Source organism: Xenopus laevis, chromosome 1S (genome assembly GCF_017654675.1).
Source record: "Xenopus laevis strain J_2021 chromosome 1S, Xenopus_laevis_v10.1, whole genome shotgun sequence".
Lineage (NCBI taxonomy): Eukaryota > Metazoa > Chordata > Amphibia > Anura > Pipidae > Xenopus > Xenopus laevis.
Genome location: NC_054372.1, coordinates 133,888,042 through 133,938,903, shown reverse-complemented (window position 1 = coordinate 133,938,903; position 50,862 = coordinate 133,888,042). Strand labels below are relative to the sequence as shown.

The 50,862-nt window shown below is 42.2% G+C and overlaps 4 protein-coding genes and 1 pseudogene across 4 annotated transcripts in view; 3 read left to right on the top strand and 2 right to left on the bottom strand.

Moving 5' to 3' along the window:
- Positions 1-14,991: 14,991 nt before the first annotated feature.
- LOC108705711 lies at positions 14,992-16,505 on the bottom strand (annotated as a pseudogene).
- A 15,682-nt stretch (positions 16,506-32,187) lies between these two features.
- LOC121399036 (cAMP-dependent protein kinase catalytic subunit beta-like) lies at positions 32,188-33,988 on the top strand. Its single transcript, XM_041578821.1, has 7 exons — positions 32,188-32,217; positions 32,312-32,377; positions 32,564-32,655; positions 32,746-32,919; positions 33,211-33,273; positions 33,583-33,659; positions 33,915-33,988. Exons 1-7 carry the CDS (start codon positions 32,188-32,190, stop codon positions 33,986-33,988), a joined length of 576 nt encoding a protein of 191 aa, XP_041434755.1.
- Positions 33,989-34,207: 219 nt separating this feature from the next.
- LOC108705871 (serine/threonine-protein kinase N2-like) lies at positions 34,208-35,565 on the top strand. Its single transcript, XM_041578816.1, has 4 exons — positions 34,208-34,356; positions 34,656-34,733; positions 34,944-35,024; positions 35,386-35,565. Exons 1-4 carry the CDS (start codon positions 34,264-34,266, stop codon positions 35,563-35,565), a joined length of 432 nt encoding a protein of 143 aa, XP_041434750.1. The 5' UTR covers positions 34,208-34,263.
- Positions 35,566-36,740: 1,175 nt separating this feature from the next.
- Positions 36,741-39,437, bottom strand: LOC121399472 (phosphatidylinositol glycan anchor biosynthesis class U protein-like). The gene is made up of 4 exons (XM_041580241.1): positions 38,830-39,437; positions 38,242-38,364; positions 37,116-37,266; positions 36,741-36,934 (listed from the first exon to the last, which is right to left on the bottom strand). The coding sequence occupies exons 2-4, from the start codon at positions 38,285-38,287 to the stop codon at positions 36,778-36,780; spliced, it is 354 nt and encodes a 117-aa protein (XP_041436175.1). The 5' UTR covers positions 38,288-38,364; positions 38,830-39,437; the 3' UTR covers positions 36,741-36,777.
- Positions 39,438-50,714: 11,277 nt separating this feature from the next.
- LOC108707065 (V-type proton ATPase subunit G 1) overlaps positions 50,715-50,862 on the top strand; it is a 3,817-nt gene continuing 3,669 nt past the window's right edge. Inside the window, exon 1 of the mRNA XM_018243998.1 lies at positions 50,715-50,862. This exon is cut by the window's right edge and continues 321 nt beyond it. The gene's annotated coding sequence lies outside the window, so the exon portion shown is untranslated.

Here is a 50,862-nt window from a genome sequence, read left to right as displayed (position 1 = left end):
GAAACCTGTTGTGCTCTGCAGGGTTGACGTCTGCTGCTGACATACATATAACACACAGAATGACCCAAAAATCACTTTAGGGCCAACCCGAACTTTTGAGAATAAAACATTTTTCATAAAAATATATTGACACTACAACATTAGCCCTTGGGCCTCCCACTTTGTGTAGTTTGTGAACCATTCCCCACAGGATACCACTGCCCAGAAGAGGGAACCCTTCTCTCCTGGGCCTTCCTCCCAGGCACAGACTATTCTGTACTGGGCTTCTTGGCTAGCTACTGCACATGTCTTCCTAAACTTGCCCAATCTTTGAAAGGTTAATAACAAAAAATCCAAACCCTCAAAACACAGGGCTCCTTCCTCTTCTGAAGGGCATAGTGAAGGGGATTTCTTGAACCCCACACCTATGCTGAGCCTATGTTGAGTTTGTCAGACTGCAAATTATCCTCTGAACTCTGACCATGAAGATGATGACCTTCCCTAATTATAATTTAAAACCATAGATTTGCTTGTCTCATCAGTTCTGGAGACACTTCACTTTTAGAAACCTGAGGTTTCCTCAGACGCCTCCAAAGCCCTTTTCAAGCATAACAGAAAATTCTCACTATTCTTCCCTCCCACTCCCAGCTGGAACAACTCGACAACTCCTAAATGATGCAACTCTGCATCATTCAGAGTGGGATAAAACAGAACAGGTTTCAGGCTAATACCATTTTCTAAAGCCATACCCATTTGCTTAAGAGGACATAGAGAAATATTCATCTTCCCCTCTTGTGGAGAAATGCTGAGAACACAGCATTTCCTTTTCCAGGCGCTTCTTCCTTTGAAGGTTAAAGTTTTGTAACCCTCCCAATTTATGACATTTAGCACATCACTTCACCACATCTTTGCGATAGCCTGTGTCAGCAGGGCAATGCAATCTTGGCCAGACTCCCTACTTCGGGCAACACTTTCAGGGGCTACTCATCTCAAACTCTTCCAATGGGCTTCCTAGTTCAAGGAAGTTTAATGAACCAAAGAAATACACAAGAGTGAATGTAGTGAAACAAGCCATCATTTATTGCCACAAAAAGAAGGGGCTTGGTAAAGTTGGCATTACATGGACTACTTAAAGTTGCCAAGTCCGCCCCTCAAACTGACTGTACAATGTCTGGCTGGCTAGAAAATCCTGTTGTGCAAGGCCTGCATCACTGCATTGATTCAGTCCTCTACTAGAAGGGCCCCATGGCTCTTAATAGGATGCGATTTCTGACCCGGACCAAGCAATCAGATTATCTTGATTTGGGCCCAGTGCAGTGTCGGACTGGCCCAGAGGTGTACCAGGAAAACTCCCGGTGGGCCAAGGTGTCAGTGTGCCCTCATGCTGCTAAACTTTTGGCCTATTTCATGGCCTTTCCCTATTCTATGAGAACAAAGAGGCTAAATAGATGTAATAATAGAGGTTAATTGAGGAGATAAAGAATATTGGTACTGAGAGTGAGCCCCTGGTCTAAGGTTTTATGGTGGGCCCCTGGTCTAAGGATTTTGGGTGGGCCCCTGGTGTCCCAGTCTGGCACTGGCCCAGTACATTGTAAGGTAAAGATCGGCTTGTTTGCTAACCTGCTAAATGCACGGATCTTACATTTATGGGCAATTTAAGTCACTGGGCCTCGTTCTAGTTACCAGAAAGTTAATGCACAGCAACTGATTAATTGTTGGCAAGTAAATGCAGTGATCCCTGTTCTGCCACTTCTCTTCCCTGTCATGTGGATCCTGGTCACTGCACTTTGGGAAGCACGTGCACTGGCACAAATGAGCATGACCTCCCTGGTAAGCCTGTTTTAACTATATTGCAGCAACCGGGCCTCCCTGTATGATCGGATTAACCACTGATTGAGTGCCAAATTACTAAGGCCACTATGCATGATCAACAGTGGATTTAGTACCAAACTGCATGATGAGCAGCAGAGTGAGGACTTTATTACCAGAGTCTCAGGGGATTCAGTGTCATGAGTAGCTGTGAATCCAGTGCCATATTAAAGGAAAGCGCTAAGGCAGTTTATTGCCAATAGATAAGCCACAATAGTGCAAGCTATAACACTGTATTTATTCTTCAGAATGCTTTACCATACCTGAGTAAACAGCTCTAGAAGCTTTCTCTGTTTGTTTAAGATAGCAGTTACCATATTAGCATGCTGTGACATGACTTCCTGTCTGAGTCTCTCCCTGCTCACTCATAGCTCTGGGCTCTGATTATAGCAGGGAGGGGAGGAGGGATGGGGAAACGGGAGGGGGATAGAGGAGCAAACTGAGCATGCTCATGCCCTAGCCCTGGAGGTTTAAGCTAAAAACAGAAGTCTGATACAGAAGCCCATATATAAACAATAGGAAAGGAAAGAAATGCTGTGTTTCTTTTGACACAGGACTCAGAGCCTTTCTCATAAACCTTACTTCATTTTAACCTTTCATCTCATGGCTTCCCTGCATGGTTAGCAATTGATTTACTTCCATATTCGCTATATTAGTAGGACCACTGACATTGCATGATGTGCAGTGTTAACAGTCCATTACATGTTACAAATAAGTACTGATGCTCTTATAGGGTCTGTGCTGTGTGAATAAGCAAGGGGTGCTTTCTTGGCACATTTTCTATTGTATTAAGGTTGGGGGATTGGGCTGGCCACTCCATAACGTCAATCTTGTTACATAGTTAAATTGGGTTGAAAAAAGACAAAGTCCTTCAAGTTCAACCCCTCCAAAAGAAAACCCAGCATCCATACAAACACTCCTCTCTAGTTTAAATTAAATATTATATACCCATACCTATACTAACTATAGAGCTTAGTATCACAATAGCCTTTGATATTATGTCTGTCCAAGAAATCATCTAAGCCACTCTTAAAGGCATTAACTGAATCAGCCATCACAACAACATCCAGCAGTGCATTCCACAACCTCACTGTCCTGACTGTGAAGAACCCCCTACGTTGCTTTAAATAAAAGCTCTTTTCTTCTAGTCGGAAGGGGTGGCCTCTGGTACGGTGATCCACTTTATGGGTAAAAAGGTCCCCTGCTATTTGTCTATAACGTCCTCTAATGTACTTGTAAAGTGTAATCATGTCCCCTCCCAAGCGCCTTTTTTCCAGAGAAAACAACCCCAACCTTGACAGTCTACCCTCATAATTTAAGTCTTCCATCCCTCTAACCAGTTTAGTTGCACGTCTCTGCACTCTCTCCAGCTCATTTATATCCCTCTTAAGGACTGGAGTCCAAAACTGCACTGCATACTCCAGATGAGGCCTCACCAGGGACCTATAAAGAGGCATAATTATGTTTTCATCCCTTGAGTTAATGCCCTTTTTTTATGTAAGACAGAACATTATTTGCTTTAGTGGCCACAGAATGACACTGCCCAGAATTAGACAACTTGTTATCTACAAACCCCTTTATATGTTTTCCTCTCTCCAATCAACATTTTAATCAAAGTACACTGTTCTTCTAAACAATGTCTGAACAAGCCATTTTACTCAGATTTTCAGAGAGAAATACACTATAATCAGCATGCACTACATTTGCTCCTTCCTTCCTTAAATAAGGGCCGTAAACTGACACTTGTTTTTTCACATAAATGACCTCACTAATTGAATTCCACACTGCTATTATATGGAACAAGCTATTATTGTTTGGAACAAGCAATTAATTGAAACAAGCCTCAATTAATGATTCAATTACATGAATCAGCAGCATGTCATGACTGTTCTTTTCTATTACTCTATTACACCTACTAGTAAATTATTTGGCATGTAGAAATTTCTACCAAAAACAGTGATTGATCAGTTTAGTGATGTTGGACTGCTATTATTCTGAACAAAACTGTATGTGCTTTGCCATACTATGTACGGTATCAGGAAATGCTTTCTGTTCCTTCTTTAGTGCCAACTCACCCTTGTTATTGTGCAGGTAAAATAACCTCAGCCTGGGAGCAATCTTGAGGAAACCCCATGCCTAGCAAAAGGGGAAAAAATACTAAACCCCACCTATCCCCCAAATTTGGGTCTGCCTTACTGTAACGTGCATGGTTTCATATAAAAGAGCTTTCACACACTGTGACATTGTCCAGACGGGCAGTTGACATTTAGCGTTGCCTTCATTTTAGTTCTCACATTTTCCACTTCTCATCAGCAGAGATGAGAAAACAACAAATTCAATAATACTTGCACTGACCCTAAATATTGTGCTATGTGGCAATAATGTGTTAATCTGTTTTCTCTTAGTTTATGGCTTGTTTGCTACAGCTGCCTCCTATTCTTAGTACTACGGACATTCTCTGGTTATCCTGCTTTCACTACCCTCATTGTGTGACCACGTCATCATGGTTTTTTACATCTTTTGTTGCAGTGTGACTTTGCTCAGGAAGCCTCCAGATAATTCTATAATGAGTGTAGCCACTGGAAAAAAAAACGTTTGTTCAATCCCCAAAGATGGTAAAAGTTTTTCCAGAGATGATTAATGCGAACATTTTGCAGAATGGATTCTGGTATTGTTGCTCACTATCCCTTTGATGTTGCTCCCAATTTCACCCAAAGAACCTCTTGCTGGCTAGCAGTCCACATGAGGCTACCAAATAGCCAATCACAGTTCTTATTTGGCACCAACACTTTCTACATTTTTGAGAGAGGCACACGGATAAAAAAAAGTTGTGGACTCTGCCTTATACAATTCCATGGTGAAGCTGTAACTATTTCAATCTATCCATTTCCATACCCCATTACCCAATGGGATTTGAGAATCCATGATCATTTGTAACACATGGGCATTTTTTCTTTGGATATACGCAGCACTACCTTTTGCTCTGCTTCTTTTTGTTCCTTCCTTCCTGTTGCTGCTGTTTGGCATGCTTCTGGTTCTCAATGCAGAGATTTTGCAAGATCTCCTCCCACAGCAACTCTACCAGTTGCTCAGGAATTGCCACATACAGGTATGAGAGGGCAGGCATGTTCTCATTTAGAAATTGTATTGCCAATAGATTAGTCACAATAGTGCAAGCTAGAACCCTATATATATTCTGTAAAATGCTTAACCATACCCAATTAAATAGCTCTAGAACCTTTCTGTTTGTTTAGGATAGTAGCTGCCATATTAGCTTGGTGTGATAACTTCCTGCCTGCTCACTCATAGCTCTGGGCTCAGATTACAGTAAGGAAGGGAGGGAGTGAGGAGTAACTGAGCATGCTATAGCCTGTGCCCTGTAGGTTTAAGCTGAAAGATAGAAGCCCATGATACAGAAGCCCATGTGTACACAATCGAAGGAAAGAAATGCTGTGTTTCTTTTGACAGAGAACAGCATTACTTCAAGCATTTACTGGTGTATTTATATAGACCTTTCTGTTAAAGCTTACTTAGTTTTTAACATTTCCTTCTCCTTTAATTAAATGTTTGGCCTATCACTCTCTTTCTTTCTGCAGTTACTCTGTCGTTGCCCCAGACTGGTTCGGTTCCCTGTCCGGTGCTCTGCTGTTTGCACAGACGCTCTCTGCTTGTCTCATTGTTTTTCACATTGGTGAGCAATGATGCCTTCTGTTTACTGCTCAATATGTTAGGGCTTTATTCCATCAGATATTCACACACAGTATCTCATCCCAGTATTTACTTCTATTACTCATGTACATTGTTCCAAACTGCTATGGAAAGGTAGCCCCTTCAGCAATTGGTGGTGGACTGCAACTCTTCCTGTACTTCATGCAGGGCCACCATCAGAAATCGCAGGGCCCCATACGAAAAAATTTCCTGGCCCCCCTGGGCTGCGTCCACCACAAGCCCCACCTACAGGTCCGCCCACCCCACAGGTCCACCCCCCCACACACTAAAAAAAAACAAAAACCCTTGGTGGCTATGGTTCCCACAAAAAATACTGGTGGTCAGGGCCCCCCCATAGAAAAAAACATTTGTGGTCAGGGCCCCCCATTAAAAAATATTGGTGGCTAGGACCCCACTTGGGGGAAAAAATTGGTGGCCAGGCCCCCCCCCCACATTATAAGAAAATTGGTGGCCAGGGTCCACCTTAAACGTCCATGTAAAAAAACTTGCCCCCCCAGAAGTTTAAAAAAAATTTGGTGCACAGGGCCCCACCACACAAGAGGGACCACAAAGGGTTGGGGCCCTGCCATGTTGTACTTACTTCATTAGTGTGGCCCACCTGCTGTCAGTGAGCTGCCAACTTCAGAAGGGAGGAGGGGAGCACAGGTGGCTGCATCTTCTTCCAGTGAAAGCATTTTCTTCCCTTATTGGTCACAGAATTTCAAGTCCTGGTAAAGCTGCATGGTGATTGGATGAGCTGGAGGAGAAGTTCAAACCTCAGATATCCAATCCTTGAGCAGCTCAACCGGGACTTAAACTCCCACCCTGCCTTCCCGTAGTCAGCAGCTCTCAGAAAGCAGGGGGGCCCGACTAATCAAGAAAGTGTGGCGTGGCTGGGCCCCCCTTACCCTCGGGGCCCCCTACAACTCTCCCCCCTGATGGCTGCCCTGACTGTATGTAGCTTACAGAAAAGAGGAGTAGGTAGATAATCAGTTTCCCAAATCTGACCAGCTCTTGCCCTTCTATCAGGGTTTTGGCCCAGGGACTATTAGCTGCTCTGGACCTGCAGCTTTGGAAAAACAAGAACACCCCTGACCTTTCACCTTTGGAACATCCCTCTTTTGACCTGGCTACTTGGGACTTTTTCACTAATTGCTATCCTTGTCATCAATGAGTTGGTCAAATTGCATGTAATCGGATAGAAACCTCTTTAATATGCCTTTGTTTATATCTGCCAGCTGGACACTGCCTTTGTCCTTTTACAAGCTGAAACATTATTGTCGTTTTCTCTTCAGGGTTCGAGTGCGATACCAAAAGCGTCAGAAACTTCAGTTTGAAACCAAACTTGGCATGAATTCGCCATTCTGATTTTTTTTTTCAAACTTTCAGTCCATGGGGAATAATTTCTGACCTCCTTGATGGATGAGGAAGGATGCAGAGAGAGCTGGTACTGTTTCATTCCAGTAATCCTAAAAGATGCCAATTTTCTTTCACCAAAAAGCTAGCCCTCACCGCCTGTGCCTCCTCCCCACTCTCCCTGCCTGTTTACAGACAGTTGGCAGCTGGAGAGTTGTCTGTGCCTTTCTTTGGCCCAAGCGCAGTCCTCGACCCCTTTGCACTGATGACTTGAGGGGAATATAGCATTTAACTCTTTTAACCCTCCCAACAGCCCGCAGCTTGGATTTTAATTCAAATGCACAGCAACTCCTAACTGTGCCACAGGCCTCTGTGCATGGCTTAGCTAGTGTAATATGAACTTCAGTGTCTTTTAGAACCACTAGACCTCACTGTGGTCAGAATGAATTGACCAGGCTACATTTTTTTAATGATGAATATTTTATGTGAACTGTGGATAATGTCACACATTGATGTGGCAGTTTGAGCTACTTAATGCTTCTGCTACAGTCACAATGTGTCGGGAATATAAGTTGCTCTTTCATCTGCATCAGCAGATATGAATGTGATGGGGCTGCTTTCAGGTGTTTGCAGGGTTAACTTGGTCTTCCAGGAAGAAAGGATACTAAAAACAAACAAGTAACTGCAACCCATTTCTTTTAGTGTCTTTGTTGGAAGTTGAGACTGCAGCTTTCCTTTTTTTTGGTTTGTTTTATGTTTGGTAGAAGTTAGAAAGAAGATGTGCTTCGGTCATTATGGCACTGGAGAAACATTGACAGGAGCTGTAGCTCAGGCCTATTTTGTTGCTCTTGATAACGGACAGCACCTTTTCATAGATAAAAAGCCTTTATTGTTGCATGGCTACGACCAACGATACAGTAACGTTTCGAGCCACATCCTGGCTCTTTGTCAAACTAACTGATACATTTATCAGACTTCCTTTTAAAGCACTCCAGATAGCGCCCTCTGGTGTGATAAGATAAATACAAAACATGGTCATTTTAAAACAATACACACAAAGTTTCCAATATTATACAATGTAACGGTAAACGATATATTCTGTTGCCACTGGCACTTATCTGTCCATGTAATCTGAATTGTTCACCTTATTGTGTGTACATAAATCTGTAAAATATAAATATTAAAATTGCAATTAAAATTAGACTCTAATATATTGTCTGCAAATCGTATTCTTTATTCAGGCCTTTAGGGGTTAAGGTCTCTAGGCGGCGGATCCAATATGCTTCCCTTTTTAAGAGTTTTTTCACTCTATCGCCGCCTCGTCTGGGGCGGGGTATGGATTCCACTACCTGAAACCGCAGCTGTTGTACCCCATGGCCCATCTCCACAAAGTGCCCCGCCACAGCTTGCTCAATCTTTCTGGTTTTAATGGCCGATTTATGCTCCCTTATCCTCTCCTTCACTTGGCGGGTGGTTTGTCCTACATACATAAACCCACATGGGCATTTTTTTTTTAAAAGTTTTTTATTTTTCCAGTTTTACAACAAAAAAATACAATGATAGAAAAGGGAAGAAAGAAAAAATAGAAAGAAGGGAAAGAAAGAAAAAAGAGAGTAGTCTCAAGGGCCAACCTGTACCCTACAGGATGCGTTCAACACTTGTTTAACACCTGTAACATCCCACTGGACTATTTACTGTTCCTGGGCCATCACCCAAGTCCCCCATACCGCATCAAACTTTCGGGGACACCCTCTAGCAATATATGTAAGTTTTTGCTTAGGAAGGGAGTCATTTATCAGCTGTTTCCAGAAACTAAGAGTAGGTGCAGTTATTGACTTCCATTGCAGTAAAATCGCTTTTTTAGCATAGTACAGAAGCTGTAAGTAACAGAGTTTCATGTGGGAGCCTAATGTATGATCCGTGACAATGCCAAGGAGGCAAGTAAGAGGAGAACGGATATTGGGCAGATCAAGTTCTATAGCCATATACTGTAGTACCTCAGTCCAAAACCTTTGCACTTCAGTGCATTCCCAAAACACATGCATATAAGTACCAACAGAGGTTTCACATTTTGGGCAAACATCAGAGACTGTAGGATACAGTTTGGCTAATCTATATGGGGTGTAATACACTCTATTGAGAAATTTAAGTTGTATAAATCTATCTCCCACATGGGCATTTGATCACATATACTGCATATGTAGTCAAGCAAGTGTGATACCCTTTAATTTTTATGGGGGTTCCCTTCCGAGGATGATAGACAGTCGGACCCCTCAAACAATTAGTGCAACAATTGCAATTCAGACATGGAAACGTTCCATTTTTCCTTGGTTGTAAGGTCGACTGTCCATCATCCCCACCTCCCAGGTCCGATTTTACCAACATTGAGCCAATCGTTCGTCCCTTTTTGTAGGACATTACCGGGGGAGACTTAAACGCCGGTACATTTGAAAGGCCATCCTTCAAAAGACTCCAGTGTTTCCGTAAAATATTAGCTATTTGGGGACTTATTGTAGTAAAAGTGGAGACGAATGGAATACGTTCCAACTGTTTCTGGGGGCCACCCAATAGAACTCGATCTCTATCCAACTGTTCTACTTCTGAACGTTGTTGTGTAAGTAATTCCATAGGATATCCCCTTGTCCTGAATTTCTCCTGCATTTCATTCAACCTGTGCCCCAATACCCCAGGTTCACTGACTATTCGTTTAACACGTGTGAATTGTGATTTTGGTAAAGCTCTCTTCACTTGAACGGGATGTGCTGAATCGTAATGGAGAAGTGTGTTCCTATCTGTTGGTTTGGTATACAGGTCTGTTAATAATATATCACCAGACCTATATACCCGGGTATCCAAAAAAGAAATCTCAGATGTGTGCACATGTGAGGTAAACTTAATGTATTGTGAGACTGAATTAACATGTTGGACAAAATTGTCCAAGGTCCAACGTGGCCCCACCCATATTGCGAACACATCATCGATATAACGATACCACCGTAAGCAATGTTCACGGAATTTGGTGTAATGTAGATATACTTATGCTCAAAGCCATTCATATATATGTTCGCATATGAGGGGGCCACATTGGACCCCATGGCCGTCCCCCTTACTTGCACATAGAACTTGTTCTGAAAAAGAAAATAGTTGTTACGCAAAACCAACTCTAGGCAATTCAAAACAAATTCTTTTTGTGAACCATCTAAAGCATCATCATTCTCCAATTCCATACGGACAGCCTCAACACCCCCATCATGTGGGATGGAGGTGTAGAGGCTCTCTACGTCCAAGGTTACCAACAAAGCATCGTCAGGGATTGGGCCTGTCTCTTTTAATTTTACCACAAAATCTCCCGTATCTTTAATAAAAGACCTATGTTGGGGAACATAAGGGTTAATGATTTTGTCTACAAACACAGAAAATGGTGTTAATACGGAATCCATACATGACACTATTGGCCGGCCGGGCGGGCATTGTAATCTTTTATGAATCTTTGGCAAGATATAAAAAATCGGATGTACTGGATTTTCATTTTGTAAAAAAACAAATAGTGCATTATCAATAACTTCTGCTTTCAATGCCTCCCCAACCAATTCCAATATTTTCTTTTGGATAGGGGGTAGAGGACTGGTGGCAACACATCTATAAGTGTTATCATCCGATAATTGGCGTATTATTTCCTCTATATATGATGTTTTATCCATTACCACCAGTGCTCCCCCTTTATCCGCTGGTTTTATAACAAGTGTTTGATTAGACATTAAATCATTAAGAATGGCATACTGTTCCTTGTTTAAATTATGTGTAGAAAAATGTCGCTCACCCTTTCTAATTCTATCCTCTAAGATGGAAACATCCTTAGTGACATTCTGAATATATGCATTAATTAATTAATGATTTTTCTACTATTTTGTTGCTCCTCCAGTATGCATCACCATCCAGCTATGAGTTCTTCTCTGTTCTAGCTTTCTACACTTTTTTTCCCCCTCTCTGCAATTCTGAGCAGGTAAAGTTGCACCTTCCAAAGTGAGGGCCACATTGCATTTTTTGCTGGGACTGTACTAGTTCCAAAACATATATTCCTGTTTCCTGCAAGAGGACATTGTACTTTCTGACGGGGACTTTTACCTTTAACTTTATTACACTACTGACCAACCAATCTAGGGAAGTGCATGGGTTCTGCTTGCACAAGTGGCCTCTGTGATTTCTGCTCCAGTACCTCAGGTATCCTTTCCATACATTCTTCCTCATATGTCAAACAAAACAACACTCCTAATAGCTAAACTAATGGTGAATTCTCGTACAAGAATATTCAACTGGTGTCCAAAGGCCTTTGTAAGGGTAAGGGTTACAAATTTTAGGTAAGAATGTAAAGTACAGACAAAAGCTGCCATGTTTTGTATCCTTCCCTGCTGTGGGTGCTGGACTGCAAGGACCTGCACTTCCTGGATAAATTCAGCACTGCCTGCATTTAGCAGAGCTGTGGGATGGGGAGGCACATGGCATCTCTCTATCCTCTCCCTGAAGCTGGCCATAGATGTTAAGATTTTTAAAAGATCTTTTTGTTATCGTAAGACCAAGCTTATCTTGAAACGATCATTTAAATCCATGATTTGTCCATCAACTAAAAAGACCATTTCAAGCAATGTTGTCCAGTTGAAGCTAGGAAACTGAGGGTAGCTGCCTGCTTGGCCCTGCAAACAATTGGACAATAAATAGATGGACAATTTTTCTAACCTGGCCGAAAAATCGTTAGATGCACAATCGTTCAATTCCCACTAACCTCGCGATAATTTGTCGGATTGGTTGGATTGCACTGAAATCGGTTGTTCATCAAAGAAAAATCTTTGCGTCTATGGGGGCCTTAACTTGCATGGCATTCAGACATGGAAGCTAGGTAGGCACATAATACACAGGGCTGCCTTGCACTGCACTCTATGCTAGATTTTAAATGGAAGATAAAGAGAAATTCTTAAATCTTAAATCTTTAATTCTTAAAATAATTAAAAAAAAACAAAAAAAAACTTGTTACCTTATATATACAATGCTCTTACCTTTGTTTAAAATAAAGCAACAAATGAGACTAATTAATAATCATATTATATAGATATGTAAATATAAAAGCCCTTTTAACATAAAATATATTCTTAACAAAAACACACATCTTTTTACAGGTTTCCAAATATGCATTCAAGCATTAACATTGAACGAAATGCAAACATGGAAAGCAAAACAGCAGCAACGGATAAATGTAATGTGAAAAAGGCAGCTATTAACAAGCACAAAACAGAACTTGTTAGTAATCTAGTTATGGCATTCGAACAGCCCCTGACCCTGCAGTACAGCAGTGTAAAGAACTTCTCACGGTCAGTGTTTTCTGGCAGTTATATTTATCTCCGGCCCCAAGTAATCATATCCAGAGCCTGTATGTCTTTGAGCATAGTCACAAATTTAAATAGGCCTCAGTCCAACATGGCTTCCAGTTGCTCAGCTAGGTCGTCGAACATGGTGCTGATATTGTCAAGGATGTTCTTGGTTAGTTGCACAGTTTCCCTGCAAGAACAAACAGATCCTGTGAGTTTTTCTCAGTGTTTTTATTTCATAATGTTTATCCTTCATAAAATACTTAGAAACGAATGCCAATTGACCAGAATTAAAACCATTGTGCTCTCCATAGCTTAATTGCTAAGTGCAAATGTTCCCTACAGCTTTTAATACTTGGGCTACATGTACTGGCTGTGGACTGTGGTTAATTCTAACAGGAGGAATTCTTATCTGAGTGCTGTGCACTTTCCAAAAGTAGTGCATAAGTGGGCGCCACACTCCTGAGGAATCCAATGGCACAACTAGGGTAATTAGTTGGCAAGAAACCAAAGCTAACAGTACCCGAGATATCAATAGAAACCTTACACAACAGCAAAACAGTGCAGGACTTACATGGCTAGACTTGTTTGATGTTTGTAAGTGTAGACCCAAAACTATCCAAGATTATAGTAAGTGGCCTTGTTTCTGCTCCCCACACAACTGGGCTTAGTTTGCAGTTACTGGAGACTACAAATGGTAGTTCCTCCTAAAGAAGTGTAATGGCTTCCTCTGATCTCACCTGCAACTTTTTTCCCTAGTGTCTTGTAGTTCCTCTGTGTTCTGCAGTGAAATGGTAAATACTGGAGGTCCCTTGTCTGAATTGGAAATGCTTTGCTGAGGAATGCATGTCTGTTCCCTGCTTGAAGCCTCTGACTCTTCATCCCATAGAATAGATCCAGCAGGGAACAATGGACTGCTTTCTAAATTAAGGTCCGTTGGGCTTAATGAAGGCGTTTGCACGTGGATAGGAAACTGGCTACAGGATCGGGTACAGAGGGTGGTTGTTAATGGGACATTCTCTACTTGGAGTAAGGTTCTTAGTGGGGTCCCCCAGGGCTCAGTATTGGGTCCACTTCTATTTAACTTGTTCATTAATGACTTAGGGGAGGGTGTTGTAAGTAATGTATCACGTGTTTGCAGATAACACAAAATTATCCAGCCCAATAAATTCCATCCAGGATGTGGCATCCTTGCAACATGATCTTGACAAACTGGCAATCTGGGCAGCTAAGTGGCAAATGAGATTCAATGTTGATAAATGTAAAGTCATGCACCTGGGATGTAAAAATATCCAAGCCACTTATACCCTTAATGGGACTGCACTAGGCAAATCCATTATGGAAAAGGACCTTGGAGTCCTTGTAGATGATAAACTTGGCTGTAGCAAGCAATGCCAGTCAGCAGCATCAAGAGCAAATAAGGTCTTGAGCTGTATTAAAAGGGGCATAGAGTCAAGGGAGGAGGGGGTCATTCTTCCACTGTATAGAGCACTTGTAAGGCTCCATCTAGAATATGCCGTACAGTTTTGGTCTCCATCACTCAAACAGGACATTACTGTATTAGAGAGGGTACAGAGAAGGGCAACTAAGCTGGTAAAAGGTATTGAAAATCTTAGCTATGAGGAAAGACTGGCCAAATTGGGGATGTTCACGCTGGAGAAGAGGCGCTTAAGGGGTGATATGATAACTATGTATAAATATATAAGGGGATCATATAATAATCTCTCTAATGCTTTATTTACCAGTAGGTCTTTCCAGCTGACACGAGGTCACCCATTATGATTAGAAGAAAGGAGGTTCCGCCTAAATATTCGGGGTTTTTTTACAGTGAGAGCTGTGAAGATGTGGAATTCTCTCCCTGAATCAGTTGTACAGGCTGATACATTAGATAGCTTTAAGAAGGGGTTGGATAGCTTTTTAGCAAGTAAGGGAATACAGGGTTATGGGAAATAGCTCATAGTCCAGTTGATCCAGGGACTAGTCCGATTGCCATTTTGGAGTCAGGAAGGAATTTTTCCCCCTCTGAGGCAAATTTGAGAGGCTTCAGATTTTTTTGCCTTCCTCTGGATCAACTGGCAGATAGGTAGTTAATAAAAAAAAAAAAAAAAGTTGAACTCGATGGACATGTGTCTTTTTTCAACCTTACTTACTATGTTACTATGTTAGTTACTGCTCTGGAGGGTTTCTGCAAAACTTGCTGGGGGCCAGAAATGACAAGATGAGCCTGAGAGATGGAGACCTCTGCATGCAATGACAAGATACGGTTAAAGAGGTTGTAGGGTTTCAAAAGAATGTTCATTGAAAGAACAGTAACACCAAAAAAATGTAAGTGTTCTAAAGCAATGACAATATAATGTACTAGAGTCCTGCAGCGAGTTGCGGGTAGACGTTCCGGTATAGACGCGGGTCGGCGGTTCTGCAGGGTCGCGGGTCTTCTCAATAATGATTTTTACTCCTTTTTTCTGATCACGCCTACTTCCGATGATGTCATTTCCCAGTTTACAATGACAGCACTTCCTGATTCTTGATAGCCAAAAAATGGACCCACGCAGGACTCTATAATGTACTGCTGCCCTGCACTGGTAAAACTGGTGTGTTTGCTTTAGAAAAACAACTATAGTTCATATAAACAAGCTGCTGTATAGCCATGGGGGGGGGATAGCATTCAAGCACAGGATACACAGTAGATAACAGATAAGTTCTCAAGAATCCAATTGTATACTACAGAGCTTATCTGCTATCGGCTGTGTATTCTGAAGCCGTATCTCATTTTTCATCTTTGAATTGCTACACAGCAGCTTGTTTAGTAGTGTTTCTGAAGTGAATACAGCAGTTTTACAAGTGTAGGATAACAGTATATTATAATGTAATTCCTTCAAAACACTTTGTTTGGTGTTACTGTTCCTTTAATGTGTTCAACACTGTAGCTGCCATACCTGTGCACCTTGTATATATTCCAGTTTTCTTTACTGAATCCTCCACTACTTCCAAGCTCAAGAGTCTTTTGTCTATATCTGCTATTTTGGCAATCAAAGTGTCTTGTGTCAAGGGTTCTTGTAATGGAATGAGAGATGGAGAGTTGTTTGCTAGTGGGGACTTGGGACTCTCTTCCTCCTTTTCCTTCACTTTTGGTCTCCTCTTTACGGTGTCTGATTCTGTAAGATTAAAATGATGTTCCTCATTCTTTGGTATAGATGTGGCTGGTGGTGCCCTGGCCCCTGTGTCTGGCTTTGGCCCGATTTGGGGTTTGGCTGCTATCTGAGGTCGGGCCTGTGCTAAGACTACAGTAACAGGTTTAGCCAGAACAGCAGAGGACTCTTAATGACGTTGGGCCTCAGCAGATTGTAACTGTGACTCCTGAGTGGGACCGAGTTCTGATGTGGCATCTTGCTCTAGCTTGGTCCCAGGAGGTTTGGGGCGCTGCTTAATGGTGAGGTTACCATCTTCTGCAAAAGGAATGCTCTCACTAGAACTGTGCTGTGAGGAAATAGGCTCTTCCTCTCTTCTTCCTCATCTTTTTTTGTGGTCAAAGGGAGGGAAAGTCTCCTACCGAGGCCAGCAGCAGACTCACTCACAGTCCTTCTGCGTGTTCCAGAACCTTCCAGCACCTCTGTGTGAGTATCTTTGCTGGTGCTAGCAGAGAATCCTGTCCCTCTACCTATATCCTCTAGTTGTGCAGCAATGGTCTTTACTGAGCTCTGTCCTTCAGGAGATTGCCCCTCTGCACTGGACATGGAACTGAGTCTTTTTGGAGGTGGTGGAGGAGGCCCCTTTCTACGTGCTCTTAACAGCAAATGATTGGCTACGTTGAACTTTTTTCTCTGGCTTCCCATTAGTCAAGCAGCTGCGCCCAGGACGCAGAGTTAAGGTGGCATATGTACTAAGTGTCCCTGTGCCAGCTGTAGCTATTTTCTTCTCCTCCTCCTCTTCTTCTGGTTCACCATCTGACAATGCATAACGGCAAGCACTGAGTGAACGTTTTTTAAGTGCAGGCTTGGGTGGGGGTGCGGGTGGCTCTGGCTGAATCAGGCATCCATTGGGGACCCAGTGGTTTTGAAGAATCTGGTCTGTCCCTTCCGGGTGATTTCTTTCTGGAAGGTTCAAGTCTACTCCTTGAAGATGAAGAGGCAGAACCGGGTAAGAGGAAGCAGATTCCTGGGAATGGCCAGAACCCTGAGAACGAGAGCTAATGCTCTCCTGGCTGAAAGACCTCCTACACTGTTGCCAGCTGCTTTATAGGGAAACAAACAAAGCTGCTCGAGGTCAGGGAAGTAATGTAGGGGGCTCCCCCCTGCTATTTGAAAGTATGATCATTACCCTGCAGAGCAGTTAGGGACTGTCTGAAGTTTCCTATCTGCAGCTGTCAGAGCATGTAAAACGAAGGGGGGATTTCACTGCAGTCAGGTTTATTATAAAAACGGTACACATTTTGTAAAGTGTAATGGAGATAGATTTCTTAGGTTTGTCCCCATCTGAATATGACGAGGCTTTGAATTAGTGCAGTAAAGAATGTGGTGGAAATGTCTTCTCAAATAGCGGAACTTTATGAGAACAGAATTCTGAAGCTTTTACTTTGCACTTGATTTTTGTACTCACAGTTAAATTGATAAGGACAAAATCAGTCCTGAGAGTATCTATTCCCATCCTAATTAGTTTGTGCAAAGGTCTAGACCGGAAGAATGAAACTGACACAGACAGTTCAGTATACAAAATGGTTCTTCTGCTTTATTGTAAGGCACAAAGGGTTATATAGGTTAAGTGGGGTGTCGGCTGGCAGCTCCGGATATGAGTTTTAGCAGCATAGCCAATGATCATAACAGAAATCATAATATGTCCTTATTCGGAATATTCTGCAGTCATCTTCAGGAAATGGGCAGAGTGGCATGACCACAAACCGTTGTGACGCCTTCTTAGCACGAGTCTGTTTCTGTGAAGAGGTTCCTCTTGGTTGCATCCTAGCTTTTATCGATATATGATATGTATTGCATAATAGCTTGAGCAAGGAAATAGAGAAAATGCACAGTATAACAGTAAAATAGACTTTTTACCTAAGACAGGAAAAGGTAACAGTGGTACCTGTCCTCCACAAAATCTTTTTCTCTTGTCCTATATTGGGGGACACAGGCACCATGGGGATGAAGATCCTGCAACTTGGAGATAGGACACTAACTTGTTAACTGTGACTCCTCCTCCTGCTCTGGGCTTCATCCCCTGCCTCCTCCTACTATACTCAGTTTCAACCGAAGAGGAGTGTCAGAATAGCAACCCAAAACAGAGAAGGAGTTTCCCAAAACCCCCCAGAACCTCTCAATCAAAAATGAACTCCAAACCTGGAGTAACTATATACAACTTAGATTGACATAGCAGTCTACAACAGGGCGGGAAGGCCTGTGTCTCCCAATATAGGACAAGAGAAAAAGATTTAACGGTGAGTACAAAAATCTCTCTTTCTCTTCCCTAATTGGGGGACACAGGCACCATGGGGATGTCCCAAAGCAACCCCTGAGGGAGGGACACTGTAACCCCTTGATATGTTCAGTAAATGGCAGTCTGTAACACCTTCCTCCCGAAGCAAGCTTCGGCTGAGGCCTGTGTGTGAAGCCTGTAGATTCGCGTGAAGGTATGAGGAGAGACCCAGGTGGCTGCTCTGCATACCTGCTCCGCTGATGCTTGATGTCTAACTGCCCAAGATGTGCTTAAGGATCTTGTTGAATGCGCTCGAACGTTTAGTGGAGGCTTCTTTCCCTTCACTGCATAGGCCCTGATGATGGTGGATCTGATCCACTTAGCTATCGTTGTCTTGGATGCTTTAGTCCCCATCTTAGGACCGCTAGGAATCACAAAGAATGAGTCTGCCTTTCTCATTCCGTCTGTCGCCTCCAGATAGGCTTTTACTGTCCGAACCACATCCAGCTTGTTCAATCTACTTTCCTTAGGATTCTTAGGTTCCGGACAAAGTGATGGGACTACTATATCCTGGTTGAGATGAAATTCAGATACCACCTTTGGAAGAAAGTCTGGTGTGGGTCTGTAGATTACCTTATCCTTGTGGATGATAGTGTACGGGGATCTGCAAGACAGTGCTGCAAGTTCTGAAACTCTGCGGGCAGAGGTGATTGCCAACAGAAATACGACCTTCTCCGTAAGTGTGGAAAGTGGGATACAGCCTATAGGTTTATATGGATCATCTTGTAGGACAGATAAAACCAAATTGAGATCCCAAGGGGGTATAGGGCATCTGTAAGGCGGTACAATTCTTGTTGCCCCCTGTAGGAAGGTTTTGATGTGACTTTGCGACGCCAGCTTCTTCTGAAAGAGGATAGATAAGGCCGACACTTGTACCTTGAGAGAACTAATGCAAGTCCCTTGGTAAGCCCATCCTGGAGAAAGGATAGAATTTCCTTTACTGTTGCCTTCTGTGGGTCGTATGCTTTGTTCTCACACCAACCGATAAAGGTCTTCCACACTCTGTGATAGATCTTCGCCGATACTGGTTTTCGCGCCCTAAGCATGGTAGGTATGGCTTCTGATGGAACCCCTGATCTTTTGAGTACTATGGTCTCAAGAGCCACGCTGTTAAAGCCCAACGATGAGAATTCCGATGGTTGACGGGCCCTTGTGTTAACAGGTCGTTTCTTACCGGAAGGTGGAGCGGATCTTCTATCGCTAAGTCCACTACATCTGCGAACCACGATCTCATTGGCCAGTAGGGAGCCACCAAGATGGTCTGTGTTCCCTCTCGCTTTATCTTCTGACTCTGGGTAGGAGTGCCAGAGGCGGAAATGCCCTTGGTCCAATAAAGGCCGTTTTATTCATGAAACAGTGGGTGCTGGACTAACTTTCTTCGCTAATATTGCCAGTGGAAGGTGGCCACTGGAGGACGTGCACCCAGCCAAAGAAGTGAGTTGCAGTTGTGCTGACTACTAATCTGCTAGTGCCAGAGGCGGAAAGACATAGGCCAAGGCGAAATCCCATGGAATTACTAGGGCATCTACTGCGTGCGCTAGTGGGTCTAGGCTTCTGGCAACGAATCTTGGAACCTTCCGATTGCACCTGGATGCCATGAGGTCCACCTCTGGGAGACCCCACCTTGCTACTATCAGTTGAAAAACTTCCTGATGTAGACTCCATTCCCCCTGATCCAGAGTCTCTCTGCTCAAGTAATCCGCCATCCAGTTGTCTACGCCTGGGATGTTGTTTTCTGCCCAGGACAGAATCCTGCTTGCCTCCTGTAGAGCTGCCGGGCTGCGTGTGCCCCCTTGATGGTTTACGTAAGCTACTGCTGTCACATTGTCTGACTGTATCCTTACTGCCTTCCCCTTGAGGAATGGCGAGAACTGTTCCAGCGTATACAGTATAGCTCTTAGCTCTAGCAGATTGATTTGGAGAAGTCTCTCCTCCTGGTCCCAACAGCCCTGGACTGTTCTGATCCCGAGAACTCCGCCCCACCCTGTAAGGCTTGCATCCGTTGTGACTACTGTCCAGATGTGGTTGGGGAAGGGCCGTCACCTTCTCATGCGCTGCGGTTAGGTCCACCAGAGTAAGGACAGCTTCACCTGTTCCGGGATAAGTATCTTCCGGTCTAGGTTTCTGCGATCCCTCTTCTGATGCCGGAGAATCAGTTGTTGGAGGAGTCTGGTGTGAAATTGGGCATATGGTATTGCCGGAAAAGATGTGACCATAGTTCCCAGAGTCTGCATTGCTGTGCGGAGGGGGACAGTGCTGGTTGTTCGAAGAGTCTGGATCCGCTTCTGCAAAACATTGGCCTTCTCCTCTGGGAGGAATACTGTTCCTGTTGAGGAGTCTAGAATTAGTCCCAAATACTCTATGCACTGACGGCAGAGATAAGACTTCTTGTAGTTGATGATCCACCCGAGGTGTTCTAGGGTCTTGAGTGTCTGAGAGGTGTGCTTTTTGGCTGTGACTGCTGACGGACCTTTTACGAGAAGGTCGTCCAAATAGGGAATGACTGTAATGCCGCTCATTCTGAGATTCTCTAGCGCTGCCGATTTTGTGAAGGTTCGCGGAGCTGAAGAAAGTCCGAAGGGGAGTGCAACGAACTGCCAATGGTTTCCGTCCACATAAAACCAGAGAAATATGTGGTGACTCGGGTGGATCCGTATATGTAAGTATGCGTCCTTGACGTCTATGACTGTCATGAACTTGTTCTCCTCCATTGAAGCTAGGACCGACTGTATGGATTCCATTTTGAAGTGTGATTTTCTTACAAATGGGTTGAGGGTTTTTAAGTCTAGAACTGGTCTAAGGACCCTTCTTTTTTGGGGACCAGAAAGAGATTGGAATAATATCCTCTTCCCTTTTCTGCCGGGGGGACCGGCTGTATTGTCCCTGCTGACGAGAGATCTTGAATTACGGAAAGGAATTTTTCCCTTCTGAGGTTGTTCATAGGTAGTCTGGAGATGAAGAACCGGCGTGGAGGGCGCTGCACAAAGTCTATAAACAGTCCTTGGGACACCACTTGGATGACCCATTGTCTCTGATTTGGTCTTTCCACACCTCCCGAAAGGATTTCAGACGGCCGCCTAAGGGAATCCCTTCGAGGGTGGGTACATTCTCATGCTGTGGTGGATTTGTCCTGGGAGGATTTGGTCTGTCTCTTTGAGGCTGACCAGTTGGCTCCTTGTTTATTATGGTATCTAGGACGAAAATTAGAGTTGGACTTGTCTGGTTGTGGCTTCGATCTCTGTCCTTGACGAAAAGGCCGAAAGAATGGTCTTTTCTTGAAGGTGGACCTCTTGGCCCTGGTCTGTGGAAGCAGGGTACTTTTGCCTCCAGTAGCTTGGGCTATGATCTTGTCTAGCTCGGCCCCGAAGAGCTGTTTTCCTTGGAAGGGTAGGCTAACAAGGGATCTTTTGGATATCAGATCGGCTGACCATGTCTTTAGCCATAGGAAGCGACGAGCCGCTATGGATTGGGCCGAGGCTGTGGCTACGAGCTTTGCTGCATCTAGGGAGGCATCGCAGATATAAGAAGTAGCGTCAGCTATTTGCGACAGTAGGGTGTCTGTAGATTGGTCTTCGGAACCAATAAGCTGAGCCGTCTGTTCTACCCAGACTTCCATCGCTTTTGCCACCCATGCTATGGCAAAAATTGGTCTTAAGGCTGAACCGGCTGCAGTGAAGGTTGCCTTGCAGAAACCCTCTAGACGTTTGTCTATGGGGTTTTTGAATGCGGCTGCGTCTGCCACTGGGATAGCGGTGGTCTTGGATAGTCTGGAGACTGGCGGGTCGACCGTTGGGGGAGAAGACCAGAGATCAATGCATTCTTGTGGGAAGGGATAGGTTTGGAAAAAGTGCCTGGAGAGCTGTACTCTGTGGTCAGGAGTTTTCCATTGTGACTTGACAATTTCCTCTAACTGTTCGTATGCGGGGAAAATGCAAGAGCTTGTCTTTTGTCTCTTAAATATATTCTTGGCTGGTTCTATGGTCGAAGTTGTGTCTTCTATGTTACGGGTAGTGAGCACCGCCTGAATGAGGCCTTCGACCTCCCTTAGGGTTCGAGGGGAGTCCTGATCTGGATCAGGTTGTTCCTCGGATTCAGCACCTGAAGCTATTTGACCTTCCTCATCTGAGGGGTTAAATTGTTCCCCGGGTGAGTCTGGGGGAGATATTCTAGTGCGCTTAGAAGCCACATGTCTACTGTCCCTTGACCCTATAGAGTTCGACAGATGTTCCAAGACCTTGTCTAAAGTCTCCGGGATGCGGGCTAGGTTTTGCAGGCCGGCAAGGGAGATGGATAGAGCACGGGCTAAATCAGAGTCTGTTGGTCACAGGAGGGGAGGGAGTGTGTCTACATGCTGCACACACAGAATCAGCCGAAACGGACTGAAAGAAACTTCTACTTCCTTGCGAGAAGGTGCTGAGGACTTTGAGGTCCTGTTCTCCTCTGTTTTGTCTGTTATAGCAAAAGGTGTGGCAGTTATTTACTTCTTTTTTTTTTTTTTTTTTTTTTTAAAGTAGGAGAGGCAGGGGAGACCCCTAAATGTAGGTGTAGTGGCCTCTGTATTTACGGGTCTAAGAAAAGGAGAGAGGAAAAGGAGAGGGTACAGTTTAGTTCAGACCTCCTTGAATCAGTGCAGCAGCATGTGAGGAACTCCTCAGTGCTTGTGTGAGAAGACATAAAAAGCACTTGTCTGCGTATCGAGAAGGAACTGTGACCCAAGGGAAAGTCCTTACTGAGGATATAGGCACGCATAAACTCAGTCGGCTGAAGCTACAAACGCAGGGTGTAGCGAAGGAGCGTGCTCCCTTCTTTGGCGCCTAAGTGACGTGGGCGTTGATGCGCGCTACTTTGGCGCCTAAGGTGAGAGGAACCGGAAGTGCGCGTTGGTGATGCGCGCTCCCCTGTAACTGCGCGCGCACCTCCGAGAGCGAGAGGGCTCCCGGGGGTGCGGAACTGGCGTGCACGGAGGGGAACCCGCGAGCATCGATGTGCGCCACCCCGGTGCCCAAGGGGAGAGAAACCTGAAGTGCGCGCCGGTAAAGATGGAATAGTGCGCGCACCTCCGAGACTCTGCTCCCCTCAAAAAGAGGGGAGCCAGCCACCAAAAAACGCACCGAGTGTCTTAGAGGGGGAGGGGGGAAAGGTGATGGTGTGTACTCACCTAAGGGTCCAGCTGCTATGTGCCCATGAAGTCTTGATCCCTGAGAAGATAAACAAATTATATATATATATATATATGAATATATATATATACATACAGTACATCTGTGTCCAATACAGCACACTTGCAGTAGCATAGCGTGGACAAGCTGGTTCAGACCTCCGTGGAGCGGGAACACAGCTACAGGGAATGTGGAGCTAGCCTGCAGACCTCCGTAGAGCGGAAAGGCTGTTGGGCAAAGGAGTTCTTAGGTTAGTACCTAGGCAGCTGGAGGGACGCGTGAACAGGTTCAGTGGTCCCCATATGTGGCATGATCCTAACCGTGGTCCTTGATCAATTGCTCCAGCCACTATTTCTCTGTCTCTTCTTCTCTGAGGACACAAAAAGAAACTGAGTATAGTAGGAGGAGGCAGGGGATGAAGCCCAGAGCAGGAGGAGGAGTCACAGTTAACAAGTTAGTGTCCTACCTCCAAGCTGCAGGATCTTCATCCCCATGGTGCCTGTGTCCCCCAATTAGGCAAGAGAAAAACATCTTAATGCTTCAGAAGTTCTTTGAGGAACACAACTACTTTGGGCTGGAGAGGTCGGACATGATCATGTTTGAGCAGAGGATGCTGCCGAGCTCCCTCCCAGTGCGGGTCGACTAGCGCTAACGGGGGTATTTTTTTTAAAACAAAAATTACTGTTATCCCCAACCGGAATGCAGGCTCTATTAGCACGCACCTTTTGTTGGTTATAACATTTTTACCTAACTTTCTATATGGATATACATTTTTTTCTCTGAATAGCACCTGGGCCCTTGCTCCAGTAAGTGTGTGCCACAGTATATATATATATATATATATATATATATATATATATATATATATATATATATATATATATATATATATATATATATATATAGTTATTTGGTAAATATGTTATATAGTTATTTGGTAACTATGAGAAACAGTATATATATATATATATATATATATATATATATATATATATATATATATATATATATATATATATATATATACTGTTTCTCATAGTTACCAAATAACTATATGAGCTCTGCATTCTACCCAAAGCTAGGGAATGGGGGGAGCCTTAAGGCTTTGGGTATGTTGTGGTTTTGGTTCTTGTTAATCCAGCAAGCTCAATGGAAGGCAGAAACATACAACTCTACCTGGATGTCACAACGCTACCTTAAATTAAACCTCTCTAAAACTGAAATGGTTCTCTTTCCTCCAAGTAACACCAGTAGCATCCCCGAAGTATCCATCATAGTTAACAATTCCACTATCACCCCCTCTCCCCAGGCCCGGTGCCTTGGGGTTATCCTAGATTCTGCCCTGTCATTCACTCCTCATATCCAGTCACTTATTAAATCTTGTCACTTCCACCTAAGGAACATATCCAAAATACGATCATTTATCACCCAAGACGCTGCCAAAATTCTTATTCACTCTCTCATCATATCGCGTCTAGACTACTGTAACTCTCTTTTAATTGGCCTCCCCTCCAGAGACTGTCACCTCTCCAGTCCATAATGAACACTGCTGCGAGGCTCATACACCTCAGCAACCGCTCCTCCTCTGCCTCGCCATTCTGTCAATCCCTGCACTGGCTTCCATTACCTTTCAGAATCAAATTCAAATTAATGACACTGACTTTCAAAGCACTTCATAACTCTGCCCCACCCTACATCTCTGAACTCATCTCTATATACTCACCCACTCGCTTACTACGCTCCTCTACTGACCTGCTACTCAACTCTTCTCTCATTACCTCCTCACATGCTCGCATTCAAGACTTTGCAAGGGCTGCACCCCTCCTCTGGAACGCTCTCCCACGGTCTGTCCGACTTTCTCCCAACCTTTCTACTTTCAAGAAATCTCTGAAAACGCACTTCTTTCGAGAAGCCTACCCTCACTCTGCTTAACTACCAAACGCAATACCACATTTCTCACCCACTTAATTCGATCTTGCCCACTCCCACACCTTGTGTATTACTCCCTTCCCTTTAGACTGTATGCCTATGCATAGGGCCTTCCTCACCTTTTTGTACCTGTATTGACTGTGATGTTTGTTACTCCATATATTCTATGTATGTAATTCATGTGATGTAGTTGTATAATCACATTTACTTTACAGTGCTACGCAATATGTTAGCGCTATATAAATACATGTTAATAATAATAATAAAAATAACTGGGTGAAAATAGCACGATGCTTTATTCACCAGTAGATCCTTCCAGAAGATTTAAGGGATAAATTCAGATTAGAAAGGGAGTTCCATCTTAAAGTAAGAAAATAGCTTATTCAAGTGTGAAGTTATGGGATTCTCTCTCTCTGAAGCAGCTGTTCTGGCACATATTAGGCAGCTTCAAGAAAGGGTTGATTGACTTTTAGCAATGGGAGAAAAAAAATGTTCAGATGGGGGTTTCACCTTCCTCTAGATCAGCCAGCAGGTAGGTAGGTATCATTTAGACAAAGAGACTGAACACTTACCTGCATCAAGATACCCAAAAATGAAATTGGATGGTTGCTGTTTATTTCTAGACATCAGTCTCAGTTCTTGATTAATCGTCTTCTTTATCGCTGAGGATTATTGGGAAAATTTGACTTTCTATGGAGACAATAAAACAGAGAAAAGACACTCATGAGCTGGACCCTGAATAGAATATAAAGCAGTTCCCTTTCTGTATCGCTCCCAAATTGTACTGCGCTACTGAACATGTTTGCTTCATTATACATAACCAGAAATAATCAGTAACAGGTTTAATAGAATGAAGAAGTCGATTGGCAGAGTCCCTGCCACCTGAAGAGGCCCAGGAGAATTGCGGGCCAAATGGAGTGAACCTCTAACAAAATAAGCTTAAGTATAGAACTGAATTATAATCCTTGCTCTGTGGATCATTTTGATGGAAAAATCCTTCCTATAGACATTGCCTTTTCTATTAATAACATTGGCATCAAATACCAACTTTACAGGCCAGGTGGCAGCACCAGATACAGAACTGGCCAGGGACACTGCACCATGCAAAGCCTATTAAAGCCACTGCCTGGTTGCTAGGGAGAGAGACCTTAGAAACCAGAGAACTATTAAAGTGAAATGAAGATCTGTAGTCAACTAAAAAATTATTTTCCCAATAGAATACTTATATATGCCTCTGTGATCTTATAGCTGTGTCTCACTGGCCATTGCTAAACTACAATTCCCAGCATTCTTTAATAACCAGTAGCTGAGGTGTAGCTCATTTCACAGCTGGCAGGCCACCAGAGATCTCAGCAAGGCCATCATGAGTAGGAATGGGGGAAGTCCAATCAGGGACCCCATGAGATATGATGGTGGCTTTGGTTCTGTCTCACATGTAGCTCACATGTGATTGGCTGATACAGAATCCCCCTCTGTGCCATTACCCCAAAGCTGTATGCTACTGGCAGGGGGGTTAATAGGGGAAACAGACCCTCGGGAGTCCCAGGAGAAAAGAGGGCCCAGTGTACATCCCATCAAATACCAACAGCCCTAAATATAGACATGAGAGTGCACTGAGGGAAACTGGGGGCAAGTGACTCTGAGAATCAAAATGCAAATGCAGTGGCTGCAAGTCTAATCCCAGTCTCTAGCCATCACAGCTGCATATAAACTGGAAACCTGCAAACTTCCAAGGACACTATGTCTAGCTATGACTATTAAAGCCATTCCCTGGTTGCTATGAGGTGAGAGCCTTACCAACATGAAGCCTATTAAAAGTCAAACATACAGAGCGGTCAAATAAAAAATCTAATTCCTAATAGAATACTTCTGACTAACTTGGTGTTGATACTTGTAGTTGTCCAGCCATTGCCAGACTACAAGTCCCAGCATTCCCTGTGACAAGCAATAGCTGAGTTGTAGTTCAGTTAACAGCTGGTGGGTCACCAGACAGAGGAGATCTAAGCAGGACAACCATCAGTGGAGATTGGGGAGTCTAGTCAGGGGCCCCATGAGTTTTGATGATGGCCCTGCTTCTAAAGCTGCTTAGGTTTGGGGTTGATTCTGTTTCATTAAGCACAAGTTTGACTGGTCACATGTCACATATGTACCTGAGCATGTGATTGGCTGCCAGTGCCTGGGATGCCATGACTTAGCTCAGTATGACATCACTCCCAGGGAAGCTCTGATTGGATGAAAGTTGTCAGGGAAGTTAACTTGAGGGCTCAGGTATGGATGGCAGTTATTTCCGTTCAGGATTCAGAGGTAAGTGGAACTACTACAGAATCTGGGGGGGAGATGACATATTACAAAAGGGGAATTAGGGATGGTTTGCCCCACATGATTTATGGAAGCTTAGGGGAGTGAGGACAAACCACCCAAAACTACCCTTGGTACCAAAGCTCTCAAAATTGACCCCCATTGCCTGCTATTGTATGTATGCCTGCCTGTGTATGGCCAACATAAGAATCCCAATCACAACAATTCATTTCTATGTCAATCACCCACACCCAAAAAGGGTTTTTAGCTATTACTCTGTAAAGTCCCCCCTACATGTGCATTTGGTAACCAGGATCACCCACACTTGGGTGGCAGGGGTGTCCAAGGTCCTTGATTGCACCAACCTTTTGTATCTCTCCTAATCAGCTTCATTCTATTAAATCTGCTACTGATTTGTGTTACTGGTTATTTATAGAGGGGCAAGCATATTCAGTAGTGCAGTACAATTGGGAAAGATAGTGAAAGGGAAAACCCAGTATATACAGATATATATGGCAGAGGGGGCTCAGCTCACAACTTCTCCTCTTTCTCTCCCCATAAAGCGATTTTTCGAGATTTTTTAGAGAGATTTTGATCGAATTCTTAGAAGAAGATAGTCTTTTTAAACTGATCAATAACATCAAAGGCAGAAGAATAACAGCAACCTGCCCAACCCATTCCATTGGGGATCATCTGGAGGAAGGTAAGGATTCTGCATTTTCCTTCTGTAAAATGTTAAGTAGATGAGGCTGAAAAAAGACACACGTCCATCAAGCTCAACCTTTTTGTGCTAGCAAAACCTCACTGACCCTAAAGCTAAACCTGTGCTTCTCTAGATATACTGAACTACAATTCCCAGCATCCCCTATGAGTTGTAACTCTAAGGCAATGTGTATTTCATGTTCCTTGTATATTTATTGCTACTTTTGAACTTTTATTAAGCCTCTCTTTAGTTATAAATGTCAACTGTGATTTGACGTCTAGGGTCCCACTCATCCTACCAACTGTCAAAAGCAACTGTTAAAAGCAACTGTCACTAGCATCAGCACTAGTGTGGATGATACAGTAGAACCCCCACTTTAAATGCCCTGATTTTAAGTTTTCCCTTATTTTACATTGTTATTGTGTGGTCCCACCTATATTTTATGCATAATACATTTCCCTGATTTTACATTTTACTTGAGTTTACATAATTTTTTTTCTGGTTCCCTGAAAAATGTAAAATGGGGGTTCTACTGTATATAAGAAAGGGCTGCAATAGAAACAAAAGTAGCAAATGGCAGAATAAAAAAATGCCTAGCATTAGGAATTATTGTGTTATGGTGCAGGAGCACGAATCATAGCACAGCTGGTTATGGGAAGCAGGCACATTGGGTACATGCAGCGATCTCTGCATTAATAGGACAAATTAATCTCAATGCATGATGGGATCTGTATTCTTATCACAAGCCAGCCCAGATCATGACATTATACAATACAATTCTACAAAACTACCTTTTCTTGGCAGCATTATTCCCCCTATAATATGTGTAAGGTATCACTCTTGGCTGTAGACATTGCCATGTTGCTCAATATAGTTTTAGATCCAGACATTATTCAATATTCCCATAAATTTGTGAGCCAGGGGCTTAGAGACCCCAAGGCAGGACTTAGTTTGCTTTCCACAATTCCAGGGGTAAACCTGCAGCAAATAAGCACATACCCCAAATAACACTAACTGGCGAAGTAGGTGGCATTATTACAATGTGTAATTATAAATGAGAATAAGGAAAAATTTAAACAGGAAAAAGGAAGAGTTGAAATGTTTTGTTTGGCCACTCAAAGACTTTTGCAGTTGCTGTTTAGTTGCTATAGTTTAATTACCATAACAACCACACACCAGTTTGGAAATAAAATTAGTACATGAATAGATGGGCTGAAAAGAAATAATACTAGTACTGGTTTAAACCAATGGGGATAAGAAGTGTGAAAATGTCATAAAATTACTACTTTGCCCATATCAACTTCCCTTTCCCTACCTGCTCAGATGTGTAGCAGTGAGGTTACAGAGAGGCGCTTGTCTTGAGCTTGAAGTTTACCAGCAGCTACAAACAGTTGTATTCTTTATCTCCACTGAAGCAGCCACTTATACTAACTTTTTTTTTCTCATACAGGAGTGTCAAGATGGGTGCCGGACATTCTAACATCTTGCGTCGGCACCGGCATTCTGAGGTAAGGCAGATGGAAATATCAAGCTGTCGCTTCATGCCTGACGATTAGAGACCTTACCAACAGATAGAAAAGAAAATTAGTCAGATTATAAGAAATATTTCATAAACCCATTTGACAAACAGTTTTTTCTGATGTTCATGACAAATATCATGTTTCATAGTAAGTTAGGTTGAAAAAAGACACACATCCATCAAGTTCAACCTTTTGACTTTTTTCGCCAGTTGATCCAGAGGAAGGCAAAAAAAACCATTTGAAGCCTCTCCAATTTGCCTCAGAGGGGGAAAAAATTCCTTCCTGACTCCAAGATGGCAATCGGACCAGTCCCTAGATCAACTTGTACTATGAGCTATCTCCCATAACCCTGTATTCATTCACTTGCTAAAAAGCCATCCAACCCCTTCTTAAAGAAGGAAAGTCTAAAATAAAGCTTTAATTATTGGCCATAAAATGTAAATATTATTACCAGCAAGCATTTTTTCATTCCGTTTTTCGTTCATTCTTGCGCTGTAATCGTTTTTCAAATAAGTGGCAAGCTGCACAGAAACGGATGTCTTTGCTCCAGTCCATAAATCCTTCTAATTAGGGATGCACCGAATCCAGCATTCGGTTCGGGATTCGGCCAGGATTCGGCCTTTTTCAGCAGGATTCGGATTCGGCCGAATCCTTCTGCCTGGCCGAACCCTTCTGCCTGGCCGAACCGAATCCGAACCCTAATTTGCATATGCAAATTAGGGGTGGGAGGGAAATCACTTGACTTTTTGTCAGAAAACGAGGAAGTAAAAAATGTTTTCCCCTTCCCACCCCTAATTTGCATATGCAAATTAGGGTTCGGATTCGGTTCGGTATTCGGCCGAATCTTTCACAAAAGATTCGGGGGTTCGGCCGAATCCAAAATAGTGGATTCGGTGCATCCCTACTTCTAATCAAGGCACACGCATGCGCAATCCGTCTAAGAGTAGCCCTGCGCAATCGCACTATGATCTCCCGTCTTCCTGAGAAGAGATGAGCTTGGGTCATGTGATCTGCCCATTCGTCATCCCTAAACTCTCTCTCTCTGCCTGCCTGCATTTATTCCACCTTGATTGATGTTCCCCTTTGCCTGGTAACAAAGGGAAGCTTTGAAGCGAGCACAGGAACAGAGGACACGCAAATATACTCAGCGTTCGGGTCTGTAAAACATATTGTGGCACTTACAGGCTTATTCAAAGAATGTTCACTATAGATGCGACACCAATGCTTATCACTGTGTATCGACATATGCGCGCTTGTTTGGTTACACCACAGGGTCACGGAAGAGACGCATGCGTACTAGAGACAAAGCGCAGGGAGGCAATTTGAAAATGGTGGCGCCAAAGCTTACACTATAGAAAAATTTTGGAATGGAAGTGCACAAAACTGTAAAGCCATTGCAATTTTCAATGCGGCGTTTCAGGAGGGAGGATAATGGCAAAGAGAAAGAGGGAGGTTATTTTTAAAGCTATCTAATGTATCAGCCTGTACCACTGATTCAGGTAGAGAATTTGACTATAAAAAAAAAACCCTTCCAAACAATTAGGAGGAAACTCTTTTCTTCTAATTGGAATGGGTGACATCATTGTTCAATATTCAATATCATTTGCAAGCACTTAACCATTGTTTCTTAATGGTTTCCCATTCTCTATAGACTGTCGACATCAAACAGTCTCTTGATGCTTGTGAGCCCCAGGTAGGTGTCTCTCTTTCAGAAATGAAGCAGGAGCTGGTGAGAGTCATCCAGAAAGAGATGAAGATAGCAGCAGGGGCCGAAAATCTGTACCATGCCACCAAGGACAGAAAGACCAGAGCCCTGATGAAGGAGCTGAGGAAGAGCAGCGAGAAGAGGCTGAAAGCCCTTTACTCCTCTCTCCTCAAGCTCAATGAAGAGATAGTTCGGAGGGAAGCAGAGCATGTTCGAGGTGAGTCACAACAGGCTCTAGCCTCTTTTCTATTGGCATTATATGGAGTAACATGTGTCATCCTAACATCCCATCCACTACCCCTTCATGGACATTAAACTAAGCCCCACAGAACTATAGATGAATTTTATGGCTTTTGCATGTACTTTTCAAACCACTGATTATTAATAGCATCTTACCAAATCAAGAAACATACTTAAGCCTTAGGTTCAAGAAAGTTTTTATATTTGAAAATTCATTAACTATGTTTATTTACTGTCTCTTTAGATGCAGTAGTGGAGACTGCTAGTGATACTGGTGTAAACCTCCCAGCAGAAGAGGTCAGCGCACCTGAGGTTCAGGTTGTTTCAGAACCTGCCAGTGATTCTTTCCAAGTGAGTATTTTATACTGATGCCATTCATATCTTGGCCAGAACATAAACATTGCTTTTATCATATCCATGTGATGCCACATTCATTCATTGCACAATTGTCCCTTGTTTGCAGCATCAACATGACGAATCCACTGAAGAACCAGTGCCAGAGGTAGACGAGGTGCCTGAAGAGCCATCGGAGAGGTGAGGATATTGTTGAGTTTATTAGAGACCAGATTAAATCCCTACCCCATACTTTCAGCAAATAAAATCTTCACAATAACAGGATTATTCTTCTGATTAAAGTAAAGTATTAGATTGGCACAGAAGAGGACAGATGGTCATATGCACCTGCACTTTGGCTGGGAGATTACACAATACATAATTCAATAGCACAAAGCTACCTATGAATTATGGCTATGGGGTGCTGTGCTATTGAGGATTATGGAGAATGAATCGGCTAAGGGTAAAAAGAAACGCAAAATAACAAACTTACTTTTCCTTATAGTGAGATATCTGTGGATGAAGAAAACATCAGCCCAACTCCACCTGATGCAGCAGAAGGATGTCCACTGGCAGTGACAAAGGACCCACAGTAAGTTGCAACCTGCACATGATGATACTATTAACATTTCATTTGAAATAAAAATGAGTTTCATTTTGGGTATTTCTTTTTCAGGGCTTTGCAGTTGACCAACTACACACTGCAAGATTTCAACCAACGTGGTTTCCTAGGCGAGGGCGGATTTGCCAAGGTAATATTAAACTTAATCCATAATTAGGATGACTATTGGCAAATGCAAAAATAGTGGCTAAACAGTTAGTTCGGTTACCTTGCAATGATGGGGGCAAGTATGGATCGATTCTTGCAGTTCTCTGAAAGGGGTATGGATGTTCTGCATGTATCTTCCTGCGTTTCCTGAGATTTTCTCTTATTCCAGGTTCTCCTTGTTGAACACGCGGCAACCAAAAGATCCTATGCCCTGAAAATCTTAAAAAAGGAGAGCATCACCTCCTCAAGGGGCATTGAAAGGTCAGTTTATGGAAATGATCATTTTAGCATGGTTGGCTTTGTTACTTACCCATGTCCCTTGTTTTGACAATGAATGCTTTTAATATTCAGGATCTTGCTAGAGAAACGGGTTGCTTTCGCCGTTGCTGACCACCCTTTCATTGTGGATATCCACGCCACCTTCCAGTCAGAATACCATCTATTCTTTCTGATGGAGTACGTTGCTGGTGGCTGCTTAAAGAGCTACCTGCAGAGGGAAGGTGCATTTGAACAACCAAGAGCTATGTAAGTACAAATTAACCTTTACCTAGAGTCATGCGGGTGCCATTCATACAAAGTAAGTAGTATACGGGGTCTGGCTCCTTGTTTATCTGACAGAGGCAAGAGGATGTAAGAAAACATCATTATTTGGAAATACATAACATATTTATTTAAGCCGAGCTGCATGCAGAACATACCATGATAGTAAGTGGGTCTCTTGACTTACAGCGAGCCAGTAATATTTAGACAGATACACTATACTAACAAATATATGACTATGTATTCAATAACTTAATGATGGGAGTCTCTTTGCAGGTTCTATGCTGCTTGCACGCTGATGGCCATTTCCTATTTACATGAAAATGACATCATACACCGGTAAGTATATTTATTATTTTCATGTATATGAAACATTTTGCAATATAAAATGTAAGGGAGCATTACTGCTAAACATATCAAATGAATAGAAGCCAATATTAGTATCCCCTATAGAGCATGACCACAAGAGCAAGAGAACTTCAGCCTTGTGCTTTTAAAAGGCCATGGATCTACTTAGTGACTTATAATATCCTTATATTTTACAAAATTAATTGTATTATTCACGTTACATCACTAATTATTTCCCCTTTTGTCACAGTGTCCCAGATATGTTGTACTTTGCTAACTTTTGCTGTTGTTTTACCACAGAGATCTCAAGCCGGAAAACCTTCTCTTAGACAGCAGCGGATACGTTAAACTGGCTGATTTTGGGCTGAGCAAAGACGGTAAGGATTCTAATATACTAACACATCAAAAAAAGGTTCAGTTTCACATAATGTTATTGAGGTTCATGAAGTGACTGACATTTGTAGTTTCATATTATGAGAAAGTGAGAGTGAACTTTTCCTACTAAGTTATGCTTTAGCAGAGCAGATTAAAGGAGGAAAGAAAAGGTGAAATCACTGGAGGGTGCCAACTGTTAGGCATATCCCCCATTGATTAGTATCACTTAATGTTCAGTTTGTTTGCTGAGCATGCAGGTCAGGATGAAAAGAAAGCTGAACAGTTACTGTATGTGGCCCAGCAACTAGTGGCCAACTGGCTAAAAAGTTAGAGAGAGACGCAACATAGTGATTTGTGTTCTGGCTGTTACCTTAGACATCGGTTTACTCCAGCTATTATGGATTACATTTTTTGGCTGACTATATTGAAAATATATTTTTCACAGACAATATTTTACCCAGTTTCATTATCAAACTAAACATTATTAAACTGAGTCGATACAGATAAATAAGCCCCAACTGATCATCCGTTTACTTACAATAACTGTTTGTTTCAGGAATTGGCTACGAAGGCCGAACAAGTAGCCTGAAAGGATCTTTTGGCTACATGGCGCCAGAAGTCCTCGCCAGGGAGCCATACTCAAGATCTGTCGACTGGTGGTCTCTGGGCATTGTAATATACGAGATGCTAGTTGGGGAGGTAAGTAGAAACCTTAGTAACTGGATGGAATAGGCAACTGTTTATTAACTTAATAACATCAAGCATCAGCTACATTAGTTACATATGGCCACAGAGCAATAAGTTGTTTGTGTGGCAGCATTTTTGATTGCATTTGTAGGGAATATAAATGGTATGCTAAGATATGCCCACTACAATCTATCCTTACAAACCCTCTTAATGTATGTAGCAACAGGTTTTGAAGCCTTCTTAGCCACTTACAACTGATAAGTGGCTATAAAATATAGTAACAGAGAACTTTCTTATGTTGCACATTGCAGAAACCAATGCTGAGACCATCTACTGGTTTAGTCATCCCGACGTTCCTGGCAGGAGATGCTGTCAACTTAATATCAGGGGTAAGTTACTCAGTAAGTTAAGGGCGCAAGCTGTGGTCTAACCAGTAATTCATGAACAGGTAGCACTATCCTTGCATCCCTTAAATCATTTCCTTCCAATTTGTGCAGTCTAACTGTGTATTAGCCGTTATAGCCATTAACTGTCACACAGCGCTACAACATAGCTTATCTGCTAATGTTTCTAAGGTCAATCATTCTCTTTCTTTGTAGCTCTTACAGCGGGACCCATTGAAGCGGCTGGGCTCAAGTGAAGAAGATGCATGTGATGTTATGCATCATTATTTCTTTCGAGTAAGTTCATCTTTCAGTCAACTTTTGGTAGCTACAGAAACAAACTAAGGGTAAGGCCACACGTGGAGATTCGGCACTGAGGCAACTTTGGGTGCTATTGAAAACGCAATCCTCGCGTGTGCATTAGCGCAGGCGACTTTTCATTGCAGCCTATGGGGAAACCCGCTGAGGCAGTTCGGGGAGATAGTCGCTCAAAAGACAAGGGGATTAGTCGCCAAACAAAAAATATCTCGCAGAATCTCCTTGTGTGGACTAGCCCTAAATGTTTATATGCTAATCAAACATATTTTAAATAAAATAAAAGTGTAAGTATGCTAAGTAACAATTAATAATAAATGTTTTTATATTGTCTATTAACCAGAGCATTGACTGGATGGCTTTGCTAGAGAGAAGAATGCAGCCCCCGTTCATACCTGAGGATGTTAGACTTTCCGAGGATGGAGACCAACATCTAGTTCTAACTCCTCCCTCCGAGGGTTCCTTGGCCATGGAAAAGGAGATTGCGGAAGCCTTTAGGGACTTCGATTATACCGCAATGTAGAGCTCCAGGATCAACCTGCAATGCCAAAATCACCAGCGTGAGATCTTGATTTGTATTTCCCTTCCTTCCTCTGCAGTAGGACCGGCGGTGCCCCCACTTGCACCACAGCTCAACCAGCAGTGCCCCTCCTTCTTCCACCTCCACCAGCGGTGCCCCTCCTCCTTCCACCACAGCTCCACCAGAGTTGACCCTCCTTTTACCACCATAGCTCCCCCAGCGGTGCTCCCCCACTTCAAACTAAAATATGGTATCATAAACAGGAGCGCACTTAAGCCACTCGGTAGACCCTGCATTCTTTTTCACTCCATCCCTCAGTGTGCAGACGCCGGGGTCTGTGAGCTGCCTGGGGTTTAATGGAATGGAATAGAATGCAGCATTCACCAAGCAGCTTAATGACGCTCATGTGTATGCTACCATGTTGCTTTCTATTTCTTTTCCTTCCAACCTAATACCTCCAGCGGTGACCCCCCCTTTAAATCAGTTACACCAGCTTTGCCTTCCCTTTCCATATAAAATATGGTTTCATAGACAGAAGCCCCCTTAAGCCACTCGGTAGACCCTGCATTCTTTTTCACTCCATCCCTCAGACTGTAGAAGCCGGGTCTGCAGGCTGTGTGGTTTCCAATGGAATGGAACAGAATGCAGCGTTCACCTAGCTGCCTAAAAGGTGCTCATGTGTATGTTGCCATATTCCTTTCTGTTTCCCTTACCCTATTTCCCTCAATTAAATATGACGCGTTGATCCTGGGAGCAAATCCGATTGCCATTAAGGAGTCAGGAAGGAATTTTTTCCTCTAGTTTCTCAGAGGTTTTTTGCCTTCCTCAGGATCAAAAAGCGTAGTTTTTTAATTGTTATTAATAAATAAATTATTACATATTTAATTAACTTCCATGTCGCTGTGTGTATCTTTATTCCGGGTATTGTGTGTCTATTTTACTAGAGAGGGGGAGGGAGTAAGAAAATGGCTTGCAATAAAGAAACACTGAAAGGTTCAGTACCTGTGAGTGACACCAGTCCTACTGCAGGTATGGCTGCTCCACAAGCATTATCACACTGGGCCGGAGAGTTTGTTTATAATAGTTATTATTTGCATTCTCCCACCATTCATCATCATGGTATGAAGGCTGAATGCTCAGTGCACCTGCTGGTACATTCACGCATCAAAAAGCTGGGGAAGAGAAGAAAAATAATTAATAAAATAAACTCAGGGTTTAGTAACACTTGAATGTATTAATAGTGAGAGGCAGGGTGTAGAAGAAAACATTGATCTGAAAGATGCACACAAAGAAGAGACTAAAGTGTTCAAACATCTCTGCGAAGAAATACCAAAACAGGCCGATATTTGGTGTCAGATCTGGTACAGAGAGTCTGAAAACAGAATATATCAAAAGACGTTTTAAAATCATCACATCATTTCTGCAATGACTTCTTTCCTATCCCTAGGAAATATATAAAACGGTTATTTCATTTAGTTACTGTAAAGCAATGTATGATATGTCAGAGCTATAAAAATAAAGAATATTGAGAATAGTTTTACAGAAGGACTCACATAAAGCCATATATAGAAGGTATAAAATCCCATGAGTTGAGCAAGAAGAAAGAATGACAGACCAGCACACACAAAGAACCCAGGTAGATAGAGCAATACTGGCAGCTGAACAGAAGCCTGTACTCTTCAGCTTCACTGGGACAAATTCCTTCTGTAAAAAGAATTAGAACATTAGAAAAACATAATTACACAAAGTCAAAGTACATTATTTAGAGACTTAAGCAGATTTATCAAAATAGGATTTTGTGAACAAAAAAAAAAAAAAGAGACAAAACTTGTGACTTTTTAGGTTATTTAAGAAAAAACATGACAAAATATTCCCGTGCACATATGAGAATCTCATTGTCCTATTAATTTTCAATGAGGGTGAAAATCTCAAATGTTTTAATAAACTGGGAAAATGAATTAAAAAAATAAAGTCGTTAGAGAACATTCCCACTGACTGCTATACAGCCTTACCAGCTTTTACTTGCAGAGTTTTTTTATGGCGACTTATGTTTTTTTCCTTTAAAATGGACCTGTTACCCAGACACAAAAATCTGTATAATAAAGGTCCATTTCAAATCAAACATGAAATCCAATTTCTATTTTTTTATTAAAGCGTTCATAGCTGTTGTAAACATATTTAAAAATCTCAGCTGTCAATCAAATATTGTCTGCCCCTCCTCTATGCCTTAGTCATCAATTACATTCACTTTCCATTCAGCACTTCCTAGATGTCACTGCTCTCCCCACATTCCCCCAGTTCTCTTAACCATTTAATTGTGTAGCCAGGGCATAGGGGTTGGACATCAGGTCCCCAAATCTGGTGTATGAACAAGATTCTGAGATGATACAAGGCTTGCCTTAATAACAGTGACCACAAAATGGCTTCCGCCTGCTTGCTATAATTATGAATTCCCAGACTGAAGGAAAAAGATTCAAATAATTTATATAGTGCAATTAAAGTTCATTTTGCTTGACTAATGTGATAAAATAGGATTTTGAATAATTTTTTTGGGCGACAGGTCCCCTTTAAAGGAGAACCAAACCCTTAATATTAAAATCCCCTACCCTACATAGACCCCCCTCCCTGCTACCCCCCCAACCTAGGTGTTACCCTCCGTAAATGATCATAACTCTTTACTTATCCCTCGTTGCAGAGTCAGCGCGTCGGAGTTCACGGGCGCCATCTTCCTCTTCTGTAATATGTGTGAAGTAAGCTATGTCTTCAGCATAAGGAAGGAGTTTTCTTTATTACACTCTGACTCTGTACAAAGGCAACAAAATCTAGAGATTAATGTCTATCTGTGGCAGCAAAATAATGCTAATGGTGTCATAAGTCAGCCATAACCTACCCCAGTAATCAATTTACCAACATCTCACTTACTTCCTGTCTGTTTAAAGAAGAAACCATCACTTTTCTTTTAATAATTTGATTTACCTTAGTCATGCATTTCTCCAAATTACACCAACATCTGATGTTTTTTTAACTTCCTCCTCTAAAGCAGAGACTAGATTGCTTAACATTCCCAAGAGAGAGATAATCATGTTTAGAAAGAAGCAGATATTGATTGCTGCTTATAGTAAAAGCTGAGCCAAGTAAGCCTTAAACAAAGACATTTACAGTGTTACCTTCCATTTGTTATTTGGAGTTTACACTAACTAACTCCAAAATATTCTTCTAGAAAGTGACATTTGTGATCCTTTTTCATGAATATAAAAGTAATCTTACCATTAACCTGAACAGCAAGGTACAGTGTTACAGCAGTGAGGGCATCCGTTATCTGGGGGAAGAGAATAAGATTTATTGCTAAATACACAGGGCATCAGAACACATGGCAACAAAAGCAAAATAGCAAGTACAGACAACCTCTGGCTCTGCTATCATCAGAGCTATAGGGAGATGGAGTTCTGCAATACGTATTGAATCAATAAGGCACAATAAACAATAACAAAACTGCAGAACCAATATGTCTGAAGAGTCCAAGCTTGAATAGAGTGAGAGTGTGGCAGTACAATCGCTGAATCTACTTATATTAAATCCACCCATACCGACCCACCCAGGAAAAAAATAGCACTGCCAAAAAAAGAAGAGGAAGCCCCTGTGCACATTGGCAGGCAGTAGAAACTACATCAATAACGAAAGCACCTTTTGCTGCAGAGGAATGGTACTGCAGAAAAGAAAGGAACTCCCTCCTAAAATTCTGTAGATAATAAGGTAGCCTTAGAAAATGCATTTATTGACATGCAGGAGCAGTGGTGTAACTAGATATTATGGGGCCCCAAAGCAAATTGTTTTCTGGCCCCCAGGATGTCTAGCGGTTGACCTGTTTTACCAATATTTATTGAAATTGTATATGAATCAGGGCCTCATGGGGCTCCTATACCTCATGCCCCCCCCCCCTGCAGCCACAAGGTCTGCTTCCTCTGAAGTTACGCCCATGGGTAGGAGAAAGAAAACTGAATATGTAATTAAGTGGGTCAGCAACTTTGGTGATTTGGGTGTTCAGGTACGCTATTTTGATCTACTTCTAACAACATAGGCTTCTGCTTTCCCTTACCATCTGCCTTTTTAAGATATATCAATTCCTTTTAATGTGCTGGTATTCTTTGTTTTGAGAAATAAGGCTAAATTGATAACATTATAGATAAAATAAGCAATATAGCAGACATCGCAAAGATTTATTATGACATCAAGTCTGTGTTCCAGGGCAGTAAGAAGTATGGATGCACCAAATCCACTATTTTGGATTCGGTCGAACGCCGAATCCTTTGCAAAAGATTTGGCCGAATACTAAACCTGAATCTGAATTTGCATATACAAATTATGGGTGGGAATGGGAAAAGGAGATTTTGTGTACTCACCGTTTAATCTCTTTCTCTCCAGTCGCTTGGGGGACACAGGAACAATGGGGTATAGCTTACACCACTAGGAGGCAGGACACAACAAAAAACAAACTAATCCCTCCTCCTCCTACTATACCCCAGCTCCCAGGCGGAGCCAGGCCAGTTCGTACCAAAGCACAGAACAGGAGATTACCAAAAAACTTGAAGCCTTAATAACTATATACAATGAAAAGTAGGTTGCCATTATCAACCATGTCTGAAGGCCTCGACCAGGGAGGGAAGTCCTGTGTCCCCCAAGCGATTGGAGAGAAAGAGATTTAACAGTGAGTACACAAAATCTCCTTTTCTCCTCAGTCTGCTTGGGGGACACAGGAACAATGGGGACATACCAAAGCTGTCCCAAAAGAAACATGTGGGAGGTAGAGGCCTATGTGTAACTAGCCACCACGGCTTGAAGTACCTTCCTGCCATAGCGGGTGTCAGATCCTGCAAAAGTATCAAAATGGTAGAATTTCCCAAAAGTATGGATGGAAGTCCAAGTGGCAGCCTTGCACAACTGTTCAGCTGAGGACTGATTCCAAAAAGCCCAGGGCGTACTCATTCCTCTGGTGGAATGAGTCTTGAGTCTAGCTGGGGGGCTTAGTCCCTCAGCTGTGAATGGCCTGCTTGATCCAATGGGAGATGGTTGCCTAAGTGGCAGGGGAGCCCTGAAGGGGCCCCAAGGGAATGATGAACAGAGAGTCTGACTTACGGACGTCTTCGACGCGGTGCAGGTAGTACAGGTATAGGATCCCTTATCCAGAAACACGATATCCAGAAAGCTCCGAATTATGGAATGGCCATCTCCCATAGACTCCATTTTATCCAAATAATCCAAATTTTTAAAAATGATTTCCTTTTTCTCTGTAATAATAAAACAGTAGCTTGTACTTGACCCAAACTAAGATATAGTTAAGCCTTATTGGAGGCAAAACCAGCCTATTGGGTTTATTTAATGTTTAAATGAATTTCTAGTAGATTTAAGGCAGGAAGATCCAAATTACGGAAAGCTCCGTTATCCGGAAAACCCCAGGTCCCGATAACTCTGGATAACAGGTCCCATACCTGTATAAGGAAACCTACTACTCAGTTACTGTAATTATTAGGATAATGAAAGCCATGTTCTTCATAATGATAAATGCCCTTAACCCTGGTACATTCAACACTCCTCTCAGCTTTCTCTACCCCCACACATGATAAATATCCTATATACCTAACCCTAATTTTAGTGCAGGCAACACTTCCCAATCAAAAACACTTGACTGTCCAATAACAAAAGTTTTTTTATGAGCAAGTCAGTAGGAAACGGAGTAATGTTTCTATGAGGAGGGAGTGTGGGGGGTAATCAGTTATCATTATTTGTGGCATTTAAGTTGTTAGAAATCGACATGACGAGATGTAGATTCCATTGAATATGCTGCCAATGCTGTGATAAGGGAAATCCTCTGTATTAAGGCAGAGGAAGTAAAAACCTCAAAGGGAAATCTAAGGGGCAGATTTATCAAAGTGTGGGATTAGAACTCACCACAGAAAAACTAACCCACTTTCTATTCATTCCTGTGGGATTTTTAGAATCGTATATATCAATGCTGAGTTCATCATTTGATAAATATGCTTTTAAAAATCCCATAGGAATTAATATTTTTGTTTTTCTGTGGTGAGTTCTAACTGCACATTTTGATAAATCTGCCCCTAAATGTTAAAATTGGTTTTCTGTTTCTGTATTTATATGACGATGATTTTAAGAAAGAAAAATTCCCTCTCAAACATCCCACCTACACTTATTTCCAGGACATACTTTGCTCCACTATCAGGATCCTTCTGTTCTTTCATAAAAGGTAACCTGCTCAAACCCAACTAAAATCCTTAGTATGGCTGCATATAAAAACCCTTCTGCTAACATTCAAAACCCTTCACTCCTCTGTTCCTCTCAGAGCCAGCTTCTTTTCACACCATCCACCTCTGGCCTCAAGCCTTTCTACCTCGCTGCTCCTTACCTCTGAAAAGTGGAGTTTAAGATTGATTGGAGGGGAGAGAGATGGGAGTCAGGAAGACTGTTTAGTGGAGAGTTATTTGTTTTGTGGCATATTGAGTTGCCACCTGGCAGAAAGATAATTCCATCCCTGAATTGCTCAGTAAGGAGTGCTCTCTCAATTTCTTCAAGAAAAAAAACTAAGAGTCTACCTTTTGGAGCACTAGAACATTAGCCTAGTCCTATACCTACTGGACAATGCCTTTACCTTGTGCACTTTTTTATCTCCAATTTGTGCCTGTAAGTTAGCTACCCACCCACTTAGACTGTAAGCTCTATGGGGCAGGGACCTCCTTCCCACTGTCTCTCTTACCACATAGCACTTAAAGGGGACCCGTCACCCAAAAAAATTGTTCAAAATCCTATTTTATCACATTAGTCAAGCAAAATGAACTTTAATTACACTATATAAATTATTTGAATCTTGTTTCCTTCAGTCTGGGAATTCATAATTATAGCAAGCAGGCAGGAGCCATTTTGTGGACACTGTTACTAAGGCAAGCCTTGCATCATCTCAGAATCTTGTTTGTGCACCAGAATGGGGGACCCGATGTCCATTTCCATGCCCTGGTTATACAATTAACCAGTAAAGAGAACGGGGGAATGTGTGGAGAGCTGTGACATCTAGGAAGTGCTGAATGGAAAGTGAAAGTAATTGTCTGCCCCGCCTCTATGCCATTGGCATAGAGGAGGGGCAGACAATATTTGATTGACAGCCGAGATTTTTAAAATGAGCTTACGACAGTTATGAATGCTTTAATAAAAAAATTAAATTGTATTTCATGTTTAAGTTGAAAAGGACTTTTATTATACAGATTTGTGTCTGGGTGACAGGTCAGCGCATTGTTGTGAGCTCTGTGTATATTCATTTGTCTTCCCTGTGTATACTATATATATATATATATATATCTATCTATATATATCTATATATATTGTACTTCTATGCACTGTACACTCCATAACTGCGCTTTAAAATTAATTATACATAAATACCCTAAAAGCAAACTCATCACACCCAACTATGTACCCCCACACACAAGCTAATAATCATAAGCCAAAGCCTATGTGCACCCTGTAACCACTACATACATACACCCCATCTACCTGCCAAAGACAAATTATACTGCAGGCTCTCATTAGTCTTTGGGTCCTAGTGAGGAAAGAAGACCCATTTGAATCGTATGGTCCCTAGCGAGGAAAGAAGACCCATTTGAATGAGCAGAAGAGTCCACGCTGCTTTCTCGGCTGCTATTACTGCTAAAGTCTTGCTCTACACTCCCAGCACCGACAGCAACAGGAGTGGGCCCCAAGTCACCGCCATTGGATCTGATACCTTCCCATTCTAACCATTTGTTCCCCCCTTCCAAAATGCAAAGACTTCACAAACTGTTCATTTTAATGGCAGGGTGGGACAACTATATGCAAAACCGCAGTCTGTCACAGAAAGCCCTTCCTCCATGGTAGCTGCTAGTTCCAAGTTGATAACAGGCCGTGGATGACGTCACGCACACGCAAACGTCTCGGGGAACGCCTCCGTCACGTGACATTCAGCGCATATTCGGCGCCTTCTTCAAATCGGTGGTCAATCGGGGATTGCCTGGAGAAGAACCCTGTCACAGTGCTCCACTGAATGAGTATGTGGTTGAGCTGGGCAGCATTAGGTTTTTTCTTGAGGCAGGATTTTACTCCGGTTTTTCCCTTACTGTAATATCGGGGTGCTTGTGAAATACGGGGGCGTTTACTATTCAGTGGAGGCTGCTAATCTTTTACATACTTGGTGGCTTGTTGTGCTCCTCATATTAGGGGGTGATTACAGCCAGCTTCTATGTGACGTGTATTTAGATTTTGGGTGGTTGTGCTGATGAGTTTTGAGGGTTTTTTTTAAGGGAGGGTGTTGACTTGTTTGTGTACTTCCTACCTGCCCTCTGCCCCCTCTGTGTGCCATGCCCTGCCTGCCCCGTGCTCCCTCTGTGTTCCATGCCGTCTGCCCTCTGCCCCCTCTGTGTTCCATGCCCTGCCTGCCCTATGCTCCCACTGTGTGCCCTGCCTGCCCTCTGCCCCCTCTGTGTTCCAAGCCCTGCCTGCCCTCTGCCCCCTCTGTGTTCCATGCCCTACCTGCCCTATGCTCCCACTGTGTGCCCTGCCTGCCCTCTGCCCCCTCTTTGTTCCATGCCCTGCCTGCCCTCTGTGTTCCATGCCCTGTCTGCCCTCTGCCCCCTCTGTGTTCCAAGCCCTGCCTGCCCTATGCTCCCACTGTGTTCCATGCCCTGCCTGCCCTCTGCCCCCTCTGTGTTCCAAGTCCTGCCTGCCCTGTGTTCCATGCCCTGCCTGCCCTCTGCCCCCTCTGTGTTCCATGCCCTGCCTGCGCTATGCTCCCACTGTGTTCCATGCCCTGCCTGCCCTCTGCCCCCTCTGTGTTCCAAGTCCTGCCTGCCCTGTGTTCCATGCCCTGCATGCCCTTTGCCCCCTCTGTGTTCCATGCCCTGCCTGCCCTCTCTGTGTTCCATGCCCTGCCTGCCCTATGCCCCCTCTGAGGGGGGCATAGGGAAGGGGGGCAGAGGGCAGGCAGAGGGCAGGAAGGGGGGGCAGAGGGCAGGCAGGGCATGGAACACAGAGAGGGCAGGCAGGGCATGGAACACAGAGGGGGCAGAGGGCAGACAGGGCATGGAACACAGAGGGAGCACAGGGCAGGCAGGGCATGGAACACAGAGGGGGCAGAGGGCAGGCAGGGCATGAAACACAGAGGGGGCAGAGGGCAGGCAGGGCATGGAACACAGAGGTAACATAGGGCAGGCAGGGCATGGAACAAAGAGGGGACATAGGGCGGGCAGGCAGGGCATGAAATTCAGTGGGAGCATAGGGCAGGCAGGTGACATGGAAAGGGAGCAGAGGGCAGGCAGGGCATGGAACACAGAGGGAGCATAGGGCAAGCAGGGCACACAGTGGGAGCATAAGGTGGGCAGGGCATGAAACACAGAGGGGGCAGGGCATGGAACACAGAGGGAGCATAGGGCAGGCAGGGAATGCCTGCCCTATGTCCCCTCTTTGTTCCATGCCATGCCTGCCCTATGCTCACTCTCTGTGTCACCTGCCTGCCTATGCTCCATCTGTGTTCCAAGCCCTGCCTGCCATATGCACCCTCTCTTCCCTGCCTGCCCTATGCCTCCTCTGTGTGCCACAGAAGGCATATCGGCAGCGGAGAAAATTCATATGCACTGTTTTTATTTGGGGTCCACACATGCCAGCTGTTTGGTATATCTTTGCATACTGGGCATCAAACTGTTCCATAGGCCCTTGGTGTCAATATTTAGGGTGTTTTACAATTGTTTGTAAAAAAATTTGGTGAGATAAATGCAGCCAATTGCAATATTTTTAGGTGATTTTTCAATTTTTTTTGCCTTTAGCGTTGCTTTGCAGTATGGTAATTTGAAGTAGAGAGACATAATTACCTATTATTACATATATTTGGTATATTACAAATACCAAATCTGTTTGTTTTGTTCATAACATAAAATTTGGTATAAATCCCTATTTTGTGAAATATGGCAATTCATTCCATTTTTGTTTTGTTATTAAGAGCTCTAAATCAGCGGAAATATTCAAACTGAGGCTGGTTTAGAAAACTCTGGATCTCCCAAATTAAAGCAATGTATAGTTTTCCTAGGTAAACTACATATCCCCCCCCCCCCCAGAGGTTCAAAAAAACCTCTGGCACTGAGTACAATTGAAATATAAAATTCTGCTGGCACTTAAAAGGGTTAAAACATACTTAGGGATTGCTGGTGCCAAGAGTTGCCTAGTATAAGTATATTTTCCTAACAAGGATGTTTCTGCAGGGACTTTTAACACTTCAAGGCAATGGCGCACACAAAATAGACAATTAGTCATAATTGGATTTGCTAAACTGCTGTGTGTTTTAGCAAGGTAATTCTTAGTATTGTCTATGCCAGGGTATTTATTTGGTGTTTTATAGCCACAACAAGTAGCTGCCTGCAGTAGCTCAATGTGTTATTGCCCTAATGCTGATGGCACACAGGGAGATTAGTCGCCTGCAGTTACAGGAACAGTAACATTTAAAAAAGTGATGTAAACGAATACATTTTTTCTAAGTCCCAAAAAATGCTGGTGTCGTTTCTATTTTCATGGGTTATAGGTTGCAATAGGACACAATTTTTTTTTGGGTACCCTGCTTCCCCCTACTTTTCATAATATATAGCACACTGGGCACATGCGTAGGGCAATAAAACATCTCTATTTGCAGTTATTAAGGTTCCCTGTGCTTGTGTAGTTTTATGTATTTGCTGTAATCCCCCTTCTCTAGCGCAACTTTGCTTTGCCTGACGCATTTGCGCAAGCACAACTTCGCTACCTTTCGCGTCGCTGAGCGCAACTTTGCATTTTAGTGAATGTACCCCATAGACTTCATTCAAGTAATTCAAATGTTTAAGCATCTTTTTGTTTTTCTTTGTAATATTAAAACAGTAGCTTGTATTTGGTCCTAATTGAGATATAATGAATCCTTACTGGAAGCAAAACAATCCTGTTGGAGTTTAAATTATTTTATTTTTTTTAGTAGACATAAGGTATGGATGTCCAAATGGCAGAAAGACCTGTTATCTGCAAAACCCTCGATCCTGACAATTCTGCATAACTGTTCCTATACCTGTAAATATGAAAACAAAATCTAACTTTGTAGGCATTCATTAATAATGTATAGTCCTGGTTTTACTTGAAGATAAAAAAATAACAACTTCATACTAAAAACACTAGATCCTAGTGGATAATATTCCTGGTAAGCAACTAGGAAATAGACGCTTCATTTAGAAAACACTAGATCCTAGTGGATAATCGTATCCCTGTAAAACAAAGATGTATGTAAGCAACTAGGAAGTAGACGCTTCATTTAGAAAACACTAGATCCTAGTGGATAATATCCCTGTAAAACACAGATGTATGTAAGCAACAAGAAATAGACGCTTCATTTAGAAAACACTAGATCCTAGTGGATAATATCCCTGTAAAACAAAGATGTATGTAAGCAACTAGGAAATAGACGCTTCATTTAGAAAACACTAGATCCTAGTGGATAATATTCCTGGTAAGCAAAGATGTATATAAGCAACTAGGAAATAGACGCTTCATTAAGAAAACACTAGATCCTAGTAAATAATATTCCTGGTAAGCAAAGATGTATGTAAGGAAATAGGAAATAGACGCTTCATTTAGAAAACACTAGATGCTAGTGGATAATATTCCTGGTAAGCAAAGATGTATATAAGCAACTAGGAAATAGACACTTCATACTAAAAAAACTAGATCCTAGTGGATAATCGTATCCCTGTAAAACAAAAATGTATATAAGCAACTAGGAAATAGACGCTTCATTTAGAAAACACTAGATCCTAGTGGATAATATTCCTGGTAAGCAAAGATGTATATAAGCAACTAGGAAATAGACGCTTCATTAAGAAAACACTAGATCCTAGTAAATAATATTCCTGGTAAGCAAAGATGTATGTAAGGAAATAGGAAATAGACGCTTCATTTAGAAAACACTAGATGCTAGTGGATAATATTCCTGGTAAGCAAAGATGTATATAAGCAACTAGGAAATAGACACTTCATACTAAAAAAACTAGATCCTAGTGGATAATCGTATCCCTGTAAAACAAAAATGTATATAAGCAACTAGGAAATAGACGCTTCATTTAGAAAACACTAGATCCTAGTGGATAATATTCCTGGTAAGCAAAGATGTATATAAGCAACTAGGAAATAGACGCTTCATTAAGAAAACACTAGATCCTAGTAAATAATATTCCTGGTAAGCAAAGATGTATGTAAGGAAATAGGAAATAGACGCTTCATTTAGAAAACACTAGATGCTAGTGGATAATATTCCTGGTAAGCAAAGATGTATATAAGCAACTAGGAAATAGACACTTCATACTAAAAAAACTAGATCCTAGTGGATAATCGTATCCCTGTAAAACAAAAATGTATATAAGCAACTAGGAAATAGACGCTTCATTTAGAAAACACTAGATCCTAGTGGATAATATTCCTGGTAAGCAAAGATGTATATAAGCAACTAGGAAATAGACGCTTCATTAAGAAAACACTAGATCCTAGTAAATAATATTCCTGGTAAGCAAAGATGTATGTAAGGAAATAGGAAATAGACGCTTCATTTAGAAAACACTAGATGCTAGTGGATAATATTCCTGGTAAGCAAAGATGTATATAAGCAACTAGGAAATAGACACTTCATACTAAAAAAACTAGATCCTAGTGGATAATCGTATCCCTGTAAAACAAAAATGTATATAAGCAACTAGGAAATAGACGCTTCATTTAGAAAACACTAGATCCTAGTGGATAATATTCCTGGTAAGCAAAGATGTATATAAGCAACTAGGAAATAGACGCTTCATTAAGAAAACACTAGATCCTAGTAAATAATATTCCTGGTAAGCAAAGATGTATGTAAGGAAATAGGAAATAGACGCTTCATTTAGAAAACACTAGATGCTAGTGGATAATATTCCTGGTAAGCAAAGATGTATATAAGCAACTAGGAAATAGACACTTCATACTAAAAAAACTAGATCCTAGTGGATAATCGTATCCCTGTAAAACAAAAATGTATATAAGCAACTAGGAAATAGACGCTTCATTTAGAAAACACTAGATCCTAGTGGATAATATTCCTGGTAAGCAAAGATGTATATAAGCAACTAGGAAATAGACGCTTCATTAAGAAAACACTAGATCCTAGTAAATAATATTCCTGGTAAGCAAAGATGTATGTAAGGAAATAGGAAATAGACGCTTCATTTAGAAAACACTAGATGCTAGTGGATAATATTCCTGGTAAGCAAAGATGTATATAAGCAACTAGGAAATAGACACTTCATACTAAAAAAACTAGATCCTAGTGGATAATCGTATCCCTGTAAAACAAAAATGTATATAAGCAACTAGGAAATAGACGCTTCATTTAGAAAACACTAGATCCTAGTGGATAATATTCCTGGTAAGCAAAGATGTATATAAGCCAACTAGGAAATAGACGCTTCATTAAGAAAACACTAGGATCCTAGTAAATAATATTCCCTGGTAAGCAAAGATGTATGTAAGGAAATAGGAAATAGACGCTTCATTTAGAAAACACTAGATGCTAGTGGATAATATTCCTGGTAAGCAAAGATGTATATAAGCAACTAGGAAATAGACACTTCATACTAAAAAAACTAGATCCTAGTGGATAATCGTATCCCTGTAAAACAAAAATGTATATAAGCAACTAGGAAATAGACGCTTCATTTAGAAAACACTAGATCCTAGTGGATAATATTCCTGGTAAGCAAAGATGTATATAAGCAACTAGGAAATAGACGCTTCATTAAGAAAACACTAGATCCTAGTAAATAATATTCCTGGTAAGCAAAGATGTATGTAAGGAAATAGGAAATAGACGCTTCATTTAGAAAACACTAGATGCTAGTGGATAATATTCCTGGTAAGCAAAGATGTATATAAGCAACTAGGAAATAGACACTTCATACTAAAAAAACTAGATCCTAGTGGATAATCGTATCCCTGTAAAACAAAAATGTATATAAGCAACTAGGAAATAGACGCTTCATTTAGAAAACACTAGATCCTAGTGGATAATATTCCTGGTAAGCAAAGATGTATATAAGCAACTAGGAAATAGACGCTTCATTAAGAAAACACTAGATCCTAGTAAATAATATTCCTGGTAAGCAAAGATGTATGTAAGGAAATAGGAAATAGACGCTTCATTTAGAAAACACTAGATGCTAGTGGATAATATTCCTGGTAAGCAAAGATGTATATAAGCAACTAGGAAATAGACACTTCATACTAAAAAAACTAGATCCTAGTGGATAATCGTATCCCTGTAAAACAAAAATGTATATAAGCAACTAGGAAATAGACGCTTCATTTAGAAAACACTAGATCCTAGTGGATAATATTCCTGGTAAGCAAAGATGTATATAAGCAACTAGGAAATAGACGCTTCATTTAGAAAACACTAGATCCTAGTGGATAATCGTATCCCTGCTGCTAAGCAAAGATGTATGTAAGCAACATACAAAATACACTAGACTCTAGTGTCTTATAATATACCAGTAGAGCGGAGCAGAGAACCCACTAAGAGCATATCATATTGTGTTTCCCACTAGGAAATAGACTCTCTGTGTAAAATACACTAAATCCTAGTTGCTGACATTATCCTATAAGAACCATGATATACTATATAGAGTGAAAGGGAGAGTATACCTTTAAAATAAATGAGCTAAATCATACCCACAAGTCCTTCCAAACACTAAGAATAAGTGGGATGTATTTTACATTCACTATATTGTCTAGTTTCTATTCATTTTCCAACTAGAAAATTGTTCCATTAGCAACTTGGAACTAGCTATGTCTGACTGGATTGTCTAGTTTCTATTACTGTACCTTTTCCCACTAGGATTTAGCCCAGCCACACTGAAAGATCTATTTCCTAATCTGTAAAGAGCCTCTGTACCATTAACAACTTGGATCTCGGCTCTTGCCAGTCAGCTCTTCCAGGCGCAATACATTAGCGTCACAAGCCTCACGTCGCGAAATTGTGACATCACCACCGCTACCGGTAGGTAAGCGCAGTGACGCTGCACGTAGCCGCTTGTAGAATGCAGAAGCGAAATGATGACGTAGTTTATTGTTAAGAGAGTGTGGCAGACCTGGAACAAAACCAGATTTTGTTTGTCTTTCCCATGGTATTTGCCAGCAATAGTACATTAATATTCATACGATATCTGCTATTTTGACAAT

Coding starts and splice junctions, on each gene's coding strand:
- LOC108705871 (XM_041578816.1), top strand. CDS start 34,264: ATGGCGCCAGAAGTCCTCGCCAGGGAGCCATACTCAAGATCTGTCGAC. Junction 34,357..34,655: donor ACGAGATGCTAGTTGGGGAG/GTAAGTAGAAAC, acceptor TGCACATTGCAG/AAACCAATGCTGAGACCATC. Junction 35,025..35,385: donor TGCATCATTATTTCTTTCGA/GTAAGTTCATCT, acceptor TCTATTAACCAG/AGCATTGACTGGATGGCTTT.
- LOC121399472 (XM_041580241.1), bottom strand. CDS start 38,287: ATGGCGCCCGTGAACTCCGACGCGCTGACTCTGCAACGAGGGATAA. Junction 37,267..38,241: donor GACTCTGCAACGAGGGATAA/GTAAAGAGTTAT, acceptor TTCTTTTTACAG/AAGGAATTTGTCCCAGTGAA. Junction 36,935..37,115: donor CCTTCTATATATGGCTTTAT/GTGAGTCCTTCT, acceptor TTCTGTTTTCAG/ACTCTCTGTACCAGATCTGA.
- LOC121399036 (XM_041578821.1), top strand. CDS start 32,188: ATGTCCACTGGCAGTGACAAAGGACCCACA. Junction 32,218..32,311: donor GCAGTGACAAAGGACCCACA/GTAAGTTGCAAC, acceptor AGGGCTTTGCAG/TTGACCAACTACACACTGCA. Junction 33,274..33,582: donor GAAAATGACATCATACACCG/GTAAGTATATTT, acceptor GTTTTACCACAG/AGATCTCAAGCCGGAAAACC.